Source organism: Anoplophora glabripennis, unplaced genomic scaffold, assembly GCF_000390285.2.
Source record: "Anoplophora glabripennis isolate ALB-LARVAE unplaced genomic scaffold, Agla_2.0 scaffold416, whole genome shotgun sequence".
Taxonomy (NCBI): domain Eukaryota; kingdom Metazoa; phylum Arthropoda; class Insecta; order Coleoptera; family Cerambycidae; genus Anoplophora; species Anoplophora glabripennis.
The window spans coordinates 159,150-220,063 of NW_019416541.1; the positions used below are offsets into that span (position 1 = coordinate 159,150).

The 60,914-nt window shown below is 34.1% G+C and overlaps 6 protein-coding genes across 8 annotated transcripts in view; 3 read left to right on the forward strand and 3 right to left on the reverse strand.

Moving 5' to 3' along the window:
• The first annotated feature begins 1,341 nt into the window (after positions 1-1,341).
• LOC108908766 lies at positions 1,342-4,121 on the forward strand. Its single transcript, XM_018712899.1, has 6 exons — positions 1,342-1,628; positions 3,088-3,219; positions 3,277-3,391; positions 3,564-3,650; positions 3,719-3,851; positions 3,964-4,121. The coding sequence occupies exons 1-6, from the start codon at positions 1,342-1,344 to the stop codon at positions 4,119-4,121; spliced, it is 912 nt and encodes a 303-aa protein (XP_018568415.1).
• A 1,182-nt stretch (positions 4,122-5,303) lies between these two features.
• Positions 5,304-6,449, forward strand: LOC108908772. The gene is made up of 3 exons (XM_018712905.1): positions 5,304-5,736; positions 5,806-5,935; positions 6,167-6,449. Exons 1-3 carry the CDS (start codon positions 5,602-5,604, stop codon positions 6,379-6,381), a joined length of 480 nt encoding a protein of 159 aa, XP_018568421.1. The 5' UTR covers positions 5,304-5,601; the 3' UTR covers positions 6,382-6,449.
• A 4,242-nt stretch (positions 6,450-10,691) lies between these two features.
• On the reverse strand, positions 10,692-25,117 carry LOC108908777 (AP-1 complex subunit gamma-1). The gene is made up of 17 exons (XM_023454906.1): positions 24,974-25,117; positions 24,138-24,199; positions 23,941-24,082; positions 21,478-21,666; positions 21,136-21,374; positions 20,997-21,073; positions 20,264-20,284; positions 19,891-19,986; positions 19,642-19,821; positions 19,221-19,586; positions 18,931-19,164; positions 18,617-18,726; positions 16,682-16,919; positions 16,315-16,588; positions 15,456-15,619; positions 15,306-15,398; positions 10,692-11,225 (listed from the first exon to the last, which is right to left on the reverse strand). The coding sequence occupies exons 1-17, from the start codon at positions 25,027-25,029 to the stop codon at positions 11,124-11,126; spliced, it is 2,643 nt and encodes an 880-aa protein (XP_023310674.1). The 5' UTR covers positions 25,030-25,117; the 3' UTR covers positions 10,692-11,123.
• A 93-nt stretch (positions 25,118-25,210) lies between these two features.
• On the reverse strand, positions 25,211-27,800 carry LOC108908778 (ADP-ribosylation factor-related protein 1). The gene is made up of 5 exons (XM_018712914.1): positions 27,708-27,800; positions 27,480-27,650; positions 27,347-27,428; positions 27,118-27,289; positions 25,211-25,397 (listed from the first exon to the last, which is right to left on the reverse strand). Exons 1-5 carry the CDS (start codon positions 27,798-27,800, stop codon positions 25,307-25,309), a joined length of 609 nt encoding a protein of 202 aa, XP_018568430.1. The 3' UTR covers positions 25,211-25,306.
• Positions 27,801-28,081: 281 nt separating this feature from the next.
• On the forward strand, positions 28,082-32,579 carry LOC108908776 (tetraspanin-14-like). 2 transcript variants are annotated; one of them, XM_018712908.1, is made up of 5 exons: positions 28,082-28,381; positions 28,434-28,622; positions 28,681-28,845; positions 29,028-29,228; positions 31,900-32,579. In XM_018712908.1, the coding sequence occupies exons 1-5, from the start codon at positions 28,325-28,327 to the stop codon at positions 32,080-32,082; spliced, it is 795 nt and encodes a 264-aa protein (XP_018568424.1). In that variant the 5' UTR covers positions 28,082-28,324; the 3' UTR covers positions 32,083-32,579. The 2 variants fall into 2 exon arrangements, with proteins under 2 accessions (XP_018568424.1, XP_018568426.1); XM_018712910.1 differs by lacking the exon at positions 31,900-32,579 and adding an exon at positions 30,317-30,455.
• An 18,229-nt stretch (positions 32,580-50,808) lies between these two features.
• Positions 50,809-60,914, reverse strand: part of LOC108908771 (calcitonin gene-related peptide type 1 receptor) — a 197,211-nt gene continuing 187,105 nt past the window's right edge. For both annotated transcript variants that reach the window (XM_018712904.1, XM_018712903.1), the window contains exons 10-12: positions 59,579-59,620; positions 56,560-56,640; positions 50,809-52,570 (exon numbers count right to left, since the gene is read on the reverse strand). In XM_018712904.1, coding sequence (XP_018568420.1) covers positions 52,526-52,570; positions 56,560-56,640; positions 59,579-59,620 — 168 coding nt within the window. In that variant the 3' untranslated portion in view covers positions 50,809-52,525. The remainder of the gene's footprint in view (positions 52,571-56,559; positions 56,641-59,578; positions 59,621-60,914) is intronic.

A 60,914-nucleotide genomic window follows, 5' to 3' on the forward strand; every position in this document is an offset into this window, starting at 1 on the left:
TAGAATTATTCAAATTTCGTGGCTGAAAACGTACATAGGTATTGTATTTTTGAAACCGAGTGAGTTGCGCGAAACTAAATGTGTACAGGACCATGCGAAACATCGCCATAATTTAAAAAATGTCACCGCCGTTCTTGGGGGTGAAAATTCGAAAAATTTAGAATTATTCAAATTTCGTGGCTGAAAACTCCAAACAAACAGAATGATTGAACGGGAGCGAGCGAACGTCGAGCAGAGCGCGCCAGCTAAGTGCAACGTTGCCAAATCTAAAGGCTTACTACTTTAGTCACTAGTGAATCTACAGAAACTTTCGTTAGACTATAGACGTACCTCCGTACCCGATAAACCTCCTTAAAATTCATCATACTAATTAAATTTTTTTACGGTGGATAAAGCGAGGTTTCAAAAATTCCTTTAGTTTTCTCAAAAGCTCTGTAAATAAAAAAGTTGTAGTATAAAACAAAACACCGTCTAAGGTGATGTTACCGATCCCCTGGTTTAGGAAAACAGAATTTTATTGTTATTCATGTTTGCCTGTCAAAAAACTCTCTTATGTCAAATTTAATCATTGAAATATCTTAAAAAGTTGCGAGGTTATTGTAAAAAAAATAAACAAAGTACTGAGGTATATTCTGTAAAGTAATAGGTTTATTTTAGATCAGAAGAAAATTGGTACGTAATTATCATTAATAAGTAAACTGAATACAGATAGTGAAAAAACCGCGGCGACTAGATCGTCATAGTCAAGGATGGTCACAATACCCCATACACACAATACGCCCATTTCGCCCTTCCACAAATAAGAAGTGGATTTTATTTGCGGAAGGGCGAAACGGGCGGTGACTATGAGACGCCTTCATTATAGCCATCCTTCTTTATCTCATGGATTTCTATGGCTTACTTTATCGCTCTCACGTAACTTCAGATAGACCATCGGTACTTTCCAACCCTGTATATCCGAATGTTCATATAGATGTATCTGTATGCGTACTTCTCTATATGTCTATATGTGTTATATGTATTAACAATAAATTGTGTTACTGATTCGCCTATGTCCAAGTGTATAACTTTTTAATAAAGATACGTTTCTATCTCAACAGTTAACAGCATAACTAATAGATGAACCTGGCGATTTTTCAGTTTTTAATGTAATTTGAAATGTAGTCGTGGCTTAATTTAATGTTTTTATAATCATTAGAATTTTGGAAAGTTATTATGCCTCAAAAATGATATAAATAAACAGAGACTATCAACGCAACCTGCTTCTGTCAAACACTTCAGTCACTTTCGTCAGACCCTTTCAAATCATCCAGTTTCATCTCACCACCATTCCCAGCCACAATGGACGCCACCGAAATGGACTGCTACACCGTCGGCATCGAGGTCTTCCCCTTTGCCTATAAACCACCACCGCCGCCAAAAAAGGTCGTTCCAGACAAGATACTAGCGATTTTAAAAAAGTACAAGCACAACTGGAGGTTGGACCAGCTGTCGAAACCGAATCGTGTAACACCCAAGTACGTTTCTGACGAAGAAGGGAAACCTATACAGTATAAAAGACCGGAGGAAGTCAAGCTGGATCCCGAGATGGCTTTTTACTCAGACCAACTAGCTACGCCTGCGCTGAAGTAAGTTTAGAACTAAGAATAATAACACGGCCCCACAAAAAAAAAGTGCCAGGTCCGAAAGACAAGACCATGGTACCCATATGGTTTTGGGATCGCTGAATCCGAAACCATTGTCCGTTTAACACGATTAGCTCTGGTTTAAGGTCAGTTTAAGGTCAAATATAGAAAATCAATTGCCAACAAACTAAACCTACGTATCTATACGTTTTTGGGGTCACTGAAACCGAATCCGATGTCTGTTTGATCCGATTAGCTCTGGGTTAAAGTCAGTTCAAGGTCAAATATAGAGAATCAACAAAGTATACCTATATATCTATATGATTTTGGGGTCGCTGTATCCAAATCCAAATTTCCTCCTTCTTTAATATCTTGGTGAAACCTTTCTCTCTGCTCAAACTCGCAATCAAATATTTCAGTTAGATTTAAAACCAAAAAATATGTATAAGCATCTTTCGTATGTTGATCTTTTTCTATTAGAATGTATTTAATAGACCTGATCGGTTCAAACGCACATCAGATTCGGATTCAACGATCCTAAAAACGTATAGATATGTAAGTTTACTTTGTTTTCAATAGATTTTTCTTCATTTGACCTTGAACTGAACTTAAACCAGATCTAACCGAGTCAAACGGACACCGGATTCGGATTCGGCGACTCCAAAAACGTATAACGTATACGTAGATTTAGTTTGTTGACAATTGATTTTCTACATATGACCTTGAACTGACCTTAAACTAGAGTTAATCGTGTCAAACGAACACCGGATTCGGATTCAGCGACCCCAAAAACGTATAGATACATAGGTTTAGTTTGTTGACAATTGATTTTCTACATTTGACCTTAAACCAGAGCTAATCGTGTCAAACGGACACCGGATTCGGATTCAGCAACCCCAAAACCATATGGATACCATGGTCTTGTCTTTCGGACCTGCCACTTTTTTTTTGTGGGGCTGTGTAATCAAACACAGAACTGAAACCTCGTTTCATTCCGTCGGCGTCGTTGGTACTTTGATCTCTTTCGATCGTTTTCGGTGACCTAAGATGGATAAGCGCTAATCAGTACTAGTAGTAATAATAATTTTTTACATGTGCAGGACAGAGCTTGGTAGACATACAATGTATCGAGATATTTGCATATACAAATTTCAATGCATTTCGTTTTTATTTTTTAATCAACTTGACAACTAGTGTATGACCCAAATTATTTACGGTTTTCTAAAAAAACAACTCAAAGGGAAAGTAAAACATAATCCGTTTGAAGAGAAACTAACAAACAAAACAGAAAAAAATGGAAATTTGAGAAATATGTACTTAGAACTAATAATAATTAATTACTTGGTTTCTTTGCTCAATCCGTTTAAAATCTTATAGTTTACTTCCACTATTTTAAAAAACACATATTGGAACAAAAAGAAAAACCAGAAGTTTTTAATTTTTTTAATATTTAATTCGACAGGAATTTGATACACAACAAGAAAATGTACTTCAACCTCAAAATGATGCGGAAGAGATTCAGGACAAACCTGAACAAAGCTTGGAATTCGATTTACAACTACTACAGGAAAAGAGAGAGGGATAAGAAATTAAAGTGAGCAAACAGACGGTGAATTATTCAAATTGTAAATAAACGCGTTTGCGGTTTCAGGCAAATGAAAAAAGATAAGGAGCTCGAAAAGGGGAAAGGGAAACCCAAAGTGTTCGAGCAGATGGAAACGCTGGCCAAACCGAAAAAAGTTTTCGTACCGCCACCACCGAAAGAGGTAGTTACAGTCATATATATAGGGTGGGCTATATTCAGAGGTAGCTTCCATGTTGAAAATAAACCATTTTAGCAATTTAGATTAAGTTTGTTATGGTACAGATACGATTTTTCACAAAAACAATGTAGGTACAACTAATTAGTGCAAACTAAAAAAACCTAATTTCTTACAGCGACCGAAACAATTCCATAACTTCGCACACCTCGACGTTTTGGCTTCACCGAAGGTCTATATAATACAACCGCCAAAGAGAGAAGGGGTGAGAAATTTAAAATTATTATTTTTTTAAGCTCACACAACACAACAATCACAACATAATTCTTTTAGGTGAACCCTCACGCTCTGACTTACGAACCAACGGAAGTAGTGTTCAGGCTGGCAAAACTTCCCAAGCGTTTTGAAAATTTGCCCAAAATGTTGCAACCGGGAGTAGTTAAGAGAGCCGCCCTGAGATACAAAAGTAAGTCACTCATTAATTTAAGTACAACTACTACACTATAAAGACCTCTGACATTGAGCCCCTAAGTCACTGATACTGCGTGTAAAACTAAAATAATTTATTCTGTTCTTAGTAACGCCCAGAACAGAGGCGCTGTCCGTACCAAGAACGACGAGGGAAAAGGCCAAAGACGACGACGATTTCGATCCGTGGGCCATACCGAAGAACGCCCTTAAATATAAGGCAACACCCCGTATACTAGATCTTGCCAAACCGAGAGAGAGAAGCTAACCATTTGTCCATTGTAGTAACAATAGTAACTTTTCAGCAACATGTAAACAGTAATCATAAGGTAAAAGGTAACTAAGTAATAAAGTAACTTTTCAAGCAAGCACATTATAGTTTATTTACAAAAATTAATATAGGGTTTATTTCAATGAGGCATTAGCGCCATCTAATGGTTAATAGAGTTAACTCTTTGTAAATCAATGGTGTTGATGTCTAGAGGAAACTACGGATAGCATTTTAAAATGTATTCAGAATAAATGCAAATAATGTAAAGTCCCTTGGTTTCCCGCAACTTTGGATCAACTATCTCGTAGAGAAAACCAATAACAGGTTAACAGGTAGTCCGAGTTTATTATTATCGATTGCCAGCGCCATCTACTCTTCTTCTGTAGTGTTTAATCTGTGGAAACTGTTTATACATTACTCTTTTTTTTATAATTTTAAAACTAGTAACAATATAATATATCGTGCAATAAGTGCGATAAGTTGTTTATTATTGCCCACGAGAGCGGAGTTGAGCGCACGAACGAAGCGAGTTAAAAAAGATGGAAAATCGAACAATAAATATATCTCCGAACATAACGCCATCTATAAATTTTTATACGCATTAATGCTGAGAGTATTTAAATTTAGTCTATTCGCGAATGCAGCTAAGAGCTCGCCCTCTGGTAACAAGGTAAACAAGGTAAACATTCCTTCACTAGTTTGCAGACACAATATAAATTTCTAAATTTAAATTAACTTTGCCCAATTTTCCCATACAGTACAGTACCACATGATCAGCGTTAAAAACTGCCTCTCCTTCTGATATACGAGAGTTTTCGTTGGTATATATGTAAATAGGAAATGAATTCCACAACGGATAAGTTCATAGTTATAACACAGCATTGTATAAAACCAAGGACTATAAAACAGTTATAAGTTAACCTAGTAAAATGTACATTAAATTGTAATGCTAGAGACAAATAAAGTAGACATAAATACTTGCCTTAAAATTTATTTATGAAATATTTGAAACCTATAAAATAACACAAAAGTCAAATAACCGCAGTTTCATAACAAAATTACTAATAATAATGGCAAATAAGACAAATGCTGTTCAAAAGTTCAAACGAAGGTGTAAACACGAACGGCAATGTCAAAAGTCAAAATTACCTTGTCTCGGAGCTTTCAGCTTACTGCTTTCGCCGCTTGGTGCGCTTCCATCTTAAAAATTATCGCGGATAATTCAAAAGCCATTTATTACTTATTAAATGTGATGATGCCATGATAAGAGAATTAAGAGAAACTAAATACATAAATTGAATTTAAGGAGAAATCAAGTCGCATTCGTCACTGTAACATTCTAAATGTCTTTCGTCTTTCGCTGGTTTTGAAAGTTACAAAGTTGCGGCCACAATATTTTGGTCCATTTGCGTTGCTTTGTCACGATAGAAGCTGTCAATAAAAGTCGGCATAACTCAAATTTCAAGTGAAAAGTGAAATGAAAACTGACCAGAAATTTTCAAATGACTCATCCAAAAGCATTCCAGAAGAATACAAAAGCATAGACTCGGCTGTTGTACCGGTAACCACAATAAAACTATCGGCAAGAACTAGAAAGAAGCAACGCAAAAACGTAAAACTAATTTCTGGGATTTTTCAGTTCACGATCTGTTGTAATTTTTTTCTCGATGATATTTTGTAGGTTAAAACAAAAAATATTCCAGTAGAAGACGATATAGAAAGTATTTCTAGACTGGCGTCGCCAAAACGGAGATACGAGCAGCCAGGAAACCAAACCGTGAAAGTTTCAAAAAGCGCGTTGAAATATAAAGGTAGGATGACAGTAAGATAACAGGGTTGATAATTTTACAATTTTTTCATAAAAAATATTAACAATACAAGGGAAATAGTCTTGTATGATTTGTAAGTTTATATATTTCTACACGAGATTACGTCTATACCTACGCAAATTTTTTAGGTAATGTATTAATTCCCAAATAAAATAAATTAGTACTTATAATAATAGTAACAACCGTTCAAGAGTAAAGTTATTTGTATTTCAGCTTCCAAACGGATACAATCGCTGGCTAAACCCAAAACCATAATTCCCAAAGGAAGTCGCACGATGTCTTTGCAGGATTCATTCCAGTCTACAGTTAGCGCAAAAGCTCTGAGTTATGTACCAACACCGAGGATCCTGGAGCTGGCACGGCCAAAACAATACTTAATCGACGAAGATTACCAAGAAGATTTCGACGAAGATGAAATTTTTATCTAAATCAGTCACTTATTTTGTAAATATTATATATTTTCCCGCTACACAGAATGACAGATAATATATTTTGATATTCAGAAATTTATTAATTTTTGTTACACCATATAATAAAAAAAATGCAAATTTATAAATATTCAGAATATTTTAATGAAACTTTACAGGCTTTGACAGTTAACAACAATACCTGTTTTACGATAAATATATTGTTTTCAGTTTCACCAGTAGCGTGCGCACAGGCACGTCAATACTGTTAAAAAAAAAGATACACCACTGATTTTTCTTAAAATAAAAATTATTTTTCAGTTCCTTGTTCAATTTGGTAGAGAAAAGGTATCTCGACTGTTTTTCTTATGACGCACCGTTTTTGAGTAAAAAACTTAAAATCGATTTATTGCATGGCGTAATTCGGTTTCAATAATTTGAAAAATGGCAGAAATTATGCACTTAAGTGCTTCACACTCATATACTCAAAGTGACAGCTATTATTAGTTTTGTCAAACAGTAACAAAAACGAGTGCACCGCCAACTTGCTAATTTCTATTTAGATAGTGAATCTAAAAACTGATAAAATTTGTTTAGACTGATATTGATAACTGCGAGGAATAATAATTTTTTGTAATAAAATTGGTACAAAAAAACCTGTGCATAATTTCTCAATTTTTAAAATTTTTTAAATCGAATTATGCCATGTAATAAATTTATTTTATTTTTTTTTAACTCAAAAACGTCAAAAACTCAAGAAAAACAGTCGTATCATTTTTTTCTTTAAAAATATCCAAAGACAAGCCTGTGCGCGCGCCATTGGTGAAACTGAAAACCATATTTCTATTGTAAAACATGTATTGTTGTTAATTGTCAAAGCCTGTAAAATTTCATTAAAATATTCTGAACTGTTTCCGCAATATTTATAAATTTGCATTTTTTTTATTAAAACTTCAACGCCCTGTAGATCGGAAACAAGCGTTTTCGGAATATGGTATACTAAGGAAATAATCACAAATCACTTGTACTATATACTCCTGCAAGGAATGCTTCGACTTACCAAACACTGTATATGTATAATCTACTCGAAAATTTGAAATTATAACTTTCTGCATGAAAATTTTGAATATTGGATAAATTAAAGTAAATCGCGAGTTATTCCAAAAAAAAATTTTTATTTTGCATTGTTTATTGGATTATTGTAATATAAACACATAAATTTACTAAATGTTTCACAATAGCTGTTTACATTTTTTCCGTAGGACAAGTCTGCCGTGCGCACGTGGTGTGCATCAGCAGGTCAAGCGCTTTTGTCACGTCGTGATGACACTCCCCAATATTAATACTCGCTGTATTTTGGAAACTGTTAATCTTACGCCCCAGTAATATACAACTTTTTTGTTCATTTATGGTTACTCATGCTGAAGTAATGGCGGTCAAACTTCTTACACCATATATATTGCTATTTAGCAAGCAGCATTCGAACGTGTCATTCCGTTTGGCGATGTAATGTCAACGTTCCTCTCGTCACCATCAGACATAAATTAAGTAGGTCTTCCCGGGCGGAAGAAATGAACATCCAAATAATTATTTACAATTTATTGATCTAATAGTATGGACGCAAATAACATGGTATAACAAATCAAGCATTAAACAAAACTTAACCAATGCATGATTATGTAAGGATCACATTTTAAAATTACAATCGACAAAGTAAAAAAAATACCAGTTCGCGGGGGGCTGCCCGCCCTCGACGACAGCTGTTGGGGCCTTCCTGATAGCGGAGAAATCAACAACAATAATAACCGTTAACGCAAAACACATTAATAGTAATTAAGTACTCAATGTTAAAATTATTTACAGGGTGTAGTCTCACTAAAAAATAACTAAATCTAATTATAGAAAATATTAAATTTTACTTATACGGAAGTCTACGATAAAAAATAGACTTGTATATTTATAAATATTTAACAATACGAGAGGATCCACGCAGTGTCCCTTATCCGCAACCTCTCCGTCAATCCCAGATGTCCGTCGGGAAGTTGTTCACCTCCGTCTGGTCCTGGATGGCCATTGAGACAATTGACCAGTATGATGAACTCTATCACATATCAAAAATTCAGCGAATTTGACCGGGAGCCAATTTCCATAAGATTTGTGCGGGGTCCTTTGCATTTTTTTTATTAAAATTTTATCACCCTGTAGATCAGAAACTATGCATTTTCGGAATATGGTATATTAAGGAAATATATCACAAATCACTTGTACTATAATCTCCAGCAAGGAATGCATCGACTTACCAAACACCCTGTATATGTATAAACAGGGTGGTCCAGATTTTAATAGACAAACTTCGGGAAAAGACCAAACAGCAAAAATTAACATCACTTTGCTCTATGAACATAGGCGCAGAAAGCCACCGTTTATGAGATACAGGGCGTTGAAATTGATAAAAATAAAACAATTTTTTTAAATATCTGGAAAACCGCTTCATCAAATTTATCCAAATTTGGTACACATTTTTTTTCAAATATTTCTCCTAATTCTGTATGTAGACGGTCCAAATTCAAAAACCAGTGGCGGAGAAACAAGGATATTGTTTCCTTATTTAAAGTAAAACTTCTACGCCACTGAAAAGTGTCGATCTTTGTCGAAAAGTGAATGGTTTACGAGTTATGAGACATATTATCCAAATAAACAAAACGTTGAAATAGGGAAAAATAAAACGAATTTGAGTGGTCCAGATTTTAATAGACAAACATATATTTTTTAAATAACTGGAAAACCGCTTCATCAAATTTATCCAAATTTGATACATATTTTTCACTAACATAGCAAGCATGTCGAACTCAACTTTCAAGTAACACGAACAAGTAAAGTTATATGAAAAACAAATAAATTAAATCAATCACTCAAAGTGTCCATCGCCAAACTCAATACACTTTTGGCATCTTTTGGTTATAGAATTCACAGCAGCTCTGATTAAAACTGGATTTTGCCTCAAATTAGTGCAGGCCCCATTTAGCCTTTGCACTAGATCGTCCCTATTTGCTATAGGAACGGCATAAACGTCATTTTCCTAGGTTAGCCCCAAATAAAATAATCCAAAATATTTAGATCAGGTGATCTAGGTGGCCAAGGTATGGGGCCATTCCGACCAATCGATCTGTTTTGGTATTTGTTTGTCAGCCATTCACGAACTACCTGGCCAGAATGTGCTGGCGCCCCGTCCATTTGAAACCAGGTCCCAATTCGTTAATCTGAAGGTATGTCCTCCATTAACTAGAAGAGGCTATTGTCCAAAAAATTTTAAATCAGATCGGAATTTAGTCTAGTTGGCAACATGTTTACTTGGATAATTTGTTTTATAACTCGTAAACCAATTACTTTTCGACAAAAATAAAAGAATGTTTCAGACCGTTATAAAATGTATTCATATTACCAATTAATTCAGTGGCATAGAAGTTTTACTTTAAATAAGGAAACGATATCCTTGTTTCTCCGCCACTGGTTTTTGGATTTGGACCGTCTACATACAGAATTAGGAGAAATATTTGAAAAAAAATGTGTACCAAATTTGGATAAATTTGATGAAGCGGTTTTCCAGATATTTAAAAAAATTGTTTTATTTTTATCAATTTCATCGCCCTGTATCTCATAAACGGTGGCTTTCTGCGCCTATGTTCATAGAGCAAAGTGAAGTTAATTTTTGTTGTTTAGTATTTTCCCGAAGTTTGTCTATTAAAATCTGGATCACCCTGTATATATATTTGAAAATTTGAAATTATGACTTTCTGCAAGGAAATTTTGAATTTTGCATAAAGTAAATCGTTATTCCAAAAAAAAAAAAATTATTTTACATTGTTTATTGGATTTTTGTAATATAAACATATAAATTTACTAAATGTTTCATAATAGTTGTTTACATTTTTTCCGTAGGACAAGTCTGCCGCGTGCACACGTAGTGTGCATCAGCAGGTTAAGCGCTGTTGTCACGTTGTGATGACACTCCCCAACATTAATACTTGGTGTATTTTGAAAACTGTTAATAAGTTAATAATTAATAATAAGTGGTGACATCTATTAAAGAAAAGGCAAACGATAAAAACAAAGATGACCACCGGTAGCTGAATTACAAGTGGAAGTGGATCTTATTTGTGGAAGGGCGAAACAGGCGGTGACTATGAGACGCCTTCATTATAGCCATCCTTTGTCTATCGCACGGATTTCTATTACTTTATCGCTCTCACCTAACGGACGATGAACCATGGGGACTTTCCGACCTTGTAGATTAAGCACTTCTGCCCGGGCGGAAGAAATGAACATCCAAATAATTATTTACAATTTATTGATCTAATAGTATGGACGCAAATAACATGGTATAACAAATCAAGCATTAAACAAAACTTAACCAATGCATGATTATGTAAGGATCACATTTTAAAATTACAATCGACAAAGTAAAAAAATACCAGTTCGCGGGGGGCTGCCCGCCCTCGACGACAGCTGTTGGGGCCTTCCTGATAGCGGAGAAATCAACAACAATAATAACCGTTAACGCAAAACACATTAATAGTAATTAAGTACTCAATGTTAAAATTATTTACAGGGTGTAGTCTCACTAAAAAATAACTAAATCTAATTATAGAAAATATTAAATTTTACTTATACGGAAGTCTACGATAAAAAATAGACTTGTATATTTATAAATATTTAACAATACGAGAGGATCCACGCAGTGTCCCTTATCCGCAACCTCTCCGTCAATCCCAGATGTCCGTCGGGAAGTTGTTCACCTCCGTCTGGTCCTGGATGGGGTTCCCGTCGATGGCATAGGAAATTCGTATTCTCATTTTCAGTACGTTCTGAGGAAGAGAAAGGAAAAATGGGATTTAAACCTCCCTGTACCGCTAAATATGCGATGAAAAGAGCGACCGCAAAATACCTATGATTTTCGCTCGTTTTTTCACAATTCGCAGAGAATTAAAAAAAATACATAAAAATATGGTTTTGGTCATAAAAAACTAAAATGAGCATAGCTTTTAGTATTTTGAAAATTTTAAAAATCACCCCTAAATAGGGGTTGAAAAAATTCCAAAAATGAGGAATTTGAATATTACCAATTGATATAAAAACTATTAGCATGTGAATTATCTTTATATATTTTTTTTGGATTTTTTTTGCGATATTCTCTATTTTTGGTGATGATTCCACCCCTTGAGCGTGCTTAAGGGTGGATTTTCTAATTCAACATGTTTTTTTCAGTCGTGAGAATAAATCTTTCTTTGTATCAAGAATCATTCCAAAGAAAAATTCACATGCTAATAGTTTTTATATTTACTGGTAATATTCAATTCTTCATTTTGGGCGTCTTTTAACCCCTAAATAGGTGCGATTTTTGAAAAATTTCAAAACAAAGATATGCTCATCTTAATTTTTTACGACGAGTAATTTGAAACCAAAGACATATTTTTATCTATTTTCTTTAGTTCTCTGCGAATTGTGAAAAAACGGGCGATTTCTGCGGTCACTCTTTGTTACGCAATTCATAACCAAAGTAACTTAACTATACAGGGTGATTCAGTCATAATGTCATCAATTTTAACCAAGTATTCCGAAGGTTTAATAACGACAGAGAATTGAGAACAAAATTTTACTACAATTTTTCAAAAATAAGCAAATTACCCCTTGACCCCCTGTTAAATGCTGATTTCCCAGTCGTCTTACAGATGGTTTCAAATTCAAAGTGCATGCAGTGGATCCCAACTTAAGAAACTGGCCAGTCATATTGTAGAAAATACCTCGGTTTTTTGACAAAATGTAGTTCAGTAAACAGACATGTAAAAATTAGGAAAACTTCCGTAAAATTGAGTGAACTACTTTAGTCCAGCTGAATGTTAGGGTTTCATTTTCAAAATGGTGTCGAAAGTTCACGAAAAACAGTTTTTTTCAATAAAAAAACACTAAACTTAGAACTTTTTATAATAAAAATTTTGAGCCCACTGCGATATCAATTGATAAACAATAATAAACAAATGTATTAGTTATTGCAAAAAACTGCTAAAAATCGATTTTTTTTTCATCTTTAAAACAAAAAAAGATTTTTTTACGAAACTTTCAGAATATGTAGCCCTTGGCAAGTAAAATATGTTCATTTTTGTAAAATTGTAAAATATTTGATAGTTTTTGCAAAAATTAAGTTTTTCGAAAAAAATACATTTTTTCAAGTTTCAATAAATCGTACAGAAATGCACTTACATCTTGGGCTTAAAACTTTCTCTAAAAGTTGTGCTTCCCTGTGCAAATTGTGCGTGTATTGCAAAATAATTAGAAATATTCGAAAAATATACCGAAAGTTTGACATTTTTTTTGGGTTGAAAAATCTAGGTCTTTTTCTTATCATTGGAATTTAATAGGAATGGCATTATTGTCATTTCAAAACTGACATTTTTCATGAATTAAATAAAAAAGTCCTATGACCAATAGGAGCCCAGAATTTTTATTTTTTTTTCAAAAAATCACTACGACCTCAATTATTAATATTAGGGCCTGAAATTTACAAATATTGTAGTTGAATACTTTTACTTCAATATAAAAAATAGTCCGCAATGATTGACTGCCTTTGATGAGCATGGTAGGGGGAGAAAGACTGTGACTCAGCTGAGTTCTTTCAATTAAATTTCAACGATAAGATCTACATTTTTCAACACGAAAAAGGAATTCAAAGTTTCGGTAGATTTTTCGCATATTTTCAATTATTTTGCAATACGCAATTTGCACAAGAAAGTATACAACTTTTAAGAAAATTTTAACAGGGTTTATAGTTGAAAAGTATAAAAGATAGAATTCCCTGAATTTTTACACACTAATTGGTGTTCATGCATTAAACTTTTTCTAAACTGGACTCCATAATGTTTTATAAACCCAAAGAACCTCTTACAAAGGTTTCAAAACCACAAATAGTTTTTCAAGAACCCAGGGCCGGCTTTCACAAAATTTCCAGTTGCAAACATCAAATTCCCCGACTTTCATGAATACTTTTAAAATTCCCTGACTATTCCCTGTTTTTTTATGAAGAATAATGAATTCCCGGACTTTTCTCGGTTTTCCAAGCCGCTACAAACCCTGTTTCAGCCCAAGATGGGTCACGTAAGTGCATTTCTGTACGATTTATTGAAACATGAAAAAAAATATCTTTTTTTCGAAAAACTCAATTTTTGAAAAAACTATAAAATATTTTACAATTTTACAAAAATGTACAAATTCTACTTGCCAAGGACTACATATTCTGAAAGTTTCGTAAAAAAATCTTTTCATTTTCAAGATATAGAAGTTTAAAAAATTTGATTTTTAGCCGTTTTTGCAATAACTAATACATTTGTTTCTTAATTGACAACAGCTTGGGTACAAAATTTTTGTTATACAAAGTTCTACAACTTTTTTTTAATACAAAAAAACTGTTTTCTGCAAACTTTGCATTGGAAAACGAAGCCCTAACATTCAGCTGGGGGTAAAGTAGTTCATTTAATTCTATGAAATTTTTACATATCTGTTTACTGAACTAAATTTTGGCACGTAAAAATCTAATTTGATTGGACCAAAAGTGTTATGCACGGATGAGTGAATGTTTTTTAGCCGCACACAATAAAGTATATGTACTACAAACTAAATAATTAATCGAACATAATACTAACAACTCATATTCAATTATAAAACAGTGGAAATGTACAACTAAATTGCACTAACCCAACATTCGAAAACATTTATTATCCTTATTCATTTGTTTTTATTAACAAACAAATAATACTAGTTAATATTTAAAATGTAAAAAAATATCTTGTTCATTCAGGTGTCTAGATAAAGCTCTGTTTTTGTCGTTCACTATTAAAAACACAATAAAAGCTAGGTTAGTGACCGAATAAGGAAGGTCAAGATTCACTCAACCGAAAAGGGATTTAAATAATGATTTGAAAACATTTTTTTCCAGCGTAAATACGCATTTTAAAATTTTTTTAGTCACGTATTCGTATCCTACTCATTTTTCCCTATCTTCCCTTAAAATTAATGACATTTATAACTGAATCACTCTGTATAGGAAGATTTATAAAGCGATATTTTAAAAGCAGAATAGTCCACCTTGTAAATGGCTCTAAAATGATGGATAGTTTGAGAAAAAGTTATGATGCAAAAGTGTAACAATGACGACATTTACCCCTCAAGAATATTATGACGTAATAATTGCATACAGAGCCATACGATAAAGTACAATCGCATTATGGCCTGTCTTTTTGTACACCATAAGCAGATACACAAATAGGCGCTTGAAACAATTGAACATTCCAACTAAGCATGCGTAGATGCGACATTTTGGAACACTGCAAAACGAATGACACACTTGAATTTGCACGGTTGAGAATACACGACATTATTTTATCGTTTTAAGGTGTTGATAAGACTTTGATGCAAAGGTGTAACATTCACCTCTCAAAAATAATATGACAATTGCATACAAAGTTATACAAGAAAGAGTAACTGCGTTATCGACTCATTCGTCTCATAATTTTGTACAAGATAAATTACAAAAATAGTGGTTTGATTTATTTAATGCTTCTAGCGGTGACATTTTGGAACTGGAGTATGGTAGAAGAAAATTGTGGACAATTTTGTGTGGAAATCCTAGAAATGATGAATTTTCACCGCTGAAGGGAATTTTCAACAATGCCACAAATGTAATTCATGAGCAATGCGATAATTACAAATGTAACGGGTAAAACTTCAAAAATTTTTACTAGTATCCAATTTCCTATGATTTTAAGCAAATCATATTTATTATAAACCACCCTGTATAAAATACAAATTGAAAAAAACTTAAAGATTTGTTTGTGGAAAAACCGGATGTTAAAATAAAAACTTCCGGTCTCTCCCAGCTCTCGAGTCTCACTCACCCTGCTAGGATTCATGACTCGTAAGACTTGCGTCACTTGACCGTTGGGCGCCATGACGGAACCCGACGGTGATAACATCTGTATTTGGAATGCCTGAAATAGAAATCGACGATTAAACCGTGGCGATCCCCTATAAAAACGGCGTCTTACCCTAGGAACAGCTGCTTGGAATAGGAAATCAGTCATGTTTGAAAGAGTTTGATTTGTTGCAGTCATGTTTATCGTCAACTGATTACTATCCGGTACCCTATCTAAGGAAAATATAATTTTCAGACCCTCCTTGTTGTAGGCGGTTATGGTAGGCACGTCCCTTTCTGGAAAAGCAACATGGAAACGTATTTTAACATCTCGGAAACACACTTCTATCTGAATAGCGGATAATTCGAACAAATTCTAGTTAGTCAAACTTGGTTGAATCGGTTAACAGTTATCATCGTAACCAAATTTTACTAAATTATAATACTCGTAATCACTTTATAAACGGGTATTTCCATTGTTTATTTTAGACGGGATGTTCGAACTTGTTTGTTAAAATTAAAGATTAGTTATAACCGATTTTATTTCTATTATAACCAAGGTTGATCGAAATATCTTGATACCCTGTATATGAGAAATTAACATAAAAAAATAGGAAATTAACCTCTTAATTCATCATAACAAATTGTTTCCTAATGGTTATGACAAATATAATCGCAGCATATTTTTTTAGGGACCTTTCATGGACAATGCGAATACATTCACATGCCTTTCGGTCACCCAAAACGCACCCGCAATTTTAAAACTAGTCTGACGTAACATTCCACACAAAATAGTTCTATTAAAATATAAAAGGACCACGTAGTAATTACTTTAAAACGTCGACTCGGTCAAAATTGAAAATTTCTGTGAATACGAGTTATTTTTGGCCCCTTGCAATAACCACTTCAAATGTTCGAAGTTACACCGCAATAAATTATACGTTAAAATCTACCTTCGCCAGATAACCACACACAACCGTCAAGTCACTCACCATTAATCCTATCCGTGTTGAACAGATCGCCCGAAAGGAAATTCGAGTTCTGGTTATTCATGACGGGCAGCAGGTTGCTGTTGTTGTTCTCGATGATGAGACCCATGTTGCTCGGCTCCGTGCTCGGGGTGCTGGGCAACGGGTCCAGCCCCAGCAGATCCAACAGGTCCTGGTTGTTGCTGGTGGAGACGGGCTGCGTCGGCTGGCTGCTCGGCGCGATTATGTCCAGGTCTAGGCCGCCGTCCGTTCCCCCCAGCAAGTCTAACAGTGCATTCTAAGAGAAATTATAGAATTTCAATACCAAATATTTGAAATAGAAATTAGAAAAAAAAACGTCGGTGGAAATATTAAATTGTGCGCCACTTACCGACTCGTTATTCGTGATGTGCTGCGGACTGTCCCCGACAGACTTGGTCTCTATGTCGCTGATGTCGCCGTTAACCTGCGACTCCGACTGTCTGACCACCTCCATCGGCGGCATCCTCTCCAGCAGAGCGGGCCTCAGATTGGAGTACTTGCCGAATAACTGAGAGAACTCCACGCCCCTCTGTTGCAGTTCCACGTGGAGGCTCGAACAGAACGAGCTTATGATCTGCTGAATTTTGCTGAAAAACGCACCAATTAGCTTTTTTTTTAGTTTTTAATTGGACCCTTCGCATCAAGATTAATTAATTAAGTATGTACAAAAATTCAACAGACAATTATTTGAGTGATTTTAAAAGAAAAAGTTCATATAAACATTAGTCCACAGATGCTTCGTTTTCAAGATACAGGGTGTTAATCTTTTATAAAAAAATGCTATTTCGTACATATCTTAAACACCTTTTACCCAATTTTGTTGTAATCTGGCAGTGTTATTTGTAGTGTTAAGGGGCTAATTTAACCCTAATGTGATTAGATTTGTTAGGTCCAGCGACGTCCCGAACGGTACTTTCGGCTTCGGCGAAAAGTTCAGCTTAATTTTGGCCAAAGCCGATTCTTAGCCAAAGGTTTAAATAATGGCCGAATGTGGTCGAAGCCAATGCCGATTAATCGGTCGGTCTCTAGTACTAACCTGTCCAGCAATACGACGCAATTCAGTTGGTATCTGGAATTGGACCATGTCTGAGTGTTTTTTGTGTACCACTATTTCCTTTTTCTATGGTGTTTTGCAGCGAGTGCACCAAAATTCAATTCGAAGGTGTCGTGCATGCATCGAAAATGGTGGTGGATATTTTGAGCATATGTTGTAGTTTGTTCTGTACTAGTGAGTTTAAAAATTACTGAATTTTGCTTTTTGGCAAGTCCCTAAATTATTTTTAATACGTATGATTATTTGGATGACATGAATCTTTGGGTACTTTAATTACATATTTTTATAACATACATAATTTGATTAAAAGTTATGTTCCTGTTTTAAGAGATTCATAATTACTAACATTCGAGCTAAAATAAAAGCATAACACTTTTTTCGTACTACAAAATCGATACATTTTATTTTATTTATTTAAAAACTGGAAAACAATCATTTTGAAATTTACTAAATGTTTCACGATAATAGTTGTTTAAATTTTTTCCAAAGGACAAGTCTGCCACGTGCACGCGCTATTGGCACATTGTGATGAAACTCCCCAATATTTTATTAATACTCGCTGTATTTTGAATAGTTAATCTTACGCCTCTGTAATATACAACTTTTTACACCCTGCATAATTGAGAATGAAAACATGTACACGTTGAATATGTTTCCGCTGTTTTTCAGTTTGTTTTTTAAGTTTTACTCGAAAATCAGGCTTTTTTCGAAAAACATAAAAGTATATAAAACAATAAAGTAATTTGTAGAAAATTGAAAGACGAATCCGAAAATATCATGGATGTTACCGTAAAGCAGTGGCGTACTATTTTATTTACATAAATATGCCACCGATACCTTGCAACTCCGCCACGGAAACATCAAAATTTTAGAAAAACGCCTAAGATTTGGAACAATGTTTACATAAATACATGTACTCAATTTCAAATTATTTCACTTACTAGTCTTTAAATAGTTTAAAAAAATTTATTTTGAAACTGTTTTGAGGAATTTTGTTCGAGAGAAAATTTACTTCGACACTGGAGCTCATTCTTACTGGTCACATTAATCTTGACAAAATAATTTTTTTTTAAGTTTTTAACGGTATTTTAATTGTTTTTTTAAAATAATATTCTAATCCTCCATAATCGTATTTTATTATACTTTACCTTTTAGCGTTTGCAAGTACTCGATTGACTGACGGTAATGCAAGACAGAAAATGAGCCTGGCTCGTAAACAAACAAACTTACTTGGTATTGCTGAACCTCGTGCTGAGCTTCGTCAGACTCATCAGCGCGTACTGCTTGGTCGTGACGGTATTCTGGGGGGACCACAACAGCTTCTGATAAAGATCGATGACATCGTCTTCCGTCGGAGGTTTCCCATTGGGATCCTCCTCCAAGGAAGCCTGGACGAGGGCGTCGCCAAACTCGCCTATCGCCCATACCGCCACTTGCGTCAACGGCTGCCTGTTCTGGAAGTCATCCGCCAGCGCCCGGTACAGCTGCAGGGTCACGTAGGCCTGCTGGTTGGTGCTCTCGGAGATCAGTTGTATCGTCGAGCNATCGTCCTCCGTCGGAGGTTTCCCGTTGGGATCCTCCTCCAAGGAAGCCTGGACGAGGGCGTCGCCAAACTCGCCTATCGCCCATACTGCCACTTGCGTCAACGGCTGCCTGTTCTGGAAGTCATCCGCCAGCGCCCGGTACAGCTGCAGGGTCACGTAGGCCTGCTGGTTGGTGCTCTCGGAGATCAGTTGTATCGTCGAGCTGATGACGTCATCCCTGATGTAATTTCCCGCCTAAATTTCATTTACGCATAAAAATTCGAGTTTATTTACGGGGCCGTTGCACTCACCGCCACCAGAACCTTGAGCAGGGTGTCCAGGTGCCACCTCTTATTCGGGGAGTAGCGCTCTGCGGCCAGTACGATGCTGCTGGAACAGTGCGCCTTGAATTCCGGGTCGGACTTCTCCAGAAACGTCAGTAGTTCCTTTATCATGGTACGTATGTTCTGGGTGTTGACCAACGCGAACGACAGCTCCATGGCTCTCCGCCTTATCGAAACGTCCGGATCCTTGAGGCACTCCAAGATCGTAGACCTGTGACGTTGGACTGCTGAGGTATCGACGTGAACAGTTCTGAGGAGTGTGTTCAATGCGACGTATCTTATGTTCTTGTCGTTGTTTAGTAAGAATCTACCCAGAATGTTGACGGCTAAAACCTGTAGGAAACAAAGTTTTAACGTGCGATGTCTCGGAATCATTCGATTGCCTTACTCGTAATCCCCCTTCTGATTTGATATCCATGATGGATAATACTGTTTCATATAAGATGGTGTTGCCGACGTTCTTACTCGTTTCAGTATTGGTCGCCACCTGGGCCAGGATGTCGTTCATGGCCTCCGAAGCGTCGACATCGTTTATACCCAGGACGCGCAGTAACTTCAGTATTTTAACCTTTCGAGGAAACCAATTTCATAAAAAAAATCGTTCAAATTTAATTTAAAAACAATGATTTTCTTTTACCTGCAGAAACGGATCGCTAACTCCCGATACGTCGTGCTCCGGCGAATACCCCGCCAATATTAGATTCTTTAGAATACGTACGAGGTTTGGCACTATCTGTAAAGAAAAACGGCAAAGCGTAAATGGGTATTGCGGGGGATCGGGACACACAGAAAGCGTACATGTACGATCTCGGTGGTTTTATGTACAAGAGGGAGGAATCGAAATTTCTAAGATTGGAACTTTGTTCGAATTTCGGAATGTAAGAAACGAACTTAGGCGGCCCTTCGATAGCTATTAGAACAAAGTCGCGAAGGCACAGAGTGGGCATACATGGAAGACTCATGAAGGGGACGACAAAAGCACAAACATTCAGTAACATACGTGTCGGTACCTCGTGTTTAGGAGACGCTTCCTAAACAAAACACCAGAGTTAGCAAATTTCAATATTAGAATAGGGTCGTTTCCATATGTGAACAAACGTAAAACATAAAACAAGGTTAGTAAATAGCATAGTTAGATTTTTGACATGCACAAAATTAAAATCTTTCATTGTACAGTAATTCTCCAATATCTTATTCTGTGACCTATATGACAGTACCAAGAATAGCCAATAGTAGCGGCTAGTAGATAAAGCACTGTACTTTGTGAATTGCAGTGTCTGACACTAATCTAGTCCAAGTGAACTACATATTAGTACACCTGATGAGACATGACAACAATTTGCTAGGTGGTCAAAAAACAAACAACCAAAGGTATTTTTCTAATAAAATTAACCCTATTCATTGTTTCACACATTATGTCTGATGTGGTAATGCGACAAGTGAAATATTTTGCAAAAAAAGGAAACACGGAGAATAAAAAAAATTAAATAGGTTAAATATTATAAGCAAGTCTTTTGAAAAAGGTAGTTTAAAAAATGGTAAACGACCCTATTAAAAAAATGTAATTATTCAAATTAGTTACTTAAAAGAAACTGACGGACTTTTAACTTTTATCTTGGAAGTTTATAAATCTACTAAAACTGTGTTTATTAAAAAAGTGCGAAACAAAAAGTTAGTACTAGATACGGTATTTACGATTTGTTAAACCCTCCCTCCCAAAAAAAAGAAAGTTTGACAACTTACCTTCTTGAAGTGGTTCAACGTATCGGGACTATTTTCACACATCTCCGTTATTAAAGTTACACCAGTAATTAACACACCTGGAAAAAAATATAACCTAATCCTGCTTGTCACCAATTTTTGACAATTAATGTACACCTACCGTGATTTTTCTCAGACAGCAAACTCCGTGTTGCGGGCAAGAATATTTCCATCAGCTCAGGCACCCTCTTGATGATACGGAAAGCGCACAGGGCGGCTTTCTTACGTATGTAGGCGTTGGGGGACTTCATCAGCCTTTCCACCTCCCCGGCTAGATCTCTCGCCATTTCCGGGGAGGCTATCGCCCCCAACGTGCAGAGCGCCAACCCCACGACAAACTGCGTGGTGGAATTCAAATCACTAAAGGACATAAAAAAAAATGTCCAAGATATCATTAAGAATTTAAGGTAAAGGTACAAGTTCGATCAAAAAAAAAATAGGTTACAAAAATCATTCAACTTACTTTTTGAGGCTGTTCGTTATCAACAAGTGAACGTCCTGTCGTTCGTCGAGCAGCAGCATCGCGCCCAGGTATCCTATCCTCTTATCTGTGAACCTGGTGCTGGCGATAAGCTTCAAGCATTCTAATTGACCGAAGTGAGCCGGATAGCCCAGCATGTGTATGTACAACAGTTTCGCTATGTTCCGACATCTGAAACATTTTTTAACTAAATATACAGCATATCTACCGATGTGGTTTGAGTGTGGGTAAGATATAACCTACAAAGTATATGTCATATTTTAAATGTCATTGCTAATCGATGCCTACTTACTTTGTACCTACTGACATAGTGACCTAATTTGTAGGTGCTATGAAAATAACTAATGATATTGTGGAAAACGATGAACTAATCATTGAATTACAACTCCAACGTCTAGCAAACAGTTAAAATCAGTCCATGTCAAGTGATGCTAACATTTTTTAGCACCAGATTAGTAGATTATTCTTCCAGTAGGTACAAAGCAATGTTTTGCACCAGTAGGCATCAAGTAACAATGGCATTTAAGACAAGATATATACTTTGTAGGTTATATCTCACCCACAATCCGAAAAATTTTAGAACCCAATCAACAAAAAAAAAAAAATCGACAATGCCATGTTGAGTGGTTCATTCATTAAGCAGTGAAGGGTTTCGTGAGCCCGGAATCAGAATCAATAACGCTTCAGGCACTATTAGTTCTCTCCCCCTTCCTCCAATGACTCCTGAGAATGAAGGCATTGTATCTCTGCCACCAATATTCTCCTGTTTGTGTAGCAGGCCCATCAAATTTAATAAAGGTTAACGGCTTCATAAAAGATTACAGGGAAATAATCAATGCCTGTCACTCTTTATTACCTTGTTACAGAGCAGGGGTGATTTTACGATAATGCATAATAACGTTATAGGTTCCCTTCATCTTTTAACTACATTAAATTTATCTAATTGCTATTACGTAAAGAGAATTTTTTGTTTGTATTGCGTAAACAATTTTAATCAAAGTTTTCTGAGGTTATTTTATTACTCGGGTTACTTTAATTAAACATTAATGGACGTTCGACTGGATTTTCCTTTTGAATCACTTAGTACCACTGACTCCCTCAAGGACAAACGCAAATTGAAAATAAATTTCTAGAATACGACCTTGGTGACATTACAATCATTATTATTATTACGAGTGTTATGCCAAAGGCCATTTTAATTAAAGGATAAGGTTTGCTGTTTACATACAGTATTAATTAGTTAGAATGTTTTACTGTAAAAATATTTTAAGGAATTTTGCTTTGGGGATTTTTCTCAGCCTAGAAAAATTTTTAGTACCTAGAAATAATTACAATAATGTCTAATTCATACAGAATATATTTATAAGAAAATAAACCAAGTGTTAGAATAGAATAGCGTTTTGAAAAATTATTAAATAATGTTAATCAAAAGTTTGTAGAGCTATGTTTACGACAAAACTTAAAACATACATATTATATATTTTTTTATCATATTTAGTAACTACGTAAAACTGGTATATCTGTAACGCATATATAAATAAGGATTAAAGCACCTGTACACAATATTTACTATAGATAAGACATTAATCATCGATATGGTACATAACTCTTGTGATGTTTTCAAAATTAGTTTGATATCAAAACTATATCCATGTTTTATATACAGGAAGATGTTTTGAATATTCACAATCTTTCTGTACCTTGTCAGGTACAAAATGAGCTAAAAGCGAGACTAATAGCGTTAACGATGTAAAAAGTAATGTAAAGTTAAAACATTGTTGTTAAACATGTCATCTTTAATGAAAAGTAAGTAAAGTTTTAGTAATCAATAACTTAACTTACCAAATTTATTTTTAGGGCAATAATTGGCTTAACTTGATAACAGACGTAATTATTTTCTCAATAACTTTCAGCTCCTGAGAATGTTTATATAATTTCATCAGAAAATATTATTACAATAAATTATAAATTATATCTCCTATGAAAATGTTATTGGACAAAAAAAATCATTTATACTCAAAAGGAATATTTTTGTTTAAAAGATTAAAATTTTAATTTATGCTTTGAGTAACGATAAACCCCAGACTGAGTATCGCAAGGTGATTGCCAAATACAATTTCTATCAGTGCATTCATACATAAGTCATGAGTCATTAAAAGCTTATTAACATTAAAAATACAGAGAACAATATCTGAAATGCTAATATACACCTGTCAGTCTGTGATAATCGTTTCCAAGAAGGTTTAACGTTATTTCCCGAAATGTACACAGAATACCAATTGCAAGAAAACTTGTATTGTAGCGCAAATTATGGAATTCCCTAATATCTATAAATTTCTTTTGAACACACACATCTTTTAAACTGTATTTAATAGACAGTAAAAGGCAGTCAGCACTCAATTTCATCAGCAAGAAAAAGAATTAATTAAATTAATAATACATTACCTCCAAACTGAGTCCTCTTCTCGAAAGGTAGACCTTATATAGGCACATTCTTTATTGACAACACTGCGTTCTTCTGCCGCTGTACGTGCTGCCCTAATCTGCCTTATTAGGTCCCGCAGTCGCATAGGGGTAGGCATTCGAACTTAAATAAATAAACGATATCAGTGTCTGATGTGTAACATACGAGCTAATCATACCTCTTTCAATAGCCTCATTAACGACTTGTTTGATTGTAGCCATGTTAAAGGCTGGATTAAATCTAGAATTATTAATTATTAGTAAATAAAAAACGTCAAACTTTAGTGGTTTAAGTGAATTACCCATGCTCTGAGGCGTTCATATTAGTTTTTGATGAAATAACACAGCAAAAATCAGGTTAACAATCTGCTAAGCAACACACAAACATTTATTAAAAACCTGCGATATACAGTCGGCGGTACGTTGTTGTGTCTCTAGTTCTATTAGAAATTGATTATAACACTTTAATCCACACGAGAATCCTTTGTAAATTGATTATTTACAACTTTACAGCAAAAATTCACCTGTTTTTTTTTTACACCTTGCCTTATTTGACAGATGACATGAATGTGTACTTAACAGTTTCAACGCGGCCTCAGTCTATTTAATAAATTAACTTGATAACACAGACCCACTAAACAACCTAATTTTTTCAGTTCGCAACTTAAAGTTTTAACAAAACGGATAAATTATTATTTTTTGTTAGACCATCCCATCGAATTGACGTTACGGCTATCGCAATATGGCCGGCTTTGTGACGTCACGACTCGGTGGATCTGTCGACGTCGAAAAAATTGACGAGGGTTCAATGACGATTCTAGACACCTACTCACTAATTCAGCTGTTCCATCCACTAATTTAATTCAATTACGGTCGTTTGAAATTTTATTCGATTAATAAAAACGGCGGCGGATCGATAATGTGTCGAATTTCTCGAATAAAAAGACAGGTCGAAATGAAATGGAGGTATTTTTGCATTTTTTTGGTAGGTATTTAATTTTTTGAATTTACTCACCTTCGGTTGGCCTCTGGAGGCAAAACGCTCCAATCCGACTCGAAATAGGGGTACATTTTTTAAAAGTCGCATAAAAAATGGGCACACGCGACACCTAACTCCGGAAAACTCATTATCCTCTATAACTCTTTCGATAATAAATAACAGAGATAAGAAAGTTACACATTTTATTATCAATTTATCTGAGGTTCCGCGCGGTTTTATGGTTAAATAATGGAACGCCTATCACACAAACAATGCTTGTACAGAAATGGGTTTATTTACACTTATAAATATTAATATATACCATGTACATAAACATTTAAAAAATTATCAGTCTAGTTTCCACCGGTGCTAACTTTCCTGGTCGTTCCTGGGTGGCCTCAGGTATGCATTTCTTTTGATGCAATCTACCAGCCACCGTATTCCTTCGTCTACTCCTTCCCTGAAGCAAAATTTTATTTACTCTCGCGATACCCTACCATAGACCCGATAGATATGAAATAGATAAAGGACTGTGGCAAAAATTTTTTATCTTTATTAGCAATTGGATTAGCTAAATTGAGACAATACCGAACTAGATTAAATTGTTAAGAATTTTTGTATTTTTTTAAACCAGTTTTTGATCGTTTGGTTGATTCTTTGCCTTTTAGTCGTAACAACTTAATCTCTGACTTGTTCATGTTGTTCTCGGGCTGGGCACTGTGGGGGCGGACCCGCCACTGGAACTCCTAGGCTTGCCCTGATATTGATTTTGGTTTTTGTTGTTGGTTGTAAGGCCGGAACCGTTCGCTTCCAAAAAATTTGCCATATCCTTCACTGTCGGCACTTTCATTGGCGACTATAAAAGCTTCGCCGTGACTGAGGGCTTAGACCAGAACCAAAATGAACATCAGAACGGACCTAGGGGTTCTGATGGCGGTTCAGCCCCCACAGAGCCTAGCACAAGAAACCATCGTGCTTTAAATATCAACATGTGCCGTGAAACCCTTTAAACAAATATTATATAAAATTTAATTTTAAATTTTCGTCTTTGTCTATTGTCCATCCTAAAGTTTCCTTAAATAGGTTTGATTTTCATCGTTAATTTCTAGTATTATCAACATTAAATCGGGAAATGCACTTTTACTATCTATAATATCCAAGTAATGGATATTATAGCAGTTTTACACCAATCAAAAAAATATATCCTCAAGTTGATGAACTTATTGATATTGCTAGGTATTTTACGCATTTTAATTTTTACTCAGTGAATTTAGTTAAAATAATTTCAAGAGAATCAATCAAGACCAATTAAAATGTTTAATCAGTTTTATTAGAAACACAGTTGACTTGTATCTTTGAATATAAATGTAAACCAAATTCACCAAAGAATTGTTGAAAAATTAGAGCCAGTCCTTATTACAATTTTCTCATGAAATTATTGTCATCATAAAATTAATGACAATTTTATATATTACAATAACAATTATTCAAGGACAAAATATGTATCAATTCCTTTGCCTGTGTAAAACTACTATTAGAAAAATGTTTTTGACTAGATTTTGAAAACTAAACTAAAGAAAAACTGTGTTTATTCCCGTATTCCAAAGATATTCTCGTTTTACTTTGTTGTCAGTTTTGTGCTTCTATTTTTCGACTATTACTTTAGGCATTAAAGACCGTTTACGATTAAAAATTTAAGGTTGAAGTACAAACAGTTCGTTGAAAATAGGTGAAAATTAAGTTTGCAATTATTTTTGCATTCAAAAATTTTCAGATCATAAAAACAAAATTATTTATATATTTATCGATTTCAGAATAACGGTTTATCCGAAGCGGTGCCCATACATTTATAAAAAATATAAAAAATGTACAATAAACATTACATTTTAAAAATCAAAACTAAATTAAAAAAGTTTTTGTGTTTATTGCCTACTCGTAAGTTTATAAATTAATTCGAAATATTTATTGCATTAAATTAGGCTTTTTATCAAGCTAATAATCTAGATAAAATATTACTTACATGACAGATAATGATTTCTTTTATTATCTTACGTCTGTTTAGTATTTTGGCAGCAAATAATTTATTAGAACCAATTTTTACTAACTTCACACTTATAGCTGTTATTTTTAAATTTCAAATACAAAACCATTTCGCTTTGGATGTAATTATTGTGCCTTACCCTGTTAATGCAGAAACTGGCATAACCATGCAGTCCCGTTTCCCTATAAGATGCGCGTTTTTATTAAATATCGGCTTGACCTCTCTCACACCCATACACTCGGGAATATCTTGTTTATTCGCTAATACTAACAACGGAATGCCTTGTAAAGCTTCACTCGCTATCATCTTATCTACAAAAAACTTACGTATGAAAAAATGTATTAGAATAAATTTTTTTTTGCTTATACCAAATATTTCTTTAGATTCGTCTATCCTGTCTCTGTCTGAAGAGTCTACTATGTAAATAATGGCGTGAGATTCCTCATAATACTAAAAACGAGAAATTTATCGGACTGAATTCATCAAAGAACGATTACATACTTTATCCCATAAAGATTGTAGTTCGTTTTGCCCTCCCAAGTCCCAAAAATTGAGGCGTATACCGGCTAGGTCTATTTTACCAATGTTCAACCCTACTGTAGTTGTTATCTTTGTGGGATGTATACCGTTGTAGTTTTTCGTCAGCTTTGTCTTCGCCGCTTCTAAATACGTCTGGAAATGGATTTCTTTATTTAAAATTGAGAACAGTTTTTATTATATGGTACTCACAGTCTTTCCAGCATTATCCAATCCAAGAATAAGCACGCAGAATTCATCCTTTTGTACCATATATTTATAAAATCCATGCAATAATGTATACATTTTAATTATGTAGTTATATATCACAAAATAACAATTTTTAAATATCTCAAGTGACAGATTACATTACTACATCCTCCATGTTTGTTTACTTAAAAGCTAAAGAATGACAGAATGAGTAAATTGAGCTACTAAGATCAGATCCTACCATATTGCTGCATCCAGGCATTCAAAAGGTTGTAAGTCTGGTTGCATAACGACTTCATATCAAATACCTTAAAAAATGTTAAATAGTTGTCAATAGAAGTAAATACAGGTACAGTTATTTTTAGGCATTACTAAAATAACCTCAATAAATATTTGATGTATAAATAAATTAGTTGTTAGTTTGTTAACAGTTTATGACTTGATTTTGTTATGACTTACGAGTAGTAAAATTGAATCGTAATGAATGAAAATCTGTAAAGCTTCTTATTTTGATGATGTGATTCTGTGCAGTGGTTTTTATATAAACGTAACATTGAGTAAATCTTATTGTATACAACAATATCTGATTTTTGCCCTAAAGTGTGTTTTTCCATGTAAATATGGTATCTTTAAAGTGCAAAGAAATTTTGTGTTTAACATATTCAGGATTACTCTTTGTAAGTAGGTATTTTTTTATATTAATGACCTTGTTTTGCATGTTATGTTTAGATTTCAGGCATTCTTTTAATTACTTTCTCTGTAATTTTGTCGTACAGAGTTTTGTATCATTTTAACTTTGTGCCCTCGGACACGATTGGACCTTTTATTGTGATATTTATACTCGGATTTTTACATTTATTCTTGACCTGGCTGGGAATTAAAGGCCCCACAAGGGAGCACAATTTTCACATTGTTCTGGTGGGTAATCGAAATCAATAGGTAATTAACGAGGTGTCTATTTTACGTTAATTTGCAGTTTATGGTATTTACACTAATTTTATTAGTTTGTGAATTTGCTGTTGGAATATGGTCGATGATACTATGGGATGAGATCTCTATTCTGACACTGGAATTGATGAGAGTGTCATTTAAGGAAATGATTAATTTCGATAAAAAAGAGTGGTCTAAACTACAAAGTGATGTAAGTATTGTGTTATCAGTTCACGAAATTACACAGGTTGTTAGGTCAAACGGTTTAGTCGCTGAATTTTAGGTAGCAGCAGAAAGAGCGGCAGGTTCGAAACTCACAGCTGCCAACTTTTTTTTTTTTTTTAAATAAGTACAATTTCATTTTGATAATGCGATAATATAAACTGTTTTTAGTTAAAATGTTGTGGGTTGTATGGAGTAACCGATTATTCATCGAAACACAACAGCACACCTTTTTCTTGTACAAATCCGGAATTATCCAATGTTACTATTCAATACATTTATGAAGAGGGGTGCCAAAAACCCCTTGTGAAGTACGTAAAACGGATATTGTTGGACGGTGCTTTGATTGGATTTATTTCCGGAATATTTCAGGTGGGTAATAAAAGTTTGTTACATTTGTTATTACTAAAACATGTACAGGGTGTCACAAATAAAGTAGCTATCACGAGCAACTTTGAAAATAATACGAAAAATCAAATTCGCTTTTAAGAGGAACATATACGGTTGAATATCGTAATTCTATAATATAATTCTAATTCTATAATAATTATTTTTACTAAAGTTAGTTAAGTATACTGTTTTAGCGATTAATAATCCTGAAATATGAATTTCATCTTTCGATTTTTCTCGTGCGAACTTTATTTGAAATAATATTTCTTAGGTCAGTATCGACCAGAACCTTAGAGACAGTACTTTATTTTTTTTATTCGAGTATCCTATAACCTTAAAAAATAAATAAATAAATTAGAAGCTTATACAGCTGTATTTTTAAAATTATTCGTTAGTTTTGTTACTCTAGTGTTGGAAAGAGAGAACTAACGGAAAACAATCTAAATTATTAAATATACTATTCAAAGCGATCATCATCGTGGTAAATTTGACAATTTTTAGATGGTAGGTTTATAGACCAGGAAAATTAGCAAAAAAAAAGAGAAACTCGAAAAAATTCCTATCCGCGATATTATTGTAAAATTGTCTAAAGGAACATAATACAAAACATCTCTCATCTCGTGAGTCAAAAATTTTTAATAGTTTACTTTTCTATTTAAACAAATAAGTGAGGAAAACAATTCTGCAATATCTCGGCTTCTATTCGTCGTAGAAACTTCTCTTTTTTTAAACTGGGGTAGCTCGACGAAAAAATAACAATGGGCGTATTTACGAATTCGTAGAATAGCCCTGAATCCCAGAAAAAACGCATCTTTTGTACTTATTTTTTTTTTTAATTTACAAAAATGTCACAAAAATTATTGTTAAACGAAATATTAATTAAGATTTCAATTTCGGAATTATTTTACTACTATTAAATAAATAAATGAAGTTGACTTAAAAAGTTTTTTTTTACATATTAAGCCAAAGTAAACTTGTTTTTTCAATATTTTGTTAGCTATTTAATTACGATTTAAACGTAAAATTAAAGTAAACATTTTCTGAGGCTGATGAATCTATAATATTTACAGAAGAAGAAGATGACGGAGAAGATTCATATGATAATGAAGAAGAAAATGATATGGAATCAAATTCATCGCCTTTCAAGAAGTTAAAATTGTAATTTTATCGACCGCATTATTTTTATTAATATTTTTTAATTTTGAGAATTTTGCAATAAATTCAAATGCTTTTTATTCTTTTTTAAATCTTTTAACAATAAATAATAATTTGAAAATAATTTGGGAATTTTTACTTTAATTTTACATTTAAATCGTAATTAAATAACTAACAAAATATTGAAAAAATAAGTTTACTTTGACTTAATATATAAAAAAATTAACTTTAAATGAACGATAGCTTCATTTATTTATTTAATAATAGTAAAATAATTCCGAAATTGAAATTTTAATTAATATTTCATTTAACAACTTAATATTTATAAACAATTGTGCTGCGATTTAAAAAAAATTCTTATCTTGTCTCCTGTTGGTCGTAGAGGGTACTTTTTTATTTTAAAACTGTATTTTTTGCCAGCTATCCATTGCATCTATTTTCGGCGAGATAGCATAAATAACAACAATGTTATTCAAATTGTTTATAAGCGAAAAACGCACGGTTTTTTAATGCACAATTTGAGAATGTTAATGTCAAAAAATACGGTGATATTTTTTAATAGGTCGCTTAATTGCGTCTTTAAGATTACAATGACGCTTTCAGAATCATGTTTGATTGAAAATTAACGTTTGTACAGAGGCTTAAAGTTCATAACTTTTGGAGCCTCCGCTATAAACAAATAGAATTGTGCGAAAACTATTGCACCTACAGCGCCCACTTTTGGCACANCGGACCGCGGAAGGTAAAATACTGGACCGCCAAAAATTTTTTGAAAGTATAAATTACTCAAATAAATTATTAAAAAAATGTTTTTTACGTTTAAGTGCCAATCTTATAATTTTTTCTAGTATTTTACAATTGTGTGAGTGTGTGAGTTCTTAATGGTTAGTAAGCAAATTAAATTTGAGTCCAAATTAAAATAAAAAAATAAGAAATATGAATTTTTTTCTGGACCTCGTTAAAATTTTTCAAAAGTATCCGGACCCCACCTAAAATTACTTGCCGACCCCTTCTAACTGTTAGAAGATGCAATCCTGCAGAATGGCCAGTCAGGTGACCTGATCTGAATCTTTAAGGTTTCTTTTTGTGAGGGCATCTGAAGTTTATGGTATCTGTGACAAAATCCGCAAAAATGTTAGTTTGTATACATTTTCAGAACATAACATGGTGGCGGTCAATTTGAATAGTATATTCGATAATAAATTACGTTAAAGAAAAACATATATTTTATTATTCAGGGCCAGATTAACCCATGGTGAGGCCCGGGTGAGAAAAAAAACAATATGCATTTTGTTTGATTTTATAAAAAAAAATAGCAACTTGTCGATATAAAATTTCAAAACCTAAACACTTTTTGGTTTGATTCTAAAAAAAAAGAACTAGTAATAAATAAATTATCCAAAATATCGCTTTCAAGATTGTTTGTGGTGGCTATTTTTGGTCGGGGCATTCTCTGTACCATGATTACGAGTATAATGAACGAAACCGATGATTTTAGTGTTTTGGCCTTTTCGCATTTTATTCCTTCTTCTCCAGTCTGAGGGAGGAACGTAAGGAGAGACTAAACAGAAGACTTGCCATGCAACGCGAAGCGTCTCAGGGTCAACTACCAGCGCAAAATCTACCAATCCCCGTTACACCCCCAATATCAGCTAACCCTCCACCCTTACCTTCCTCATAAAGATAGACCTAAAAATAATTCAATATAAAATATAAATGTTGGAAGGTTAGTCCATTCCATATCAGACCAGTATATCTTTGACGTAAAAACTGATGGAAGTTTTTGTCAATGGGGGTTACATATAAAGGACGATTAAGTATAACTTTCATTTTTTGGATAGTAAAAAGTTATGTATTAATTTGGTCTGGTATGGGATTTATAGTAAACAAAAAAGTAGTAAAATGGGTGTAGTAGCATTGATTAAACTGCAGTATTCCTTTGCATTCGGCCAAATTACGTACTGTTTCCACATCATATTATTGGGCAACTATCCTCGACTATTTACATCGGGAATATGTCTTGCCAGTTAAGAAATAATAACGACAATATTTTAGAACTGACGCAGCTCGAAATTAAGTCTTCTTGACGAAGTGATAACCAGAGAGCGGACAATTTGTGTCTTTAACCTTGAACATAGATATGTCATTCATAAACCTAGATACATTATCCATGACGCAGTGGCGTGTCGGGTATGCATCGGAAATTTACATGATAATTCACGAAAATTCCACGGTACATACATTTTTAGGCGTTATAAAATATTTAGAAAATCAGAAACTGTATACTACATATTTATTAAATAAAGTTCGGTTAAAAATAGTGTCGTTCTTTTAATTGGAAATTAGGAGTCAATGTAACGAATAACCTCAGGCGACGCACATGATAGAATAGTCCAACTCACGCTCCATTCATAACAGGGCTGCAGTTTGAATTCTGACCAATAGGAATTCGATAAACGCAACCGATGTCGACGGAATGGACTAGAGATGGGCGCGAGTGTCATTTCATTTCTTTAGAACAAAATTAACTTAATTGTTTTCTCGTTATTTAACCTGTTCACATGATTTATGGATTTTAAATAAAGGGTACAAATCTTCGCGAGGATAATACGATATATTTGCTATACATAATAATTATATTTTGCATAGTTTATACACAATACATTTTTGAACGCGTACACATCTCTACCAAAATTTGACCTATTCTTCGGGTTAAAGGCACACATTGTCCGCTCTCTAGTGATAACGTTTAGCACGTACATTTAAGACCATGGGCGTAGCCAGGGGAGCAGCCCCCCCCTAATTATTGCTGCATGTTGCAAGTTTCAAAAATTACATTTTTCCAAAACTGTCTATTAAAGCAGCCAATGCATTATTAAGTCTACTTTTCTGTTGAGTACATATTTTTTTCGCCGATCAATTTTAATTTTATCATAACAGAAAACAAAGCTCTTTATTTTATATTATTAAAATTGTATAATACTTTTTTCATGAATAATAATAATTTCATAAGGTCGTCTGTGGTTGTTATGAGACGAGCGTAAGTAAATAACTTAGGTACACAGTAATCGCCATATTGTTCCTATTTAAATCCATAAAAATAACTATTTATTATTTGAGATGGAAGAATTAACTTTAATTTCGCCAGAAATTATTGAATCAACAAAGCAAATAGAGTGTATAATTTATTAAAGAATAAAAAAAACATGATTTCCTTTGTACTTTTGTTAATAAACTGGCTCTCAGCCCCCCCTCCTTAAATAAATTCCTGGCTACGCCCATGTTTAAGACATTTAAAATTAAGTTTTATATTTTTTGTATTTCCTTTAAAAGCTCTGTAAAAGACATCACGTAACATCACATCACAATAGAAGTGTGATATATTTTTTTACCATTGTTTGTTGGACTTATTTGATGCTAACAGCTAAGTATTTATAGGAGATTGTGTGTATTTCGAATATAATGTAAATAATGCAACAGTACAAAATAATTATATTAATTTAAATTGAATTTATTTCCATTTTGCTAAACGAATTTTAATTCTGTTTGATGGAATAATGAATTATTTCCAACAAAATTCTAATCCATTTTGTCATTCGCAGAAAAAGTTTTATTTGTCTACCTATTGTATACTTTTATGACAATTTATTATATCCATGTATTCGCTTATAGGAACGTAGATATTTTTACTTTTTTAAATATTTGACGTATTTTATGCTATTACGGTTCTGTTTTATACTATATTTATTAATAAAATTGTTATAAAACGATGTAGAGTTATTGTTTCCCAAGATTCATCCAACAATGTATTCCCATCTTTTTTAAACACTACAAAATATTTGTATTTTTGTATGCTTGACAATATCGAATATACAATCACGGGCAAATTAAATCGTGAACTATCAGTTAAACTGGCTCGTATTTCTTGGGACAAAGTGCCTCTCAGACGTATCCAGTGCATATTTGAAGTTCAAACAAGAGCACACTTGCAATCTAAAGCCAATAATACTCCAGGCGTTGCTTTGCAGTTCCTCAGTAATTCCAAATTAATTACACAAAAGTGTTTGGATGTTTCGACCGTACGCTTGTAGAGGATCCATCCGTAATTAAAAGTGTATAATTTATTTAAATTGTACTTGTGACAAATTGAAAAGTTTTAACTTTACGGCATGGACGCCGTTAGCACAGAATCCAAGGGGGGCAAATTAAAAATGCAATTCACAGTTCCTTAATTTAATTTTAGAAAATAATGTTTTAGATAAAAGCTGTAGAATTTTTTATAACAAAAATTTTGAGCACAGCTCGATGAGTTTTTGCAAAAAACGACTAAAAATCGCCTTTTTTAAAACTTTTATATCTTTAAAACGAAAAAAAAAAAAGATATATTTCTTTAAGTTCGTGAAAAAATGTCGGCTTTCAAATGGCAATAATGTCATTCCGATTAAATTTCAACGGTAAGAAAAAGATCTACATTTTTCAACCCGATAAAAAATGTCAAAATTTGGTAGATTTTTCACATATTTCCAATTATTTTGCAATACGCGCACAATTTGCACAGGAACAGTACAACTCTTGGAGTAAATTTTAAGTCTAAAATGGGTCAAGTAAGTGCATTAGTGTATGATTTGTTGAAACTTGAAAAAAATGTATTTTTTTGAAAAACTCAATTGTTGCAAAAACTATAAAATACATATTTTGCAAATTTACAAAAATGCACTTATACACCAGGAAAATTAGCGAAAATAAAAGAGAAAGTCGAAAAAGTCCTATCCGCGAGATTATTGTAAAATTGTCTAAAGGAAACATCTCATCTCGTGAGTCAAAACCATTTATTAGCTAACTTTTCTATTTTAGCGAAAAGTGACTCACAGACAGCTTATAGGGAGTAAAATTATCTACAAAATGAGACTTGTTAAATTAAAAACGGTTAATAAACAAAAAAGTTATTGCAAAAAAACAAGAAAAGTGCCCATTTCTTAATTTGTTTATAACTATCGCATTTATTGTTAAAATGTTATAAAACCTATGACAAGTTGAGGGTTGAGATGTCTTGTATTATGTTCCTTTAGACAACTTTACAATAATCTTGCGGATAGGACTTTTTTCGTGTAAAAATTTAATTTTCTTGGTCTATTATTCTACTTGCCAAGGACTACATATTCCGAGAGTTTAGTAAAAATATCTTTTTTCTTTTTAAAACTAGAAGTTCTACAACTTCAGTCTAAAACATTTTTTTTTTGAAATTATTAGTTTTCTTTTAATGAAAAAAAATGTTTTTTGCAAACCTTGGACACCATTTTGAAAATGAAGCCCTAAAATTCAACTGGGAAAAAGTGGATAAGTTCATCAATTCTAAGAAATTTTTCTTAATTTTTACGTCTCTGTTTACCGAAGTAAATTTTAGCAAAAAACGAGGTATTTTCGGAAATTTGACTGGCCTATAAACGAAAAACAAGCCTTTGTGCTAGTTGAGGCAAGTCGTAGCCCCCGCCTCCCCCTCAATTATGATTAACCAGCGAACGTATTAACAAATCGAAGTCTTCAACAACAGCGTTCAAATAATTATGTACATAGCGAACTAGGAACTTCTACACCAAACGGGGCGGGTAATTAATTTCCCCTAAAGTAAATTAAATGCTCACCGCCTTCTCTGAACAGGCGACATGGCTTCGACAACCCACCAGGGGAGAGTGTCTGATGAAAAGGCGCACGCACACATTCGCGAGTGATGTTTAATAGTCCACTTTCGTTTATCGAGCAGCGACATTGTTTTTTTTGAGAAATGATGGAAATTCAAGAGTCTCAAGTCTGAGGGGTATTGTAGTTAATCCGTAGGCCCTTCAGCGTAAGATAGATTAAGCCTAAATGAATAAAAAAGTTGCATATTACACGGGCGTAACATTAATCGTTTTTAAAATCGAATACGATGAACTGGGAAATTTAATCACAACTTGGCAACAGTGCGAGTCGATCACTTGAAGCGTTGAGTGAACTATTCACTCAACGCTTAACAGCGGACTAGCGCGCCAGACTTTTTTATAGTGAATGACAAGAAAATCCAGAAGTAAACAATTATTATTGTAAAATTGAATAAATTTAGGAAGCATAAAAGCATCTTCTACTAAAGATTCTCCAAAATTTGGTCGAATACCATTGAATTACAGGTTTTCACAAACGTCATCGCGAATTCTCGATTTCTCCAATATCTTTGTGCTCGGCTATTCTAATTTTTACAGGTCCAGATGTATTTCCCACACAATGTTCATTCCAGATTTAGAAGTGACTTTAGAAGGGGTCGAGAATCAATTATTTATTTAGCTTTGTATTAAAACCGTACTAATTTGTACTTAGTTCTGAATCAGGCGTCGTCTCTAACGACACACTTCAACAATTTAAAATAATTGTTTATTTATATTTAAGGTTTTTGCTTCTTTTTTATCGCCTCTTTAACGAGCGTGTTCCAACAAGAGTTCCTCCGGAGATGTTCTATGTTTTCCTAATTCTGTTTACGCAGCTGTGCGTGAAATGTAGACAAGTAGAAAGTTACTGGAGCCGCGAAGCTAGAAACGTCACATGCAACTCACTGGATAATTGAAATGAAGTGTCGGTTCACCCACATCGCTTTGGAGTAATTATATCTATCCGGAGGTGCAGATTAGTTTATCCGGGAGGTGTTACAGTTTGAAGGCTTTTGTGTGGAATTGTTTGACGATCTATAACACGAGTTAATCTAACTGATCATATGCGTTTTATGCATGATGGAGCACTGTCGCACTTCAGTCACAATGTACCGACACATTTAAATGATCCATATCCAGGCGGATGGATAGTAAGAGAACACGATGCTCCGATCCGACTCACTAGCCGCTATGTTCACCTTTATGAGTGTCGATCAGAGTATACTACTGATTAGTATACTGTGGTGTCGATAGTGGGGCACAACTGTGGAACAAGATTGAAGATTGAAGATGCTGAATAAAGGCATGGGGAGCAGGGGTGTGCACGGCCTACTCCAGAAAGCCTGGTGCCCACCCAAAAAAAATATCTAATATTATCGTCTATCATATCCGGCATGTTGGTAAGTCGCTGACTGCGTGGCCATTTTTTTAGAACATTTACACTTTTTGTGGAATTAATACTTTTTACATTTGACCCTAGATTGATTATAATACTGCTGTTCCAATTTGCTTCTAAAATTAGCGCTACCTAGAAAATTGCTACTTATTTAAAAAAAAACTTTCTTTATGTAGAAACGATTATTTTTAGACCGTATAAGAAATCATAAAAAACACGTATCTCAGTTTAAACACGCATCCTAATAGTCGGGAATTAAATGCACTGAAACTTTGGAAGTGGAGCTTTGAAACAAGTGAACAAATACTATAATAGAAAATAGCAAAATGTTATTAGCTGCCGCGTTTTGAGCATAAACAAATATCTACCAGCTGTTTCATGCAAAACTCCGGCGAAATGTCCGGGAAAAATTCCAGGGTAAAAGTCCGGGGAAAACTCCGAAGGGGAAATTCCGGGGAAAATCTCCAGTGCTTGGTAGCTGACTTAATACAGGTTAAAAAAACAAAAATTAGTCAAAAATGGACTGGTTTTAGAATAAAATAAGATTTTTTTTTTCTTAGAATTACCACAATGAGTTACAAGCAGTGACTTTATTATCAAATTTACTAAATGTTTCATTTTGATCAGACAAATCGTTAAATATAGTTTTATCCAAATCGGAAATATTTTATAAAATAGGTTTTTTCAAATATCAATACTAAAAAATCGTATGAAGGAATAATCGAAACATAAACCGGAACATCCTGTAAAAAGATTGTATAACACTCTGTAGAAAGAAAGAGAAACATTTTTAACAAACCCTTCATCTTTAAAGCAAAAAAATTAGGTATGGCAAAAAAAATAGTAGGTGAAGTTTAACCCCCGACAAAATTATTATGAGCAGATTAGTTCAAGGGAGGGGATATTTTTAACAATTATGAGTATTAGTAGCCCGCGGATATTATAGTCCACTCACTGAAGGCGAAAATAAGGTAAAAGCCCACAATGTTTTCGGATAGCATGGATTTTCCTTAAAATTTGCATACAAGCTCATCTGACCCCCCACTTCAAAAGTTATATTGTCTGTGTGCTTTTGTTTGTCCTATAAAAATTAAAAAAAAGCAAATTGTTCAGTAACAAAAAAACTTCCAATTTCTTATTCATCATCTTATAATTTTTTTTATAACTTTGTTAGTTTTTGAAATATTTTGAAAAAAGGCGATTTTTTAAAAAATTGAAAAATTTTATTCAAAATTAAATGAAATATTTTTTTAAATTTAGGCCTCTAAAATCGTTCAAATGCCCAGAATCTACTGTTAATACATAAATAAAGTAAATTGCAGAAGGAATACGTTTAATTTTTTTTTCTGTCAAGTCATTAATTTTAATACCGATTTTTTTTTTCTCAAAAATCAAAACAATCATATTATTTTGATTGTAACTTCATTAGTTTTCATGCTAACGACCTTTACCACCAATCAATTTAAAGGTCTTTTCAAGAACTTTAATAAGTGTTATATAAGTTTTCCTCGAAAAACCTTTAATTTTTCCGCTACAGGACGTTGAACGTTTCCATTATAGTCATAACTCGGGATCTATACCACCTACAAAAATAAAAAAATCAATCTCTTTGCTATTTAATTATCTTCATTTTTGCTTAGATCATTTATTGATAAAACTTGTGGTTTTTGAGATATTCGCGAAAAATGACTCAAAAACATGCATTTTTTGGGCTAAAAACGAACATGCTTAGGCGCAAATAACTAAAAAAGTATTGACTGTACAAAAAATTCTTATAGAACATTTTTTGCTTAGTATTCGTCCCTCTATCGAAGCGTGAGGTTATTTTTAATAAAAAAATTCCCACCCTCCAGAAGGGGTGGCAGCCACACTTGGGGTAAAAGCACACATCGACACTATATAACTTTTTTTTCTTGAGCTATTCCCTACCTACAGTTCAAATTTCACATCAGTCCATTACATCCGAAAAAATTCGGTAGCCAAAATGTTTCAGTGACTGGATCATTTTGTTTGTGACTGTAAACGTTCTTATAATATTATTTTTTGTTTGTGGAACTGTAACAATCAATATGTCTCCTCTACGTGGTTAGTTTTATATTCAACAACTCATTTCGACAAGCTCCTTATAGTCCGATAATAAGAGAAACCTATAATGCAATGCTAATAAAAAAACATAATTAATTCAACTTAGTTTACCTTGATTGTAAGTTGTAAGATATTTCGAATCATGTGCTTGCTTAAAAAATTTAATACATTGTTCTTGAGTCAAACTTTTAGACTTTTTGGGCAGGTAATTTACAGAATTTTGTTTAAAAAATGCTCGAACTTTATGAAAATTATCAAAATTAATATTTTCCTCAACTTTAAAAGTGCTTTTTAACATTGAAAATTCAAACCATAGTGTACTGCATTTACAATCTTTGATCACTGTGATAGATATACAAGTAGTACATTTTCTGTTAAGTTTTTTGCTTTTTATCCCTTTGCCTGTTATTGAACAATTCATAATACTTTTCACACCGTTGGCGTTGTCTCGACTTTGTAGGTAACAAATGAAAAATATTGCTAGCTTCCTCCTGCAAGTCAGGTGGAGTATTCGTAAATTCTTTGTCACTGTCTGAGTTACCTACAATTCATTTTAACTTATTCACAGAATTACAATTGTTCACAACTTATTTTTTTCTTTGTCAACTTTGACGCTGCCCTCTAGCGGCTAAATGAAGCAACTTAGGAAAGAGGTATGCTTATTGTTAGTTAAAATTGACCTTCTTTGGTACATAGGCACTGTTTTGTATATGTATAGAATATATTTGTCTTACTGTCTCGTTAGATAAAACAGATAAAATTAATTCGTCGACTAGTTCGAAGTGTTCCCATAAATATGTAAAGAATAAATGGTTAACGGCGACGCTATCGCCGCAATGATTTTCACGCAACTCTCAAGACGTGGGGCGTCCCCGCCGGCTGTATCCTTTGATAAAGGTAAATTGAGTTACACAGACCTACTTTGTCTGAGAGAATTTACTGGAGAAACTGACATATTTTATGATCCCACCCTTGTTTGGAGCCGCATCCCACTTCTTATTTAACTCAATTTGCGTGTGCTAAATCAAGAGAGCGAGATGGGGTAATTTTGCCCACTGATTTTTAACAGCGGCTTCATTAAAATGCGACACCTTCTTTGCTTACCGTAAGACGGGGATCCTTTGTGTTGATTTATGGCATTTCATTAAAGATACCTTACCAAGTGTAATTTAATAAGTAGGCGGGGTGAAAATGGAGCGTCAAAAATGTCGCAATTTTGCGTTAAAATAGACCAATGCCTGATTTTAACGGTTAACAAGTTAAAACAGTTAAAAACATCATACAATATTATTTGTAGAGCTGTCATTAAAAAATAAATGCCGCCTGTGGCTGGATAATGCCCAACACTGATCTAACAGCGCCAGACTTCAATTAACTGCACGAAATCTGCCCCCACCTACAGGACTTCAAAAGGAACCGTTCCGAAGCTTTGTTTTCCTCGTCTGCAACAAAGCGATCTCGATTTTCAATTTCCCCAAGGTAAGCCAGCCGTTAGTGCTGCATCCTGCTCGAACTCGAATGAGGTCGTCCGAACCGGCTCAGTTCCCTGAAGCAACCCCAGAGGTTGTATACGACTGCTGCGGTAGTGAAACAAATGAAAATCTGATCATGTTGCCATCCGCAGTACGTTACGTAAACCACAAAGGCGGTTGTGTGATACTACTAGTCACTACAATATCATAACGGAATGAGTCAAAGCGTGCCCTGTAACGTATTTTCATCGATTGTTTATTCCCTGTATGATGGAGTATAGAATCACTCGTTTTTTTTATTTGTATCGCCATAAGCACTGAGATAATTAACTTTAAATTAAATTCCCATTCCAATTTCACCGAATTAATATAGCAGTTTTTTTTTCCTGTTTACCATCCAGTCATATCACACCAAGTGTGAAATCAACTGGTATTAGCGGTTTTTCAGAGGCAGCGATACGGAATTTTGACAGAATACCGGAGGCTAAACTCCGTTGCTTTCCGTAAGCGTTCGGAGCAGGATTGGATTTTGCTTAAATTTAAACTGTTCAATATTTAGTTGCTGTTTTGTTTACTTTGTATTAATTGATTTGATTTAAAAAAACATAATTTCAGATTCGTATTCTCAAAATTTGATCAATTGAAATAAATTTTCAAAAATGAGTAGTCATGTTATTGAAATAATCTATCCAAATTAATTAATAAGTAACAGCTGTATGAAGTAGACATTTTCGTTAATTTTAACTAAAGTGTCTTGTTGGTATTTAAGAAACAGATTTAAATTGTCAGTATTTATAATTTTAGAAAAATGAATTTCTTAACGTATCGATCTTGTATTCTGCGAAGTGTGAATTCTCCTCATCCGGAAAAAATATTTTTATATCCTTTCACAATGATTCGCTCAGGGCGAATACTTTCACAAACTTTTAAAGTTCCCGACAGCATTCCCCTTTGTTGCGGCAAAATAAGAACAATAATTCCAATCCCTATTAAGATTCTTTGCAATTGTCTCGGAACTGTAAACAGCCTTAAAATATTTCTATTCCCAGCTGAATGAATTCATTTTATAACCAAATGAACCTGGGGCGCCTTCATCGATTTGGAAGAAAGCCAAACAATTATTAATTTAGTTATATTTTTGCCTTACACCCCTGAGGCATCTGTCCAGGCCTTGATATTGTGGTAGTAGTCCAGTCGGGTTATCATTTAACCAGGAAAAAATTAGGGACCACAATTTTATTGTTCTAACCTTTAGGGGGGGGAGGGTCAATAGTAGTGTAAATTCAGAATCGCGACTGAATTCCACCCCTGCGTCAGCCGCCATCTTGTATTTAAGGAAAAATCGTTTTTGCTCAATATCTCGGCCATTTTCAACTTTACAACAAAAATGGTATGGACTTAAGTTGTTGCAAATGCGATTTCTTACAACTTCTTTTATTAAGTTAAGGGGGAAAATAGTGATAAAATATAATTAATGAATTATCTCGTTTGTTATTAACTTTACGACATAAATATACATAAACAAAGTTGGAAAGGATTATATTTTCTACAATTTTGATTTCTTTGATTTTTTCGCTACTACCAACATTTAAGGTCCTACGCCTATGGCAAGCCTAACTAAACTCAAGGGATCAACATTCCATAGGACTGACGTCTCCGCAAGCGTAGGACCTTAAATGTTGGTAGTAGCGAAAAAATCAAAGAGATCAAAATTGTAGAAAATATAATTCTTTCCAACTTTGTTTATGTATATTTATGTCGTAAAGTCAATAACAAACGAGATAATTCAATAATTATACTTTGTCACTATTTTCCCCCTTAACTTGAAAAATATCGATCGCACGATAAAATTTGTAATAAAAGAAGTTGTAAAATGGTAAAAAACGACCTTTGAAGGAAATAATTAACAAAAAAATCACCATCTGGTAAATTTCAAGGACACTGAAGCCAATATCATAAACGATCCAAAGCAAAGAATGGCGTCCGCCCTTAATATCAAAATATTGGAGACTCATTCTCTATTCCAGAACAAGAACAAATGACGGGCTCTTTCACCCGTCGTGCTTTTCAGGAGCAGAATATTAAGGTTACCTCAAGTTTGCGAGGACAAAGAACCGCAAGATGAAAGGCTCCAAGTTTCCAGTAACGAAATTTGAAAGTCATCAGCAACATTTTCCCATCGATGAGCTGTTAATTGTGAGGCTAGTCCGGATATTAATAAGAATCCCGCTCTTTGATCTCTGGAACTGACGACGGTTATTAATTGACGGAGACGGAATAATTATCTTTTATTGGTGCCGGGGAGAGATAAAACGAGCAGATTCGTCCGTAAACATAGTCGGTACGTAAATAAAATTTGATATTTTGCTGTAATAGTTGCACCCTAGCAAAATTTATTCCAAACCGTTGCAAAGGGCTGGAAAGGTTTTTCTATATTTGATCAAGTCGCCGGATGTAAGCAAATATTGTATATTCTCAGAGAAATACACGAATCAAATAAAGGACTCATTGAAATGGAAAAGGTTTTCCATCTACCTGTAACCTTTTATGTTACAAAAATAACACTAAACTTCAATTTTTGCGATACCAGTTACCCCTACATTTAGGTGAACAAAGACGAAGGATATTAAGGAATGAATACATAAATACTTTAGATATACGTGTCAGTTATTCCCAGAGAAAATACTGCTTCCCTACAGCAGTACAGATTTATATTATAACATTAAACGTTTATTACATAAGGCATGTTAGGAGTGTATAATTTTATGTGCCAAGGAATTAAAAGCAATAACTGTTATGACCTATTCCTCTGCTGAAACTGTTAAATGCTATTAAAATAAATTGAAGTCTAGGAGTAAGCGATATTTTACGCTACAGACTACTTCTGTGTGGGAATAAAGCAACTTAATTTATTAGTGCGCTACCTGTGTATAATTCTGAATTACGTTTACTGCTCCTTAAGTTCCGTCTTTCAATTTTTAGATGTCTAAGAAGAATATTCCATTTCTCAATAGAAATTGCTGATAATATTCACTCCTCTGTTGCCAACACAAATATTTAATAATTTCTATAGAAACTGTCAGTCACATTTTTTCGGCGTTTTTATTCGTGTCATCAACTTAAATCGGTTCTTATATTGACCATAAAAAGTGTGCAGCTACCGACGACAAAAGGGGAAAATGACGTGACGAGAACTATTCAAAAAGGTCCCGAGAGAGCCCCTTTGAAAGCGATTTGCGACAACTTCGGTGCCTCGCGTTCGGCAGACTTTAAAATGATTGGGCCTATGGTCAAAGAATATCCGAAATGCGCTACGTAGGTCTCTAAAATCCCGGTCTGATACGTAAAATAGTTAATTAACAATTAATGTTATATAAAAAAGCTATCTTGGGAACAGAGGCGTATGTGATTTTAAAATTACTGTAAAAATAAGCTCTATTTAATGCAAAAAGAGCGAATTCCCGAGCGGCTTTTGCCTGAACCTGCGACAATTTGTTTATAACGCTGTTTTGCACCTCCTACTATGTTAGCTGTAAAGGGTTACTTAACTTCAACTTTTTCGATACTTTTCTTTGGATCAATTAGAGCCGAGTAGCATTACCCCCACTCGACGCTTCGGTTTGACAAATAATTAAAAATGCAGAAGTGGATAAAATGAACCACAGTTTTTTTTTTATTAAAAATATAAGTTTTCAACTTCAATCTCTGTAAGAATGGACGTTGTAGTACTTAAATAGCGACTTGTGGAATTTTTTGAAAAAAAAAATTATCGGCTCCAGAAGGTCGTAGAGTAACGTTTTTTTAAAAAAATTCGCGTAAAAATAAGAGCAATCGATTCTTGTAATAGACATTATCGAGAAATAAAAATCGAAGAAGATATTCAAGAAAAACACGACCAAAAAATTTTTACTTTTTTCAGTTCGTAGAAGAGCAAGAAGAGCCGATTTTCGAGATGACCTTTTTTCGATATAACTCGAAAATTTAATAATTTTTAATTAAAAAAAATGCACTTTTTTGCTTGCCAAGGGCTATATTTACAGCAAGTAACAAGTTTCAAAACCTTAATTTGCAAGAGATACAGCAAAACAAAAAAAAAATAGATTTTTGACGGTTTTTTCGACATATCTCGAAAAGTAATATAGCAATCAATATATTTCAAAGTACGAATCGATAGGTTTTTTTAATAGCTACAACTTTCCCATTTAACTTTTTTCGATTGAAGTTCATGTTTTTTTTTATTAACGAAAAACCGTTTTTTTTTACTTTTATGAATTTTTTAGGTCAACTTCACCGTTTATGCGCCACAGGAAAAAAACACTATTTTTTCCCTATATCACCATATTTTTTGTTTCCAGGTTTTTGTAAGCTCTTTTACCATTTGATTGCACTGCTTCTAAAATTAACGTTTATTAATTAAACAATTAGTTGCAAAAAAACAAACGAAATTAATGAACAACTGGAGCAACAATTTCACTGTCAATTGAATCGGCGTTTGGCGTTTGGCACACATGTTGGTCATTGGATTAACCGTCTTCTCCATAAATTTCATCAACATTCATCGCTTTTTGCAATAAAAATGCGCAATTTTCGAAAATGATATTTCCGCGTTCGACCTTTATTTTCCAGTACAATTTTCTGAAACATCCTGTATATACTTCCAATAAAATTGTAATGTACCATATTTCGAACATTTTTAGAAAATTTGAAAACTTATATCAAGAAAATGTAGCGTGTTATGAATATACTTTCGTTCCCAGCAGCAAATAATCCGTCACATATATCACGTAGGACGTCCCATTTAGTTCTTTGTCACAGTCAATAATATACGTTTGTCGAGCGAGGCAGCAAAAATAAAAACGTCGCTTTGTAATAGCTTAAGGAGGAACCTGCTCTTTCCTGCCTCGTCTCCTGTAGTTGACTCTGACGTGGTTTCATATTTCACTCGATCTACCAAATGAGGTTCGCGTTGAAGTTTCTGCGATGTCACATTTTTGTCTCCGTTCTAGATGCGATAAATATTTAAGAAGTCATTATAAGAATGCGTTCCAAAATTTGAATTTCAGAATTGGATCATTCGGAATGTAAGTAGGATAGGAGATACAATTTTAAATTCACGGACTTTTTCTGTATTTCTATGTAGCATTCTTATTTTAATTGGAAATCAAGAAAATCACTAGACGTAAAAGAAACCCTCTATTTACTCTCATCACATTCATCCGGATTTTACGAGGAATCTTTTATTGCTATTTGTATCGCTTTGATGTACACAAATAGCTGTTGACTGAGCTGGCGCTCTGAAATCATTGGACTTGCCGGAGGATCAAGACGGATATTGATATACCTATCGCGCAAATTCAGAAAGACTGGCTCTGGCAAAGTTGTAGAAACCGCTGAAAGTAGGGAAAGAGTTTGATTGAATGCACAGTCTGTGTTGGTTAATGGTGGGCTAGACTTGGGTGCAGGGAAATCCTAACTGATTTTCTTTACCTCGAGGGTATACGCGTAGAAATTGAGCGCGTCTGGCCTTTGGTTTCAATAGACATTTTAACTGCGCTTGTGGTACAGAGGTATTACGATAGAAAGTCAATAAATGCTCCATTTTTTGCTAAAATGACACCTAAGAGTATTTTTTATCACTATTTTGGGATTAATATACAAAACCTAAAATATGCTTTTCGAGATACAGGATGTTAAAGTGGTACTTACCCAATAAATTTTCTTTCTACAACTAACACTAAAGTAGACCTGCAGAGCCGTTTTATTTCATTAGTGAAGAACTTGACAAGTTAAAACAAGTCGATGTTATCTATATCGACTTCACTAAGGCTTTTGGCAGATTCTCGACCACGACATCTTGTACAAACTGGATAGATTCGGTGTGTCTGACGCACTATTTCAACTTTTTCAATCATATTCACAAAATAGGTATCAGTTTGCACAATGTCATGGTTTTAAGTCTGACAAGTTTCATCAAATATCTGGTGTGCCTTAAGGTTCTACACTCGGATCCTTACATTTTGTTTTGTTTATAAACGACATCACGAGTACATTGATTGTTAAAGGTGACGGTATACACTTGACGTTATTTGTTGGTGGTGCTAAAATAAGATATTTTTTGTTGTGCGACTTATAGTATAAAAAATGCATTACTTAAGTAGCCACGTATGCCTCATATACTCCAGTCGAGTTACAGTTTGAACGTGAAAAAAAATATTTGTATACGTTTTTTATTGCACTTTATGACGAGAAAGGATATGTAGAGTAGACAAATTGCAAATTTACGTGTTTTTTTTTTACATTTTATACTGCCCACGAATATCTAGGCGATCGATCAGAAAATTAGTTATTTTATGTTGTTGGCAATTAAATTACCTACAATTTAAGGTGCCTAGAATCATTTTTTATCAATTTGTTAACTGTAAAATAAAAGGAGAACGCGGAAAAATCAGTTTTCGAAAATTGCGCATTATTATTGCAAAAAGCGATGGATGTTGATGAAATTTAAGGAAGAGACGGTCAATCCAAAGACCAACACGTGTGCCAAAGGTCAATTCGATTGACCGTGAAATTGTTGCCCCAGGTATTTGTTAATTAATTTCGTTCATATTTTTGCAAGTAATTGTTTAATTACTGAACGTAAATTTTAGAAGTTAATATCGTAGATATAGGCTCTAATTGATCCAACGTATCGAAAAAGAAACTTCAAAAAGTTGAAATTGAGTAGCCCTTTATAACTAACAAAACAGGACGTGCAAAACAACGTTATAAACAAATTGTCTCAGGGTCAGGCAAAAGCCGCTCGGGAATTCGCTCTTTTTGCATTAAATAGAGCTTATTTTTACGGTAATTTTTAAGAAAAGAGAAATTACCTACGCACATTGGGATTTCTTGGTATATTTATGGACAAAATTCTTGTGACAAAAGAATTTTCATCCAATCGTAGCTATTTTTTTAAATACTCGTAAACATCTGTACTTTAAGAGGAATTACGGAAATTTCGATATTCTTAAGCCCTAAATTATGGCAAGTCATCTTATGCCTATTCACGCAATTCACATATTTGAACTCTGCGCATATTTTTGGACAAAAGCTCTAGATTCTGAAATTCCCTTCGAATCATAGCAGTTGTTTTTAAATAGTTTTATACTTTTGCTAGAATTTAATAATGGGTTTAAGGGATTTTTGATAAATTCTCAAGTGCTAATTCGCTAAACTTCATTGAATGCTATCTCTGAGTTGAAAAATATACCAAACAAATTCAAAATGGGTTTTGACAGACTCGAGTGATACTTTCTCATGGTATATAAGATTTAAGAATAATTAATTAATTTAAGATGTAATATAACCTCAAAGTTATCGAAAAACAATGATTTTCGTCCTTTTAGCTTAGGATATCTCAAATCCTGAGATGATGAAACAATTTTGAAAAGGGATTCGGTTTCGCACTAAAAACTTTCGTAAAAATTTTGTCTGGTTTCTGGATTGTAGGATTTTTTTATTTTTGTCGGTAAACATAATAATCTTGGATCGTAAAGCTTTTTGTTCAAAAATATGCGCAGAGTTCAAATACGTGAATTGTGTGATTAGGCACAAAATGACATAGTTTAGGGTTTAAGAATATCGAAATTTCCGCAATTCCTGCTTAAAGTACAGATGTACAGTATTTAAAAAAAATCGTTACAATTGGATGAAAATTCTTTTGTAACAAGAATTTTGTCCATAAATATAACAAAAAAATGCCACTGTGTTATGCCTCTTTGTCCCCAAGATAGATTTTTTTATAACATTAATTGTTAATTAACTATTGGACGTATCGGACCTGGATCTTAGAGACAATAAAGAGAAAGTTTTCCATTGATAGTTCATGTAATAAACGAGCTAGCAGCAGTAAAAGTTAACAATAATGAACGGCCTGCACACGGGAGGAGCGCAAGGCCCGCACATGCGCGTGAGCGTCGCTCTCGTCGCGCGCGAGATTTTTGACTTGAACGTTTCAAATATTTTTACGTTCGGCCTTTATTTTACAGTTAACAAATTAGTGAAAAATGACTGTAGGTACCTTAAATTGTAGGTAATTTAATTGCCTACAACATAAAATAAATGATAATTCCGATAGGTCGTCTAGATTTTCGTGGGCAGTAAAAAAATTGAAGAAACATGTAAATTTGCAACTTATTTGCAATTTGCCAACTTAGCGTCATTTTTTTTACTATTTTAATATTATCATTATTCTTCTTCCCCCATCATAAAGTGCATTAAAATGTCTACTAATAATTTTTTCAAGTTTTCTGGTTTTATGATCTAATTCGAGTGGAATAATATTGTTTGTTAACTGTTTGTTTTGTTCTTTATATTTGTAAGTTCGTAGTTTTTTCTCTTTTATATTTGATTCATTTTTTTTCTTTTTTTCATTTTTCTTCTCTGTTGGATGTGTATTTTTTGAATAAATTGAAATTAAGTAAATTCAAATTGTGAAATGTCATCTACTAAAAGACACATAATACAATCCGAGCAAAGACAGGGATTTTTTTTTAAGATTACTATCATATAAAACATTTCGAATTAGGTTTTTATAAATTATTTTACCGTTTTTATGAATTAATTCAGATGATATGAAATGAATTTCTATAAATAAGTTAAAAACTTACCTGGTTTCATGTAAGAATAATTTGACGTGACAATTAAAAGACAAACATTAAAATGTTTTTATAGCATTATAAGTTTCCAAATCAGTGCAATTCAGTCCACACCAATCTCGAGTTGGGAATTTAATTATGTTAAAATCCAAGCGCAAATTCATCATTTTCCCAACCATGTTGTCTTTTTAATTTACCTGTTCCCATTTTGACGAGGCGCTAATGGTGAATAAATCTTGAAGTGGTTCGAAAAAATTTGAGGATACTGGTAAAGGGTTGTACTGTACGTAACGCAACGCGTATATTAAATAAACTTTTATTTAACATTAATTGGATACAATTGACAACATATGATAAAACAGTACAAAATTATATACACGAACATTCATATATGCACTTTTTTTAACATTTTCCTTTAGATATACAAACTTTATCGTCTAAATTCATAGATATACACACTCAGTAAAAATATATTTAAGTACAGTGGTCCAGGGATATCATTTTCAAATGAAACCTAACCTAAATGTTAGGTATATAGACAGCTGAGATGGTTGGTCTAACTTTGCGAGGAACTCTGGCTAAGAGGTACGAGGTACGAAGGGTAATTGAGGAACGACAATAAATGAAATGAATTGTTGAGACGGAATCCCTGACAACGTTTTGCTTGGTTAAAATTTGTCGAGTGATTCGGATTCGGGGTAATTTACAAACCAGCTTTAAAACGCAATTTAGGCGTAATTTTATAATTACAGCATAATTTCTGGTTCAGTTATCACCGAGTCCAACGAGGTTAATAACGATCATGGCGGCGTTGATGAGCTGACATTTGTTTGAATAAATTCGTAAAAGGATTTACGGTATCCAAATGGGAATAATAATATACCACCCCTTTTCTTGTTTAAGTCTCTCATCCGAATACAGGAAATAATCTACAATGTTTCAAAAATTAAAGAGCGGATTTCTCCAATCAAGTTTACAATTAATTCAAAAATTTTTTTTGTTGCAAACGCAATTTTAAATATTAACTATTTGCTATATTTAGAACAAAAAGTTCCTATACATTTTACTAAAAACGAATAATTTTTAATCTATTTTCAATTTATCGAACTATATGATAAATTTATACAGGGTGTAACAAAAATAACGTTCTACAAACCACTATATTTTTTTTTATATTTTTCCAAACGTCTTTTCTCGTAACTTTTACTTTGCTAACGATTTCTATATTGATAAAACGGCTGATTTTTTTGAACACTTTATCATCCTTATTTCAAAAAATGGGTTTCCAGGACAAATGATTATATAAAAAATATTTTTGACAAGTTTTTGTGTAACAATTTGTATAATTCTAAAACTTAACGCATCGTCTATACGAATTGCGGATATGTGTCAAACGGTAAAAGCTATCCAAAAAAAATCAAGAAATTACTCTTGTTCAACATTAAATATGCAAATTTTGGAATTATGATAAAAAATATATATTTTTTCCAGTGGTGGACAATTTTTGATAAAATAATGCCAGCATACCCCATATCTGCGCAAAAAAAGTATACGGTTCCATTTAAAATATTCAACTTGACCTCTAATGACCTTCAAGGTATTTTTTTTAACTTTGGACGAAGGAAAATGTTTCTTCAGCGTTACACCCTCTTTATCGGTAACATTTTTTGAATATTTCTAAGAATTAAAAACCTCTACTTTGTAACTGAATTTTTTTTCGTTTAATTTGAAATTTTATTTTATTTGTATGACGTCACTAAGTGAAAAATTAGGAAAATCCCTAAATATCCGTTCGCATACCGATTTTTAGGTAGGATTCTGTAAATCCAATAATTCCTCATCCCTCACTAGAGGTCGTTGCGGTTTCTTTAATAACTGGAAGGAAACCACCACTACCAGATTGAACGACAGATAAGAATTTCAAAAATTACAAATTTGGCGGTAGATTTGAAATTTTTGCTCAATGACATTACAACACAAATTATTTTTATGACTTAAATGAGGTCAAAATGAATAATGAAAAAATACGGGTCTCGTATTTTTTAACGTAATTTCTTTTCGTGAAGCAGTTCAAAAACTGGAAAACGCCCGATTGTACTAATTCCTGCTCCTTTCAATCAGCATGTCGGCAGTAAAATTGATAATGGAGGCAATCTGAGAATAATTGGGTCCTAAAACTAAAACCGGTGATATCCACTACCTCCAAAACCCCACTAAAACGGAATCTCAGTATAACGTAACCGTTCGCCAATAAAACCCAACCCAAATTTACTACGTCTGTGTTCTGGATGTCAGGATTAAGGAAGAGCTTCGACGCTTGTTGTTTGTGTACAAAGTGTTAAAGTTTCCTATAACAGATGACAGATACGCGTCTCGATCTAGCGGCGAAACGGCGTCTTTCAGAAACGCCACGGGGGAAAAACCTCAATTACACAACCGGCGCTATTTCATTCTCTTAGCGGAGAACAAAAATGTAATATGAGGACTCCGTTAGAGACAGCTTGCTTTATATACTTCTCTTTGTCGTTTTTATCCCACACCTGATTTATTTTTTATCCCACACCTGATTTATTCCCATTCTGAAGCACGCGAGGGACAATAAAACCTTGAAGGCTCGTTAAAATATCCACTCACCAGTTCATTTCATGTATCAACTTCGACGGCTACAGGGTTTTTAGTTTAAGACATTACCTCTAAGTCTGTATATTGCTATAAGCTGTGGCACAGGTAACAGTATGTTTATGCATATCGCGACTTAGACGCACTGCGCTATGCCCTCGTCGTTGTTCTTCACCAGCATGCTAGAAGCCCTTCTATCCGCGACCCACTGGGAGGCTCTCCGACCTATGGCCCCTAGTCATACCTTCTCCTTGCCGTTGGCCGGGTAAGAAGACCTCACGTACTGAAAACGAGAAGAAAATAGTTATTTTTGTATCCAGAACGCGAAATGGTACTTTCGCGTTCAAGAATGGAAGTTATTATCCATTAGAGAACGCAAAAGCATTTTGCGTTCGAGATGCAAACGATATTTTTTCGAAAACTGCATAAAATAAAACAATTGTGTTGTATGTCGACTTTTGACGACAGTTTTCGAAAAACGATATTTTAACAAGAAAATTGTATGGAAACTTCAAACAAAACAAAATGTGATTAAATTAGAATTAGAGGTGGGATGATTCGAATCAGAAGTGGGATATTCGAATCAGAAGTGGGGTAATTGGAATCAGAAGTGAGATAATTGGAATCAGAATAAAATATATTGTTTCTTGCTAACTCTAGGTATTTCTTTATTTTCGTATAAAGTGATGAATAAAGATATAAAACAAATTAAGTTTTTCTTGTTAACAGCGTATTAAACGAATCGAGAGCTTGGGCCTGGGTTTGAGTTATTGAATTAAGCAAAACACCGGGACTCGACAGAGTGACAGAACCCCCTCTATCGATTGAGAAAAGTGAATAGATTGCGGGGTCGAGGCACCAAAAAGCGCCTTATTACGGCCCGATGCTCTTTTCCGAGGACTTTAAAAACAAATTGCTGCGAAACAAAAACGTAATTGGCTCCGGTCTCAGCTGAAGGCAGATATAACGTGGTCCCGGCGTGTCTGTAAGCTAAGTCGTATTAAATGCGTTACTGGCCCTGTAACTTTACTGTGTTGTTGTACCTTGTTAGACCCTATTTTACTAAGACGCCGTGACGCCTTTACAAAAAGTTTTTATGAATACACTTAAAACGGACATACTTTTAGGGTAAATTCAGTCTCTTAACAAATGGAACGAGATTTATCATTATTCGCTTTATCTGCCCCCAGGGCAATCTTTTTAACGATTTACGCGACTTGTTTTTTTTTTAAGGATTAAAATTCTTGAAAGCCGTCGCAAAAATTATTCACCCGGAATAATTTAGATGCGCTCTCCTTTGGGAACGGCGCTGTTATGTTTTTTTTTTCAGATAAAAACATCCATAAGCTTCGAGCGAAACCTACAATTCATTGTAGGGGTTTTTCGCTTTTAATTAAATTCACATACAGACATATTTACATAATACAATCACATGAAGGCATGCACGCACACACATAATGAAGTTTCAAATGTAAATGTTGATAAAGCGGCGAATTCGAGCAACCTCGGAAAGTAGACAGGTCGCTCGGGTGGCTCGTGTGGAAAATGTCGCGACGAAACTTAGAAAAGAAAACACCTCTGGGAGTAGAATAACCAGGAAAGTTTAAAAATAAAGTAATATGTGCATAGGAAAGTTTAAAAATAAAGTAATATGTGCAATTTTAACAGTAAAACGGAATAAGATCGAAAAACTTGAAAAAAAAATTGTATAACACAAAAAAAGTTCTGTACGTTTCATGCGACATATGTTATCCGTTGTATGTTTGCTTCATGATCACGAATCCGGTGTCAGAATTGAGCTATCACATCACAGAAATTTCCTAACCTCAAAAAACAGGTCAAAAATAGTAAAAATTCACCAAAAAAGTGCTAGGAAAAATACAAAAATTTTTTTTTCTATATTCAAATGTTCATTTATATGGTTAAGACCCCGCCGAATGGGAATCGCGCCAAATTTGGTATACGGGGGTTTTCAGGGTCGCTGAACACGGATCCAAGGTAAATTTTGCAAAATTCAAGATGACAGATCCAAAATGTCCGACCAAATTTTAAAAAAATAACAGATTCGCGCCAAATTTGGTATACGGGGGTTTTCGTGGTTGCTGACCACGGATCCGAGGTCAATTTTGCAAAATTCAAGATGGCGGATCCAAGATGGCCGATCAAATTTTCAAAAAATTACATATTCGCGCTAAATTTGGTATACGGGGGTTTTCGAGGTCACTGATCACGGATCCGAGGTAAATTTTGCAAAATTCAATATGGCGGATCCAAGATGGCCGACCAAATTTTCAAAAAATAACAGTTTCACGTCAAATTTGGTATACGGGGGTTTTTGGGGTTACTGATCATGAATCCGAGATCAGAATTGCGAAATTCTGTTTGTAATAAATTTGTTTTTTTTATAACCTAAGTTCTTTTTTTCGGCTATATCTTCTTTTTTCGGTAAATGATTTATGAACGGGTTTTTTGCCTAATCTCAGGTTAGAAAGTAACGAATATAGGTAATTGATTACATTTTTAAAAACGAATTTTGTAAATTTGATCTCAGATTCGTGATCAGCGACCCCGAAAATCCCCCAAATTTGGCGCAAATTTGTTATTTTTTGAATATTCGTGATATCTGGCCTTAATTGACCTGTTTTTTTGATGTTAGAAAAAAAGCCATCAATTCTGACTGCGGATTCACTTTCGGCAGGATCTTAACCATATAAATAAACATTTGAATATAGACAATTTTTTTAAATTTTTCTTAGCACATTTTCGTGTCCCAGTTTTTTCAGGTTAGGAAATTCCTGTGATGTGATAGTTCAATTCTGACACCGGATTCATGATCAGAAGGCAAAAATACTACGGATAACATATGTCGTATGAAAAGTACAGAATACTTTTTTGTGTGGGGCTGTGTAACAGAATAGAATATTAAAAGAAAAGATGAATAAAAATCATTAGGATGGAAAAAGCAGCGATGAAAATAAAGAAAATCTTTGGAAGCAGAGTTCAGAAAATTAAAAAATAAAACAATAAAAGCATATTAAAAGAAAAAGAGAATAAAACTTGAAATATTCGGAAAGCAGAAATTGTATAAAATTAAAGATACTAATACAAACAAATTTTGGGCAAATAGATTTCGTAAATGGTTAAATATTTTTCCTTAAAATTACTAGAAAAAAAAAAACGATATTTTATGAAAAACCAGTTCTTCGACAGGATTGTTGCAGGATTCGTTGTGGGACACCTTGTATATGTTCGTACGAAGTAATATATAAGGCGGTGGTTACACTGGATGCGAATTCGTACGAAAATATATTTGTACGAAATGCCATATTAAAACAAATATGTTCTCCTCATATGAGAGGTTACACTACAGTATTAAACAATTTGGATAAATTATTTTACTTGATTTAAACTTTAACAATGAAGTGGTGTAATACGAATTATTTGTTTAGAATTCGTATGATTTCATACGAACAGATTTTGGTACGAAATCTCAACAAACTATTCGCACAAATGTATACAAATCACTGATGCGACCAATTTTTATCTGTTGTCGAGTTTGTACGAATAGCATGACATTTGTATCAGTCAAGTGTCAAAGAAAATGTATGTGACGTATGAAATACGGTCAATAAAGGACCAAAAATGTAAGTAACAGTCACAATAGGGAACAATTTAGAACTGTTTTATCGAAACCTTTACAACGGAGTAAAAAATTAACACTGTGGTACAACGAATTCGTTTCTTTCACACGATTTCATTTGACTTGGTACGAATTCGCAATAAGTGTAATCACCACTTAAGGATGACGGAATAAACTATTGTAACTTCTTTACCAACAGATGACGTAGTGCACATCTTAGTGAGAAAAGTGAGGCACAAGCTTTAAAAAACGCATGCACCTTGCAATACATGTAGCTTATTAAGTAGTTAAAGCTGCAAAAATTGCGATCAGTAAAAATATTGGCGTGATTTTTAAATATGTTGACGGATTTTGGTTACTTTGCCACAACGCACATATATTCAATAATAATAATAATAATAATCCTATTTATCAGTTTAATCGCATGGATTAGCACGAAAGTAAAATATTCATGAGGGGGAGGAGGCAGCATATTATTATTGATCAGGGCAAGTTTTCTTTCTAAGGAAAATCGTGGCAAATATACCAAAAATAACGTCATGGAGTGGTGAAAACAATTCGAAAAATTCAAAAACACATGATTCGTGGTAAAGCCAATCCTAGTAGGTTAGTTTTACTAGTACCTTACGTACCGAGACGGTGGTCACTGTGCACGAGTTGGCCCTTGGCCGAAACATCGCCGTGCTCCATTTCCTCTTGATTTGGGCTTGGACCTGCGGAACATAAAAATCTTTCATAAAACAGCATGGCGGAGCACTTCGATTACTTTGAGCGTCAAACTCTTCAATTTTATGTACTTATACCAAGCACTAGGGTCTATGTGATTAGTCACTAGTTGATTATAGTCGCTATATATGTAATTCTGCAACTTTGCTTCAGATTCCATATCTGATATTTCTCATTCCAGATTAAGGGGGGCGTTTATGTGTACAATTTTTTGTCCAGCATTTTAGAAAATCTAAGCAAGTTAGAAACAGTATCGCTTCACTGTACCAGTTATACAGGGTAGCCCATCGAAAACGTACCGCAAGGCATTACAGGGTAGTAATGAACTTTTCGGCAAAATCCAAAAACAGGTCAAATTTGTTTCTGAGGGGGACAACTTTTGGCTCAAAAAGCATACCAAAATCTTCAACCCCCTAAGTGGGGGTGCTATCCCCTAAATTTTTTCAAATGGGAATGGGGGTCAAGTGGGGGGTCATTAGAAAGGGCTTTTAATTCTCTATACATCGATTCTTACTTTTTGAAAATCGATTCATTATTTTAGAAAATATGCAGCTTTGAAAATACGAACAATATTTTTGACGAGAAATGCGAAAATCGATTTAATTTTACTTCAAAACTTACGGTATTAGTCAAGTAAATGCTGAAAATGTTGTCCGCCAACTTGCATACAATGATACAGGTTGTCTTCAAACCGTTGTCGAACATTCTGGAGCACTTGCGGTGTTACTTCGCGACATACATTAATGATTCGTCCTCGCAGATCTTCCAAGGTATCAGGTGGAGTGCTGTAAACTTTGCTTTTAATGTGCCCCCAGAGAAAGAAATCTAAAGGATTTAAGTCGGGTGACCGAGGGGGCCACTCAATTGCACCTCTTCGTCCTATCCAGCGTCCTGGAAACGTCTCATTTAGGTAATTGCGCACATTGAGCGAGTAATGTGGAGGAGCTCCGTCTTGCTGGAAAATCAGTTCGTGTTCATTGTAAGCAGGGTCGTCCTCTATGATATTTGTTAGAGCTGGGTCGATGACATTTTGTAGTAAATCCAAGTACATATCGCCTGTCAAATTTCCAGGAAGGAAAAAAGGACCTACAATGGAATTTCCAAAAATACCTGCCCATACATTCAACTTCTGGGGGTGTTGGGAGTGTGTCTCATGGAAAATCCTTGGATTGGTATCAGCCCAGTAACGACAATTATGGCGATTCACTAAACCATTCAAGAAGAACGTACACTCGTCCGAAAAACACACATTAAAGAGGAAATTATCGTTTATCGCTCGTTCAGTCATTATTTCGCAAAATTGCAAACGACGATCAAAATCGTCTTCATTTAGCTCTTGCACTAGCCGAATCTTATAAGGATGGAATTTGTATTTTTTTAATATTCGTTGGACACTTGTACGACTCACTCCTGTCGCAGTAGCCAATTGCATTGTACTCAGCGTACTATCCATTGCCACTTGCCCCAATACCGCTATTTCCGTAGGTTCATTTAGTACCGGATTTTCAACCTGCCTCTTTTTGTTATGAACGGAGCCAGTTTCGCGAAATTTGGCCACCAATTCGCGAACAATTTTTCCAGACGCATGTTTCTCAGGATGCCGTTGGTTGAACAGTTCGGCGACCCGATTTCCGCATTCATTGTTTTTGAAAAAAAGCTCAATAATTTCTACTCTTTCTGGAATTGAGTACACCATAATTAATCAATTTAAAAGACTCGGCAGTATTGGTACTCTTCAACTACAAGTCACAAGACAGTTATCTAGCAACTTCTTGTGGCCTATCTAAATACGAAACAAAAAGCGGACAATTTTTTGCTCACCAAAATCAGGCTAAAGAATTCGCAAATCAGAAAAAAAAACAGCGAATTCTTTTGAAGGAATTTACCAAGCTAATACCGTAAGTTTTGAAGTAAAATTAAATCGATTTTCGCATTTCTCGTCAAAAATATTGTTCGTATTTTCAAAGCTGCATATTTTCTAAAATAATGGATCGATTTTCAAAAAGTAAGAATCGATGTATAGAGAATTAAAAGCCCTTTCTAATGACCCCCCACTTGACCCCCATTCCCATTTAAAAAAATTTGGGGGATGGCACCCCCACTTAGGGGGTTGAAGATTTTGCTATGCTTTTTGCGCCAAAAGTTGTCCCCCTCAGAAGCAAACTTTACCTGTTTTTGGATTTTGCCGAAAAGTTCATTACTACCCTGTAATGCCTTGCGGTACGTTTTCGATGGGCTACCCTGTATAAGTTTTCTTCAGGGTATAAGGCAACTGACAGTGCATTCAAAATAAGGAAAAAAGCATACTTTTACTTCGTATGTTTAACTTACGTTTCCTAAATTTTGCACGTCTGTTGAACATACAGAAAATCGCCTACGTTACCATAAACATAATCACACCCTGTAGAATCGTTTTAGGAAACTATTAACACATGTATTAATCGGAATTGTTGAGTATATTTACAAATTTGCTTGACAAAAAAGAGAAATGGTTCATTTTCTGATGTTTACATGTACCTCGTGATCTTTCAATGCAAAAAATTAAAGGAAGTTGCTCTAGTTTAGCGTTACGTTTTCGAATTTTTGAGAAAATTTTTTAAATCTGGAAAAATCAGGAAATTTCTCTGCATGGGTTTCATGGAATTCATTTAAATTCCATTTCCAGTCGTGAATTACGAAAATCGAGTGTTTTATCATATAGATTACGCAATATAACCATTATTAGCCAAATTCGAATATTAAAACATGTACTTGTATGTGCAAAAATATGTAGATCTGGATTAGGCTTGAGCAATACAGTCTTTCCCGGTTCTGAACCGAAATGTGGCAGAAACCTGTCTCTGCAATCACCGAACAAAAGCAGAAACTCAAGCATACATCTCCAACCATCGGTAGTACAAGAAGTATTATTATTATAATACTTACCTCGCCGTTGCAGAAACAAAAGAGGATCGCCACACAAAGCCCCTGAAAAATAGGGAAGGATTAGTAAGGCAGCCCTGGCTCCGGAGGAACTCCGCGCCCCAGCTATCCGGTAATTACAAAGCAAATTAATCGCCGTTCGACAAAACATTCCCGAGTCGACAAAATGGGGGTAATAACGGGGGCTTCCGGCGTTCCAGATATTGTACCGAATGAATGATGTATCTCGGGGTATTACAACATTACTCGGGTCTTTCGGATGTTATCCTAGCGCAACAACAACGAGATATTTCGGGAAAAGTTATATTGTGTTCGCGGTGCGATAGATTACGGCCGGATCGACGAAAGTCAGAGATGTGGTGGCTAAATTTAGAACGACTAAAAACTGGTTATATGAGTGTTGATGGCAGAGGAAAAATTAGTACCTAAGTATTAAATTTTGGACTTTAGGCCAAGCAAATAAATTTTTACTCGAAAAAAGTCCTATCCGCGAGATTATTGTAAAATTGTCTAAAGGAACATAATACAAGACATCTCTCATCTCGTGAGTCAAAAACTTTTATTAGCTAACTTTTTTATTTAAACAAATAAGTGAGGGAAAACCATCAATTTTAGCGAAAAGTGACTCTCAGACAGCTTGTAGGGAGTAAAATTATCTACAAAATGAGACTTGTTAAATTTAAATCGATTAATAAACAAAAAAGTTAATGCAAAAAACAAGAACGTGCCCATTTTTTAATTTGTTTATAACTATCGCATTTGGTGTTAAAATTTTATAAAACCTATGATAAGTTGAGGGTTTTCTCATACTTCAAAAGTGTGCCAAAAGTGGGCGCTGTAGGTGCAATAGTTTTCGCACTATTCTATTTGTTTTATAACGGAGGCTCCAAAAGTTATGAACTTTAAGCCTCTGTACAGGCGTTAATTTTCAACCAAACATGATTCCGAAAGCATCACTGTAATCTTAAAGACGTAATTAAGAGACCTATTATAAAATATCACCGTTTTTTTGACATTAACATTCTCAAATTCTGCATTAAAAAACAGTGCGTTTTTTGCTTATAAACAATTTGAATAACATTGTTGCTATTTATGCTATCTCACCGAAAATAGATGCAATAGATAGGTGGCAAAAAAATACAGTTTTAAAATAAAAAAAGTACCCTCTACGACCAACAGGAGCCAGGATAAGATTTTTTTTTAAATCGTAGCGCAATTGTTTATAAACATTAAGGCTTGAATTTTTCGCAAAATAAAGTTTACGACGTAAACTACGATTTCCCGTGAATTGCATTGAAAAATGTGGAAAATTAACGACTCACGAGCCCTTTAAAGAGAA

Excerpts from the sequence above, each read along its gene's own strand:
- LOC108908776 (XM_018712908.1), top strand. The coding sequence starts at position 28,325 with ATGGTATCTTTAAAGTGCAAAGAAATTTTGTGTTTAACATATTCAGGA. Across the intron at positions 28,382-28,433 it reads CATATTCAGGATTACTCTTT|ATTTCAGGCATTCTTTTAAT; the intron begins GTAAGTAGGTAT and ends TGTTATGTTTAG. Across the intron at positions 28,846-29,027 it reads GGTCTAAACTACAAAGTGAT|TTAAAATGTTGTGGGTTGTA; the intron begins GTAAGTATTGTG and ends AACTGTTTTTAG.
- LOC108908778 (XM_018712914.1), bottom strand. The coding sequence starts at position 27,800 with ATGTATACATTATTGCATGGATTTTATAAATATATGGTACAAAAGGAT. Across the intron at positions 27,429-27,479 it reads TACAATCTTTATGGGATAAA|TATTATGAGGAATCTCACGC; the intron begins GTATGTAATCGT and ends TCTCGTTTTTAG. Across the intron at positions 25,398-27,117 it reads CCAGTTTCTGCATTAACAGG|GGAAGGAGTAGACGAAGGAA; the intron begins GTAAGGCACAAT and ends ATTTTGCTTCAG.
- LOC108908766 (XM_018712899.1), top strand. The coding sequence starts at position 1,342 with ATGGACGCCACCGAAATGGACTGCTACACCGTCGGCATCGAGGTCTTC. Across the intron at positions 3,651-3,718 it reads AACCGCCAAAGAGAGAAGGG|GTGAACCCTCACGCTCTGAC; the intron begins GTGAGAAATTTA and ends TAATTCTTTTAG. Across the intron at positions 3,852-3,963 it reads AGCCGCCCTGAGATACAAAA|TAACGCCCAGAACAGAGGCG; the intron begins GTAAGTCACTCA and ends TTCTGTTCTTAG.
- LOC108908772 (XM_018712905.1), top strand. The coding sequence starts at position 5,602 with ATGAAAACTGACCAGAAATTTTCAAATGACTCATCCAAAAGCATTCCA. Across the intron at positions 5,737-5,805 it reads GAAAGAAGCAACGCAAAAAC|GTTAAAACAAAAAATATTCC; the intron begins GTAAAACTAATT and ends GATATTTTGTAG. Across the intron at positions 5,936-6,166 it reads AAGCGCGTTGAAATATAAAG|CTTCCAAACGGATACAATCG; the intron begins GTAGGATGACAG and ends TTTGTATTTCAG.
- LOC108908777 (XM_023454906.1), bottom strand. The coding sequence starts at position 25,029 with ATGTACCCCTATTTCGAGTCGGATTGGAGCGTTTTGCCTCCAGAGGCC. Across the intron at positions 21,375-21,477 it reads ATAACGAACAGCCTCAAAAA|TGATTTGAATTCCACCACGC; the intron begins GTAAGTTGAATG and ends TATGTCCTTTAG. Across the intron at positions 15,399-15,455 it reads TCCAAGCAGCTGTTCCTAGG|GCATTCCAAATACAGATGTT; the intron begins GTAAGACGCCGT and ends TTTCTATTTCAG.